The sequence below is a fragment of the Dama dama genome, chromosome 6, assembly GCF_033118175.1.
Source record: "Dama dama isolate Ldn47 chromosome 6, ASM3311817v1, whole genome shotgun sequence".
Lineage (NCBI taxonomy): Eukaryota > Metazoa > Chordata > Mammalia > Artiodactyla > Cervidae > Dama > Dama dama.
This window is the reverse complement of record NC_083686.1, coordinates 3,127,118-3,189,356: the sequence shown is the minus strand read 5'-3', so window position 1 is coordinate 3,189,356 and position 62,239 is coordinate 3,127,118. Positions and strand designations below refer to the sequence as shown.

Genomic DNA, 62,239 nt, shown 5'->3' with positions numbered 1-62,239 from the left:
CACATCGTGTGTGTGCCTATGTGGGTGCTTAATCACTCAGGCGGGTCCGACTCTTTGCGGTCTGGTGGACTGTAGCCCTCCAGGCTCCTCCGTCCATGGGATTCTCCAGGCAAGAGTACTGGATGGGCTCCAGGGATCAAACCCAGGCCTTCTGCACTGAAGGCAGATTCTTCACCATCTGAACCGCCAGGGAAGCCCACACATCATGTTGAAAGTGGATAATTCAGTGGCGTAGGGAACACCTGCAATGTTGTGCAACCACTGCTCCGTGTAGTTGCTAAACATCTCCGTGTCCCCAAAGAAGCCTCCTGGACCACCGGGCAGTCATGGCCCCTCCCATCTCTCTCCCCAGGACCCTCATTAACAGAAGGAGACAGAGTCAGGAGAGCCCCAGTTTGCTTCTGCACCCAGGAGGCGGAGCCGGGAAGGCCTGGGTCAGGGGAGGCGGGCAGGGTGCTCCACCATTCTGTGGTCCTGGGGTCCTGGAGCCCCAAAGTCCTCTTCCTGCTCAGAGGTGCCTGCAGGCCGCCCCCCCCACCCAGGCCTCTCCCGCCAGGGGGCAGCAGAGAACTTTCCAGAAGCAACAGCTCCCAGGCGGGAGGGAGCAGGTCCCAGCAGCGGGGCCAACAGACTTCCCTGGAACCCTGACCCTGGGCTGCCTTCTCTGAGGGCTGGGTGGGTTCGCACAGTGGGCGGAGGCCGCGCTGCAATTGAAAACATGAAGACGTGTCGGCCTGTGCTGGGGGCGGTGGGAAGCCCCGTCACAGTGACCCCGGGGTCACGGCGCTCGGAGGTCATGGGCTTGCTGGGCAGCTGCCCGGCCGGGCCTGCAGCCGCGCTGCGTGGGGTGGGGCCCGGATCACTCCTGGCCCACCACCTGCCTCAGAACCCGCGGCGTCCCTGGCTGTCCAGGAGCCGATAGGTTTCCACCGCTCCCACCCGGGGTCCCAGCTCCACACCCTAGGCCCCCTGGGGGCTCGGGCAGCCCAGGACCCCCTGCTCTGCGGCGGCAGACCTGGAAGTCCAGGTGAGGCCCGGTCGTCCAACCTGTGGGTTCAAATCCCAGCTCCTCATGTAGAGGCTATGGGGCTTCGGGCGAGCAGCTTTACTTCTCAGAGTACCAGTCTGGTCGCAGCTAAGACAGGGCTGATGATCGCTGCGTCTGGGGTTGAAGTGAGGATTTGAGCAGCCGAGGGCTCGGCTCAGAGCTGGGGCTAACAGTGGCCTGTTTCCTATTAGCGGTGATGATTGCCAAGGGCCGGGCCTCAGCAACCGCAGGCTACGGAACCCGGAACCAGAGCGTGAGTCACTCTGATCAAGTCGCCCGGCCCCTCAGACCCTCAGTCTCTTCTTCGTCTGTAGCCAAAAACAAACCCCACACCAGGGTCCTGAGCGTGAAGAGACACTGTACCAGCACTGAGCAGGCAGGCGCCGCAGGGCACCCAGCCCCCACGCCCGGCCCCCATCTGTGGCCGAGGCATGGAGCAGGCAGGTAGAGGCCAGCACTTGGCTGCCGTGGGCCCCAGGCCGACTGGGCTCCAGTCCTGCTCTGCTCCGGCAGTGGCCAGGGCCCCGGGAAGCAAGGCCCCACCTCTTCTTTCAGCAGAGTGGTGGGTGTGAGACAGGCGTGCGTCCGGCACTGGGACACACAGCCCAGGGGCCCCGCCACCCCAGTGTCTCCATTGGATCCATCCAGTCACCTTCCTACTTGGGTTCACTGTGCACCTAACTGTGTGCACACCTACTGTGTGCAAGCTCAGTAACCCCTGCGGGCCAGGCATAGGATGAGCCACATGCGGACCGGAGAACAAGTGTCCCCTCCTGGAGGAGCCCCCTGGGGCTGCGGATAAAATCACGCTCCTTGCGGGGGTCCCTGAAGGCTCTCCCACACACTTTCCCAAACAGAGAAGGAAAGCAACCTGCCCAGGATCACATAGCACCCTTCCTGACCTCAAGGGCCCTGGAACTCCCCAACAAGTATGCTGTCTGCACCCTTAGCACCCTTCCTGATCGCAAGGCCCTGGAACTCCCCGCCAGCATGCTGTCTCCACCCTTGGAGAACCAAGTCCAGGTTTAGCCCCTAGTTTTGACAAGAAACTGAGGCTCCGACAGGAAGAGTGGCCGTCTCAAGGATGCACAGCATGAGTCATCTCCATCATGAAGGTGGAGCCACAGCAGCTCATCACCTCGGAACAAAGGGAGGGCTGAAGCCACAAGGAGGTGGCTGTGTCTCGGCACGAGGCTGGGTCCTTGGGCCGAGTCCTCCAGAGAAGGGAGAGCTCATCTCAGGGAGGAGGGACCTCTCCATCAGCAGAGGGGTTCAAGCAGGCCCCGGAGGTCCCCCTGCGAATGGGGAGGTGTGACTAGACAGCCCTGAGAGTCTGCAAGGGATGTAAGATGCCGCTCAGAGTGGGGTCTGCGTTGGCCGTGACCCCCCACATTTTCGGGGATCTCAGCCATCAGCTTGTGCTTCTGTGGGTGCCTGGGGCCTGGCTCGGTCGGGGCTGGGGGGCGGCTGTCAGCCACAGGCTCCGTGGTGGTGGGACCCGTCTGCCACAGCCGGACAGGGGTCTGTGTGAGGTCAAGTCTGGACCCTGCCTCCCTCCAGCCTGCTGTGACCTGGAGCACCCAGCAGAAGGTAGCTTTTGTGTGTCAGTGTGCCCTGCCTTCCGTGAGCCTCAGTTTTCTCATCTGTAATAGGGGTGTGTTCCTCGTCAGACTGTTAACAAGACTGTGTGCTAAGTCGCTTCAGTCAGGTCTGACTCTTTGTGATCCCATGGATTGTAGCCTGACAGGCCCCTCTGTCCATGGAATTTTTCAGGCAAGAATACTGGAGTGGATTGCCATGCCCTCCTCCAGGGGATCTTCCTGACTCAGGGATTGAACCCATGTCTCTTATGTCTCCTGCATTGGTGGGTGGGTTCTTTACCACTCGTGCCTAACAACAGCATAGCTAGTATTTCCCCCCATCATTGACAGTGAGGGTTGATGTAAAACAGTGAGTAAAGACAAGGATGTGCTTTCACCCAGAGGGAAGGCAGAATTCTAAAACGGCCAATATAACCCCCTCCTCTTGAGTGAAACTGTGAATGTGATGGGATTTCCCTCCCTTAGTTAGGTTGGAGGTGGTGGTGGTTTAGTCACTAAGTCACTTCCGACTCTTGCAACCCCATGGACTGCAGCCTGCCAGACGCCTCTGTCCATGGGATTCTCCAGGCAAGAATACTGGAGTGGGTTGCCATTTCCTTCTCCTTAGTTAGGTTATGTACGTGCAAAGGTGAAGGTTTTGCAGATGCAATTAAGGTCTCTAGTCAGTTGACTGAGTTTCTCAAACAAGGTGGGCCTGACCTAATCGGGTGAGTCCTTTATAAGCGGGCCCAGCCTTCCCTGCAGAGAGCTGGGATGCTGAAGACAGGATCTACCAGCTTGAAGAATGCCATGGGGCAAACGTCCTGTGGAGGGGGCCACGAGGCGAGGGGCTGAGCGGTCCCCAGCTGGCAGCCCTCCAGGGTATGGGACCGCCCTCCTGCAGCCATAAGGAGCTGCATTTTGCCAACGACCACATGGCCTGGAAGGCGCTCCTGATTCTCAGATGAGATCATGGCCCAGCTTGACCACATTCTGCCGAGACCTCGAGCAGAGGACCGACCACAGAAGGTGTGGGATAGGAAGCAGGCGTCTTTTGAGCCACTCTGCTTGTGGTCGCTTGTGACAGAGCACAGATAACGAACACTGTGCCTGCAGCCCCGCCTGGAAGGACCCACATCCAGCGAGACGCCAGCGCCCCTCTCCCAGAGACCTCCACTCTCACCCGCCCGCTGCCCACACTCTGCAGGCTCTACAAGTCCACACGCGAGGCCTTGAGGCTCAGCTCCTAACACCTGGAGCTGAGGACAGAGGGAGACAGGGAAGCCTGGGGATCGGGACCCCAGGCCCTCAGCCGCCCTTCCGCACAGCTGAGGACCCCCCGGGGAAGCCTGGGCTTCAGGGCCTCTCTCGCAGAGCAGAGGGCAACCTTCTGGGTGGGCCTGGGTCCATGGGGACGCCGCAGGGCATTACTCCGCCCCCCCATCCCCACCCCGGGGCAGTCACGTCTGGCCGCAAGCATGACCCTTGCTTGCCCCGGGGCTGTGCTCAACAATTTCATAATCACTGCGGCTTCGGGCCGGCTTCGCCCTGAATCCCGGGAAGGGGGAATTCAGGGTACGGGTGTCTCCAGGAGACAGGGGCGTCCACGCTGGAACACAGAGACGGGGTGGGTTCTGCGTCTCTGACGGCTCCCGGGAGCCCCACGTGCAGGGTGAGGAGACCTCTCCAGGGACTGGTTGATCTGGGGAGGCTGTGAGGCTGGGGGAGGACAGGGCTGGGATTCCAGAGAAGGCCGAGGAGGGAGGAACAGCCCTTACAAGACTGAATGCTGACGTCTGGGGCTCCGGCAGGCCCACCCCTCGGGGAGGGCGGCCAGGGGATGGGCCCAGGAGCAGGGCCCCCTGCCCTCCACCCCGTGGGGCGGGCCTGCCTGCCTCCTGCACCCCACATCCCACATCTCGCCTGAGCCAGCTGCTGCCACTCAGACCGGCAGCCTCCTTGAGGCTGGCGGGTCAGCAGGGCGGGACCTCACGGAGCGCGGTCATGGTCATGGACGGCAGGCTTTGCTGTCCAGCACGAGCAGACACACCCGTTCCCGACACGGCCTGGATCCCAGAGCCAAGGGGGAAGACAGGCGAGTCTGGATGTCCGCTCTCCTGGGTGCGCCCTGAGGGTCCCGCCTAGGACGGGGCGACCGACACGGAAGGGCCCCTCCATGCCGGGATGGGCCTTGGCTGGAAGGAGGCCGGGGCCGCCCTGAGCTCAGCTGCCCCCCTGCGACTCTCCACCAGCCTCCACGTCTCCCCGGGTCCCCAGCCAACACCACGGGCACAGTAGACGAAGACCCCTAGAACCACCTCAGTGGGTGCAGTGGACGCATTCCGGGTCCTGTCACCCAACCCATGATGAGCCCTCTCACAAATGAGGAGCAGACCCCCAACCTGGGAAGGGGTCTCCACCATATCTAGTGGAGTCTGAGACGTGGTTCCCGAAAGTCAAGGGTGAGGCCAGGCGGCCCCCACCACCCCTTCTCGTCAACATCACAGTGAAGGTCCCAGAAAATGCAGCAAGCCAAGGAAAAAGATACAGGTTCAGGGGTTGTTAAAGAAGGAACAAATAGACATTATTCACCGATGACGGTGGTTTACACAAAAACCCCAAGAGAGGCTCAGACAGCTTTGGAATTAACAAGAAGCCAAGTCCACAGGGAAAAGTGACCAGAAATCAACTCTGTTCCTGTAGAACCAGCACCCATGAGTTATGAAACGCTCTGAAAAGTCGTGCGATTCAGACTCCTTGCCCCACCAGATCCCATGGTTTGTTATTAATACGAAGTTATTTCATGGATGCATGCATGTGTATATGTGTGTGTATGTGCACATGTGTATGTGTGCACATGTGTATGTGTGTGTGTGGGTATTTGCTCAGTCGTGTCCAACTCTGCGACCCCATGGACTGTAGCCCACCAGCCTCCTCTGTCCATGGGATTTCCCAGGCAAGAGCACTGGAGAGGGTTGTCATTTCCTTCTTCAGGGGATCTTCCTGACCCAGGGATCAAACCCACATCTCCTGCACTGGAGGCAGATTCTTTACTACTGAGCCACCTGGGAAGACCCATTTCATGGATACAGGACAGAAATAAATAAATAACTGTGAAAAAATCCAAAGCCTAGTGTTGAACTATCCCACGTGCGGACTCAATAGAAAGCATGCAGACCTGCAGGGAGAAGTCGGATGTTGTAGCTTCTGCAGAGGGACGCTGAGCTGCCCACTGGTGAAACAGCATCCTGACCTCACAGCCTCCTCATACCCACTCCCGTCAGATTAAAGACCACAGGATGGAAAGAAGAACTGCTGTGAACTTCTAAAGAAAAAAAAAAAAGGAAATTTTCCTGAGCCGGCATGGGGAAGAATGTCTCCAGAAAGACACAAATAGCACAAGAGGAAAAGATGAACACTTGTTTACCATTAAAATTGTAAACCACTGTGCCGGAAAAGACAGTGAGAGCCGCTCAGTCGTGTCTGACTCTTTGTGACCCCATGGTCTATACAGACCATGGAATTTTCCAGGCCAGAACACTGGAGTGGGTAGCCTATCCCTTCTCCAGCAGATCTTCCTGACCCAGGAATTAAACCAGGGTCTCCTGCATTGCAGGCGGATTCTTTACCAACTAAGCTATCAGGGAAGCTCAGGGCAAAAAAGCCACAAGTTTGGAGACGATGTTTGAAAAGTGTGTATCCAAAGCAGTGTGTGTGTGTGTGTGTGTGTGTTTAGGAGTATAGGAAGGCTCAAGAATTCATCAGATCTGATTAAGAAGCCTAACATGCTTGTACACTTGGTCGGACCATGGAATTCTCCAGGCCAGAACACTGGAGTGTGTGTGTGTGTGTGTGTGTGTGTGTGTGTGTGTGTGTGTGTGTGTTTAGGAGTGTAGGAAGGCTCAAGAATTCATCAGATCTAATTAAGAAGCCTAACATGCTTGTACACTTGGTCGCTTCAGTCATGGCCGACTCTGCAACGCCATGGACTGTAGCCCACCAGGCTCCTCTGTCCGTGGGATTCTCCCAGCAGGAATACTGAGTCGGTTGCCATCTCCTCCTCCAGGGAATCTTCTTGACCCAAGGATCAAACCCAGGTCTCCTGCAGTTGCCTGCATTGGCAAGCGGATTCTTGACCTCTAGCGCCACCTGGGAAGCTCAAGAAGCCTCACAGTGATTAGTAAACAGTAAAACCAAGAGCGCCTGGCTGTGTTTCAGCGGCACTTGACATTGAAAGGGCTTTGTTTTGAATCCCAGAAGGGCTTGGCTTGGACAGTTCAGAGTAAAAGCCAGGCGGATGAAACATTTTATGATTAGGAGCGTGGATTAGCAGATGGGAAAGGGTGCCACGTTACAGACCCATCCGAGCGCTGCAGTCCGGAACACCAACATCCAAGGCTCGTGCGGACGTGGACGGGGAGCTCCGGCTCGCCGCTGGTGGGAATGCGGAACGGTGCAGCCACGGGGGAAAGCAGCTTTTCTTATGAATCTCAACATCCGCAGCCAGGCTTCCTTGGTATTTACCCAAAGGAATTGAAAACTTATACCCCCACAAAAACCCGCAGATGCATGTTAATAGCAGCTTTATTCATAACTGGTGAAACTTGGAAACAACCAAGATGGCCTTCAGTAGGTGATGATGGATAGATAAATAGCTACCATTCAGAGCTCAAAAGAGATGAGCTATCAAGCCACTGAAAAACATGGGGGGGGGGGGTGACTTAATCACATGTCTCTAAGTGACAGAAGCCACTCTCAAAAAGCCCCAGACTGTATGAGCCTAGCTATCTGACATTCTGGAAAAGGCAACTGCGGGGTTGGAGGAGACTCCTGAGAGTCCCTTGGACTGCAAAGTGATCCAACCCCTCAGTCCTAAAGGAAATCAGTCCTGAATATTCATTGAAAGGACTGATGCCGAAGCTGAAGCTCCAATACTTCGGCCATCTGATGCAAGGAGTTGACTCATTGGAAAAGACCCTGATGCTGGGAAAGATTGAAGGCGGGAGGAGAAGGGGAAGATAGAGGATGAGATGGTTGGATGGCATCACCGACTTGATGGACATGGGTTTGGGTGGACTCTGGGAGTTGGTGATGGACAGGGAGGCCTGGCGTGCTGCGGTTCATGGGGTCGCAAAGAGTCGGACACAACTGAGCAACTGAACTGAACTGAAAAAGAGCAGGCATTGCCAAGGGCGGTGGGTGACGGGATGAAGAGGTGGAACACACGTTTTCAGGGAAGGAGACTCCTCAGGATGACTCCAATGACGAGTATGTGTCATATCAGATTTGTCCAAATCTCCGGAACTGGCAACACCAAGAGTGACCCCCAAAGTAAACCGAGGCCTTTGATGAGGGTGAGGTCCCCGTGTAATTCACCGATCATAACAAAGGTGCCCCTCTGGTGGGGGATGTTCATGGCAGGGTGGGGTCTGTGCGGGTGCCGGAGGGGAGCGGTACGTGGGAACTCTCAGCGCCTTCCCCTCAATTTTTCCATGAATGTAAAACTGCTCTAAAAAAAATGGACTGAGGGTCCCCTGAAGGCCAGCAGTGTGGGGCAGTGAATCAAGCGGGGTGACTGAACTCTGGGGGGGGGGGCCCGGGGCTGCCTTGTTTTGTTTTTTGCCAGGCTTCGTAGCTTTTGGGGTCTTAGTTCCCTGACCAGAGATTGAACCTGGGTCATGACTAAGAAAGCTCCCCGTCCTAACCACGGGACCGCCAAGGGAACCCCTGGCCCTCTGGTCATTAAACCCCCCAAACTCCCCTTTGGGAAACCAGAAGGGGGCGGAGAGAGGAACGAGGCTCAGCGTGGCTCTCCGGGTGCAGGGGCTGGGGCTGTGACGACGGCTGGCCAGGGTGTCCCCGACCCCAGTCTGGGGACAAGGAAACGTCGAGAGGGCTCTGGGAGGCCCGAGGCTTGCAGGACCCCCTGGGGGACGTGAGTGGGGGCCTCCATGTAGGGAGACCCGGGCAGGACCATGGCCACCAGCAGAGTGGCAGCTAGGTCTGGGGGCGGGGGTGAGGTCTTCCCTGATAGCAGAGCCGTCTGAGGGGCCGGGCAGAAAAGCCGCTCAGGGTGGCTGAGTTCAGATCCTAAGGCTGCCACGTCTAAAGCCGAGAGTAACACGGTCATGGTCCATGGGGTCGCAAAGAGTTGGACACGACTGAGTGACTGAACTGAGCTGAACTGAGCGTGGTCATGAGAATCAAGCGAGCATGGTCCCGGCCCCAAGCTTCTCTTAAAGCAGTTGGACGTGGGGACCTGGCATCAGAACCAGTTAAAGCTGGGACTTCCCTAGAGGCGCAGTGGTTAGGACTCCCTACTTCCACTGCAGGGGCCCCAGGTTCCACCCCTGGTCAGGGAACTAAGATCCAGCATGCCTTGCAGCACAGTCCAAAAAAAAAAAAAAAATTAAAGCTCCCCAGATGACTCTGAGAGTAGGCAGAGTGAGAACCCCAATCGTTCTGGCCGTCCTGGGCCATGCCCCCAACTTAGGGGCTCAGAAGCGTGAGGTCTGCCCTCCCCTCCTCACCCTCACCCCAGCACAGCTTTTCCAGGGCTCCTGGGTGCCTGGGGAAGGCTGTAAGCATTGGTCCAAAGCAAGTCCTTCTCCTCTGCAGGCTTCCCCTGCTGGTGGGGGACCTTTTCGGGAAAACAGGGGACAAGTTAGGTACACACAGGCGTCTGGATGGCAGTCAGTCCTTTTTTAAAACCTTTCACTCGTATATAAGAACCTCATCGCTTCCTATGGAAGCCGTAACAGAGGCCCACAGGCGGGGTGGCTTTAGGACTACAGAATGCTACCCTCTGGTTTCTGGAGGCTGGCAGTCTGGCCTCGCCTCCGGAGGCCCTCAGGCAGGAAGGCTCCTTGCCTGTTCCAACAGTGGGGGCCGCCAGCGTGCTTGGTTTGTGGCCACGCCATCCCAGCCTTCAAGGGCAGCATCACGTCCTCAGATCTCCCTGCTCCATCTCCACACCCCCGCCTCTCTGCCTCCCCCACTCAAGGACACTTGTGAATGCACTCAAGGTCACCCAGATAAGCAGGAGGCTCTTGATTTAACCACATTTCAGGACCCTTGATTTAACCACATTGCCATAAAAGGTCACAGGATCCAAGGTTTGGGAGTGGATGTTTTGGAGGCTACCATTCTACCTCTCCCTGGAAAAGGAAATGGCCACCCTCTCCAGTATTCCTGCCTGGAGAATCCCATATGGATGGGGGAGCCTGGCTGGGGTTGCAAAGAGTCGGACATGACTGAGCAATTAACACACACATCCTGCCTCTTACATCCATCAACGGCAACTCAAACGCTACAGGTGGATTTATAGGGCTGGGTAGAGGAGGTGTGGATCTCACCAAGGGCCACAGGGAAGCGGGCGGGGAGGGGGCGGTCCATCCACACCAGCAGCCTGGGACAGGCAGGCAGTCTGAGTCCCATCCCGCCGCCCTCTCTGGGCAGGAAGGAAGGGTGTGGCCTAGAGCCTGGGAACTTGGGTCCTGGGTGGGGGCCACTGGCCCTGCAGGAGGCAGGAGGCAGGAGACAGGAGGGCAGGCGGGTTTCCTCTGGGAAACCTCAGGCCCTCCAGCTGCTGTGAGCATCCTTGACAGCTGCTGCCCTCTGGGTCTGGGGTCTGGACTCTGAGAGCTGGTTTCTTTCCCTTCCAGAGGTCTGTGTGTGTGTGTGTATGTGTGTGTGTGTCAGAGAGAGCAGGTGGAGGAATGAAGGTGGACAGGAATTGATGGGGGGACAGATTGTAGCGAAGACATATTCCCACCCATGTCTGCCTGGCCCCTTACCTTCCTGGAGGGCGCTGACCTTGCCTCCGACCTAGGAAGTAGCATCCTCAAGAAATGCCTGCCTGAGGGGCCAGACAGACCCCAGAAGGGAGCTGTTCAGGGGTGTCAGACACTTTTGACACCCCCACCAGGCACATGAGGGACTGAGGACTGTGATGGCGCTTGTCCAAGGTCGGAGGGGCGTGTCTGAGGCCCGCGGGGCATGTCCAAGGTCAGAAGGGTCCCCACTCTGATGCTCAGAGCTAGGCATCTGTGAGCAAGTCACCCCCCTTTGGACTCTTGTTTTTCTCCTCAGTACCATGGGGATAGTGATGTTGATTTCAGGGATTACTGCGAGGATCATGTGAGGGTGTGTTTGTTAAGCACGAGCCCTCAGTAAATGGCACGGTTCTTATCTCTTTCTGGGAAAAGTCTTGAGAAAAGAACAGAAGGATTACTTATGTGCACTGGGTCATAATCCACCCATCACATCCCCTTTGCATGTGCCTGCTGCCTCCTCTGCCCAGCGGGCTCCTATTCACCCTTCAGGACCCACTGTGAATGGCCCCTTCTCTAAAGCCTTTTCTGGATGCAAGGCCTCCCCGCTGGGACTCCACCTTGCTGTCTATACCTCACTGTGCAGCACTTTTCGTGGGAGACGGTCGCCACCTGTTTGGCTGCCGGGGTCCTGCTCGCTGTGAGGTCCAGGGTGGGTCCATCCACCGTCTATGCCAGCCCAGCTCTGGGCCAGCCCCCAGGAAGCTCAGGCAGAAGGCCCAGGGGGCAAGGCCTCCTGATGCAAGGCGGGTCCGCGAGGAGTCAGCCCACTTCCGTGAGGTTGGTTGGGAAGCAGGCGGGAGTCACCCCAGGGGTTGGGGCCCCGGTGGGGGCCCTCGGGGCGCCCTGCCAGCCTCCCTGGGCCCCAGCAGCAGGTGTGTCTTGCACAGCTAAGAACAGGCTTTGAAGCCACGCAGAGGGAGACTTGGCGGATTCCTGCACAGAACAGAAAGTTCTTTTCTCAGAAATCCCTGAAGCGACTCTTTCCCGGGCCATACTTTTCACCGTGAGTTATTGTCATATATTTTTTCCACTGAAGGATGGGCCAGGCGAGCGGCTGCTGGATATCCTGCTGCAGCGCTTTGCCGGGCTGCTTCTGTGAAGTACGCGTCAGACAAACACCCGCGTGGAAATTCCCGCCCTGACCCACCGCACGCGTGCCGGGTGGACGGCGGGAGCCGAGGCTTTTTCAGGACAAAGTACCTGCAGAGACCGTGTGGACATGGCCCCTCCTGGAAGCTGAGGCCCAGGGTTGAGAAGGACGGAGCCCAGAACCCAGGTGGCGACCGTCTCCCGTGAAGAGTGCTGCACAAGGAGTGCAGAGAGCAAGCTGGAGTCCCAGCGGGGAGGCCTTGCATCCAGAAAAGGCTTTAGAGAAGGGGCCATTCACAGTGGGTCCTGAAGGGTGATTAGGAGCCCGCTGGGCAGAGGAGGCAGCACGCATATGCAAAGGAGCCTGCAGCTCCCGGGGCCCCAGCCTGCACCCAGGGTGGTTTGTCCCGGTAACCCTGGGCTGGTCAGGGCCTGGAGTGGACTCACCCTTACGGGAGGTGGGCTGGAGCCTGGCCCGTGTCCAGCAGGGGCTGGGATGTCACTCAAGTCTCCCCCGCACCTGAGTCACCCTCAGTGCTTTGCTTGTCTCATTAACGGTATATTCATTCAACTGTCGCCTGAGGACACTGGGCCCACAGCTAGGGGGAAGAAAATGTCGCTGTGATTTGGGATGAAAAATTAATGGCCGGTGTTATTTGCCTACTGAGCAGGCTGAGAATCTAGCTCTGATCTCCAGGAGGCTGGAAGGCCCTGAGGGCGGTGGTAGGGTGTTGAATAGCAGCCCCCAAACTCAGGTTCACCCTCAGGTCGTGACCTCACTCGGAACTAGAGTTTTGTGGATCACCTGTCGTGGATACCCCTAAGCTCCAACACCCTCTGGCTCAAAGCCCGGCCTCCCCCACTTGCATGGGGGCTCTTGTGGTCCAGGGACACCCAGCCCAGTGTCCCTGCACAGAATCACGCCCTCCTCCAGCCGGCGGGGCCCGGGATGGGTGCTGGGGTAACCTGGAAGAACAGGGCGACCGCCTGCGGGGGACAGAGGCGGATGGCCCTGTCTCTGCCCTCAGGCCAGGGGACAAAGGAGGGAGGGGACAGAGAAGGGGCTGGAGATCTCACCGGGGGCTGGGCAGGCTTCCGCTGAGGGGGGCTGTCTGGTGCCTGGCTCCGTGTGACGGCGATGTCTCCAGCTCCTGACCACACTCTCAGCGCTGCCCATGTGTCCCTGAGGCTCAAGGGCGCCGCGTGTGGACGGACGTGGGGGCGGCAGGTGGAGGGGCTTCCGGGGCAATTCCAGGCAGAGCCTGGCCAGGGAGAGGCCCCGGACCAGGTCCAGGAGCTGGCGGGTGTGGCCAAGGCTGAGGCCAGGCCCTGCAGCAGCCTCCAGGGGAGGGTTTGGGGGTGAGCAGCTGTGGACCAGACCCCAGGCATCCCCTAGAGCCCTGATGACCTGCTGGCCTTCCATCCTGGACACCCCTCCCAGCGATGGCTTCCACGGGTGCTCACCCAGCAGCTGGCACTGAGCTGCGGGTGGTAGTGAGCGGCAAATAATTCTGGAGATGAGACTCCACGATGGCAGAGGTGCACCAAGCCAAGTGCTCCGGCTGGAGGAGAACAAAGCCAGCAGAGCCTTTCTGGGAGGCACGGTGGCCCCCAGTGCCAGATCTTAAAGGCAGTTACAGCCATGGCCCTGCAGCTGCTCAGGTGGGACTCCTTCCCAAAGAAGCCAGCACGATGCCTGCCAACATGCACGCCCAGGAGCTTTCATCTGGCCTTAACAGGGGCAGCGCCCCACGCGAGGAGGTGGGATTGACTGACAGGCTGGGTGACACGTGGTCTCCAGAAGCAGGCTTTTGAAAACGTTTAACGAAGCGGAAAGGGGTCGCTCCAGGATGTGACTCAGTAAACACGACCACGTCACCGTGGGAGCGCCCACTGTACACACCCTGCTACTCGCTGGCCCCCGCTCCCCCAGCACCAGCTTTGTCTTCCCGGCTCTGCCCTGTGTCTGCGGGGAGAAGACCCCTTCCAGGCCGCCGGCCAGCTTCCAGCTGAGCTCAGGAGAGCAGAGACGTTAGGGACGGGTGATGGGTACGGGAGGCACGCCTGGCCAGGTGATCCCAGACCTCAGGAACCGCCCGCCCCCTGCCCCTGGGGTGGTGGCAGCTTCATGCCCGGCAGCAGCTCTTCTGTAGCTCCATCACCACCCTGGTACCTGTCACCAGTCTGAAGTGCCCGGAGTGCTTTCTGTCTTGCAGGACGTTTTTTAACTTTCTATTGTGAAATGATTTTTGATTTGCAGGAAGTTGCAAAGAGAGTACATGCAGAGACCTCCCGTGTACCCTGCACCCGGTTGCACCTTAGGTAACCGCTTCGCAGAAGGAATGCGTGTGTGCGCGCGCGCGTGAATCTGTGTGCCTTCTGCACAGGTGTAGATCCCGACAAGCGCCCTGCGGTGAGGACACAGAGCTTGTCTCCCTCCCGCCCCACGACCACTTCCCTACGGCTCACCCACCTCCCCCCTCTAACCCCAGGCACCCACGCCCCTGTTCTCCATCCCTGTGACTCTGTCCTTCCAGGAAGGTGACATGACGGAATCACACGGTGTGTGAAGCTGTGACAGAGACCTTGTCCCCTCCACGTGTTGCCCTGGGGGCCGCCCAGGTTGCTGTGTACCAATAGCTCTTTCCCTGGTGTTGGGAGAGGCGTCCCCAGTGCAGATGAGATGGGCGGACACACACGGTTGGCTTCACCACCCACATCGGACACCGGGTCACCCCCGCTCTGAGCCACAACCCAGAAAATCTCTCTGGAGGATGACCTGCAGGTCTCACGTGAACGTGAGTCTTCCTGTCTCTGGAATGAACGCCCAGGAATGTGAAAGCTAGGTCATACATAGATGTTTACTTTAGTGGATTTTTTTTTTAAGAAGCTACCAGATTATTTTCCAGAGTGGCCGCACCATTGTACACGTCTTGGCAAGATTTTGACCAAGGTGCATGCCTTGGAGAAAAGCAGTCACAATGGTTATCTGTGGTTGCCATTGTCCAGCATGAGGTTTATTCCTTCTGTGTATATTCCCATATCTTCTAAGTTTTATGAGATACAGGTGCATTATCTCGTATAAATTTTTATCATCAAAAGATGCATTCATGAAAATACTTTATAAAATTAGAAAATGTTCGTGAAATCGTGTTTTTTTTTTTTTTTAATAAATGAACATACCACAAGGTCTCTCAGTAAAATCTAAACTATAAAACAGACACATACACAGGCCCCAAGACTCAAGACCAGAGGATGGCACCCCACATGTCAACAAGGACCCACCCTGACGGCTGGGGTTGGGGTCACTACTCTTTTCTTGGACCTGCCATGACTACCACAAATGGAGTGACTTCAAACAGTAGAAGGGCTTCCCAGGTAAAGGAGCCACCGGCCAATGCAAGAGACACAGGTTCCAGCCCTGGGTCAGGAAGATCCCCTGGAGGAGGGCATGGCAACCCACTCCAGTATCCTTGCCTAGAAAATCCCATGGACAGAGGAGCCTGGGGCGCTACAGTCCATGGGGTCGCAGAGTCGGACACGACTAAGCTGTGAGCACAAAATGATAGAGATTGATTTTCTTACCGTCTCAGAGGCCAAAACTCCAAATAAAGGTTCTGCAGGGCCGGGTCCCTCCCAAAGCTCTCGGGAAGGAGACCTCCTGCCTCCTCCATCTCCTGGGGGCTCCAGGTGTTCCTGGGCTTATGGCCGCATCACCCAGTCTCTGTCTCCATCATCACACGGACCGTGTCTCCTCCTCTGTTTGTGTCTTACAAGGATTCCCGTCCCTGGACTTAGGACCCTCCTGGGGAACCCAGGGGGGTCCCATCCCAAGACCTTTAACTTAATTACATTTGTAAGGACCCTATTTCCAAATAAGGAAGTTCACATTCACGGAGTCTGGTTTGCCTTTTTTTTTAAGTTTTATTTTATACTGAAGCATAATTGAATATTCGTTGGAAGGACCGATGCTGAAGCTGAAGCTCCGATTTGGCCACCTGATATGAAGAGCTGACTCACTGAAAAAGACCCTGATGCTGGGAAAGATTGAGGTCAGGAGGAGAAGGGGGCGGCAGAGGACGAGATGGCTGGATGGCATCACCGACTCGATGGACACGAGTTTCAGTAAACTCCGGGAGCTGGCGATGGACAGGGAGGCCTGGCGTGCTGCAGTCCACGGGGTCGCAGAGTCGGACACGACTGAGCGACTGAAAAACAACAGTTGAATGACCATGTTGTGTTAGCTTCAGGTGTACATCCAAGTGACTCCATTATACGTACACATGTGTCTGTTCTTTTTCAAGACCTTTTCCTGTTTAGGTTATTACAGACCACACAGCATCATTCCCTGTGCTACGCAGCAGGCCCTTGTTGGTTATCTAGTTTAAATATAGCAGTGTGTATACATGTCCATCCCCGACTTCTAATGTATCCCTCCCGGTCTGGGGCTTAAGAACTTGGATTCAAAAAAAAAAAAAAGAACTTGGATCCATCGTTTTCAGGGCCCCACCATCCAACTTACTGTGAGGGGGTGACTCTAAAAACTGTGTGTCTATTCTTTGCTACTTTCTAGATGACCCACAATAATATTTTATTATTAGAAGCAGCCAGGAGGATTAATAATACTATGGGAAATGAGTTGCACAATAATAGTGGTTATTTTCCCCAACTTGAGAGAGAGCTGGAAACAGGGAGATAGCTGAGGAACACGGGCGGCAGAGGGCCAGACTCCTGGGGGCAGAGACGTGCCCGTTTGCCGGTGGCATCATCACACAGGCATTTCTGGGGCGTGCAGGGCCAGGGTGGGGGTCCCACGGCCCGAGAGGACGGAGCCATGGTGGAGGTGAGGCGGGATGTCAGGGGGCAGTGGACGGGAGGCCCTGACTTGTTTACTGAGCGCGGTGCGGGCGGCACCTGGGGGTCGGCCTCAGCGGTCAGCCGTGACCACTGGGTGAGGTCAGCGCGGCGGCCCATGTTGGAGGTGAGGAGACGGCGTCTCAGTGGGTGGGTGGCTGCTCGGGGCTGAGGGCCAGTGAGCGGCGGGGCTGTGACTTGGCCGGGACACCAGGCTCCAGGATGCTTTCTAACACAGACTCTGGCCAAGTGTAGACCGGACCCTTGTCCCCTGGCCTTGCCTGGTGTGTGCAGTGGTGCTTGATAGATGCTCCTGGACCCGCCTGCTGGAGGGCTGCACTCATGTCTACGCCGTCCCTGTGTAGCCGGTGGCCAGCTGGAGAGGCGAAGCCCTGGGGCTGGGCCGTGGAGCTCCGAACCCCCCCACCCCACTCTCTCTCTCACTCAGCAATGCCTCCCTGGGCCTCGGCGTCCTCACCTGAGACCCGGACCAGCTCAGCTCCTCCCGTCTGTGGTGGCAAAGGGAAGAGCAAGGTGTTGTCCCAGGGAGCCTGGCCTTCCCAGAACCACGCTCAGCACTGCGCTGTCAGCATCTTGGCCCCTGCCAGGGCCCAGCTGGAGGTGCTGGCCTCCCCTGTCCACCTCCCCCTCCTCCCCCTCCTCCCCTCTCCCTCCTCCTCCCTCCCCCTCCTCCCCTCTCCCTCCTCCTCCCTCCCCCTCCTCCCTCCCCTTCCTCCCCTCCCCTCCTACTCCCTCCCCTACCTACTCTGTCCCCTCCTCCCCCTTCACATCCTAACCCCTCCCCCTCCTCCCTCACCCTCCTGCTCCCCCTTATCCCCCTCCTCCCCCCCGCCTCCTCTCCCCCTCCTTCTCTCCCTCCTCCCTCCCCCTCCTCACCCTTCACATCCTAACCCCTCCCCCTCCTCCCTCCCCCTCCTTCTCCCCCCTCTCCCCCTCCACGCCCCCGCCTCCTCTCCCCCTCCTTCTCTCCCTCCTCCCTCCCCCTCCTCACCCTTCACATCCTAACCCCTCCCCCTCCTCCCTCCCCCTCCTTCTCCCCCCTCTCCCCCTCCACCCCCCCGCCTCCTCTCCCTCTCCTTCTCTCCCTCCTCCCTCCCCCTCCTCACCCTTCACATCCTAACCCCTCCCCCTCCTCCCTCCCCCTCCTTCTCCCCCCTCTCCCCCTCCACCCCCCCACCGCCTCCTCTCCCCCTCCTTCTCTCCCTCCTCCCTCCCCCTCCTCACCCTTCACATCCTAACCCCTCCCCCTCCTCCCTCCCCCTCCTTCTCCCCCTTCTCCCCCTCCTCCCCCCCCGCCTCCTCTCCCCCTCCTTCTCTCCCTCCTCCCTCCCCCTCCTCCTCCCTCCCTCCCCCTCCTCCCCTCCAGAAGGAGTCCCAGGACAGGAAGTCAGGGGAGAACTCTCTCCAGGCCCTGGGAACAGGCTCCCTCAGGGACCAGGACTGTCTGCTGGGCAGGACAGTGGCTGGAGTGTAGATGCCGACACACGCCCAGGGAGAGCGTGCACACACTGCACCCACCACACTCACACTGCACACACACGCACCCACACATACACACCACACCCCTGAGCACACATGGACATGCACCGCACACCAAAAGCCATACACACCACATTAGCACACACACACACCACATACACACACATTGCACACACATGTACACGTGGGCACATGCATATGTGCACACGTGCGTGCACACACATCTCTTAAAAACCACTATTCAAAGTTATACCCTCCATACATGTCAATGGAGAGAGAGGCAATCAACAAAGGAAAAATTCACCCAGGGCCCCTGCACCATGGTTCACATGGAGAGTTTCCTTCCAGATTTTGATAGAAAGATGCACAGGCATAGACCCAGGCTAATTTTTACCAACATGGCCTCCTAGGAGGCCACCAAATGTCACACCAATCTTCAGGGTCATAAATAGCGCTGTGGGAGACATCACAGCCAAGCCTCGATTGTTTATTGATAAATTCCCACGAGCCCATCGTGAGCAGCATTTTACGTATGCGAGAATCAGTCCCTGTCCGCCCGTCTGTCCAGGAGTCCCCGGCCCCCCACAGGCACCCAGCACAGGGGGAGAACACCGAGGGTGCCCCCAGGTGAAGTGGGCATTCCACTTGGTTGGAAAGCGGCGCGGGCAGAGGCCTGGAGGTGGGCACCGAAGCTGAAATCTCCCCAGGTGCTGCAGAGGGGATGGAAGTGGGCCGGCGGGCTGACTTCCACTATAGGAGGCCCCTCATTGCTGGTAAAGGAGGTGTAGACTTTTTCTTTTTAACTGTAGTAAAACAGATATAGCATAAAACTTACCTTTTAGATCATTTCCAGGTGTACAGTCAGGGGCATTAAATACATTCACAACACACAGCGGTCGGCACCATCCCCCTGCAGACAGAAGCGTCACTGTGGGGACCTGGCCAGGCTGGGAGGTAGGGAACTGGGAGCTGGGGGCCCAGGAAGTGGGGAGGAGGACCCTGAACTGCTCCCCGGGGGCGGCCCAGAGCCCAGCCCGCGCTCCAGAGCGCCAGGCCTGCAGCCGGGAGGGGAGCGGGGTGTGGGCAGGGGGCATGCCTTGGGGCTGAGGTCACTCGGGCCGGCTGGGCTGGTGGAGCAGGAGCCCATGCGCTGCGTCTGGACAGACTCAGGGAGGGCTGGGGGTGACCAGAGCTGGCCGAGGGCGGGGTGGGCCCTGAGGCCTCTCGGGGGCAGGGAACCGCGGGCCTCGGGGCTGAAGCTCCCGACCCATCCGCAGGGAAATTACAGGGAACAGCGTGGCGGAGTTGGCAAGGAACACATCCACTCTGGGGCTTGGGTTAAAGAGGCATCGTGCTGGCAGCTGAAAGTGCCACAGAAGTGCCGGGTCCAGCGCTGGACACCCTGGGCCAGCCCAGGCGGGCACCATGCTCTCTCAGCTACTTTGCCCCTCCCCTCCACCACGCAGTCCTTGCCACCCTCAAGGACACGTCAGCCCACCCTCCCGCCCCCTGGCATCCCAGCTTGGAATCTCTAGCCCGAGCCCTCCTCTCCATCTCTGCCTTTCCCCGCATGTCCCCTGCCCACACTCTGGCCACAGAGAGCCAACTTCAGGCTCCCCGGAATGACTGACTCCAGAGACGGGGAAAGGTCCTGGTGGTCTCCAGGGGGTCAGAGCTGTCTCAGAGGGCATGTGAGTAGGACTCAGGGGGTGGGCAAAGGGCGCTGAGACCCCGGCCTCCCATACGCAGATGAGCGAAGCCGGGTCCCTATTGCTCACCAAACACAAAAATTAACTCAGAATGGATCGTAGACCCAAACAGAAGAGCTAAATCTACAGAACTCCTAGAAGAAAATACAGAAATAAATGTTCGTGACCTTGGGTTAGACAAAGGCTTCTTAGATAGGTCACCAAAAACACAAGAAACCAAAGAAAAAACAGACGAATTGGACTCCATCCAAGCCAAACCTCTGGGGAATTCCCTGGCAGTCCAGTGGTTAGGACTCTGTGCTCTCACTGACAACGGCCTGGATTAGATCCTTGGTTGGGGAACTAAGATCCCCAGGCCATATAGCTTAAAAAATAAAAATAAAAAACTCGAAATTTTCATGCTTCAAGTGTTAGTCGCTCAGTCATGTCCAGCCCTTTGCAATTCCCATAGACTGTAGCCCAACAGGCTCCTCTGTCCATGGAATTCTCTAGGCAAGAATACTGGAGTGGGTTGCCGTGCCCTTCTCCAGGGCATCTTCCCGACCCAGGGGTCAAACCCAGGTCTCCCACATTGCAGATTCTTTACCATCTGAACCACCAGGGAAGCCTGCAAAAGATACCAGTAAAAAGCCCATGGAATGGGAAGAAATATTTATAAACCATATATTTGATAAAGGGCTTTTATCCAGAATGTATAAAGAACTCTTACAACTCAGGATTAAAAATGGTATGTAACCCAATTTAAAGATGGACAAAGGATCTGAATAGACATTTCTCCAAAGGAAATATTCAAAAGGCCAATAAGCACATGAAAAGATGCTCAACATCAAGGGAAATGCAAATCCAAACCACAGTGGAATACCACCTCATATCGAGTAGGACAACTATACAAATTTTTTAAAAGACAGAAAATAACAAGGATGGGCAAGGATGTGGAGACATCAGAGCTTCACCGCTGGTGGGAATGTAAAATGGTGCAGTCTCTTGGGAAAACAGGCTGGCGGTTCCTCAAATGGTTAAGCATAGAGTTACCATCCTGCCCCAGGGGCTCAGATGGTAAAGAATCTGCCTGCAATGTGGGAGACCTGGGTTTGACCCCTGGGTCGGGAAGATCCCCTGCAGAAGGAAATGGCAACCCACTCCAATATTCTTGCCTGGAGGATTTCATGGACAGAGGAGCCTGTCGGGCTACAGTCCATGGGGTCACAAAGAGTCAGACACAACCTGAGCAACTAACACTTTCTTTACCATATGCCCCGCAATTCCACTCCCAGGTACGTATCCAAGAGAATTGTAAAGTTATCTCCACATAAGCATATATGAATGTCCACAGTATTTTCCCTAAGAACCAAAAAACTGAGCACAATCGAAACATCCACTAACGGATAACAATGGATTATAAATGGACGTACAACAGGTGGCATAGCCATAGAATGGAACAGTACCTAGCCATGGAAAGAAATGAAATGCTGTTACATAATGACCACCTGATGGACCCTGAAAACCTCACACTGAGTGAAAGAAGCCAGTCCCAACAGGACCATGTGTCATGTGATTCCATTTGTGAAACACCCAGACTAGGCAAACCCACAGAGACAGAAACTAGACCAGCGGTCGTCAGGGGCCACGGTGAGGGAAGCTGGGGAGTGACGGCTGATGGGCACAGGGTTTCTTTTCAGGGTGGGAGATGTTGTAAAATTAATTATAGTGACAGTTGTTTTTGTCATTTAGTCTCTCAGTCGTGTCTGACTTTTCTGCGACCTCATGGACTACAGTACGCTTCCCTGTCCATCACCATCTCCCGGACTTTGCTCAAACCCATGTCCATTGAGTCGGGGATGCCATCCAACCATCTCATCCTCTGTCGCCCCCTTCTCCTCCCGCCTTCAACCTTTCCCAGCATCAGGGTCTTTTCCAATGAGTCAGCACTTCGCATCAGGTGGCCAAAGTACTGGAGTTTCAGCTTCAGCATCAGTCCTTCCAATGGACACCCAGGACTGATCTCCTTTAGGATGGACTGGTTGGATCTCCCTGCAGTCCAAGGGACTCTTAAGAGTCTTCTCCAACACCACAGTTCAAAAGCATCAGTTCTTCAGTGCTCAGCTTTCTTTTTTGACCCAACTCTCACATACACACACGACTACTGGAAAAACCATAGCTTTGACTAGACGGATCTTTGTTGGCAAAGTGATGTCTCTGCTTTTTAATATGCTGTCTAGTGATAGTTGTACATAGTGAATATGCTAAAAGAAAAAAACACTGAATCGTACTCCATAGAAGGGTGAATTGTATGGCATATGAATCACATCCCAACAAAGTTGTTATATATTTTTTCAAACCAAGGTCAGGGGAAATTCCCTGGCAGTCCAGTGGTTAAGTCTCTGAGCTTCCCCTGCAGGGGGGCATGGATTCAATCTCTGATGGGGAACTAAGATCCCACAGCTAAAAAAAATAAATAAAACCCAGGGGGATGGTTAGAAACTGAGATTTCAGAGGTGAGCAGTTTCTGGTGATATGAGATCCAGGATGTGGCGTGGGGTCCAAGGAAGGGTGGAAGAGGAAGCCCCTGCGGTGAGGGGTCCTGGGAAGAGGCCACAGAATACACGTCCACTCAGTTACTGGGTGGGATGCGGACTGACATTCAGGTTTTGGGAGGGAGGGGTGAGGTAAGGACGTGGCAGAACCTACAACTTGAGCTAGGAGCTGCCTGCACCCTGGAGCTGGCTCAGGCCAACACTGTGGTCCCTCCCACGCCCAGGACCCCTGCAGGGATTCCCCCAGCCAACCAACACTCCCTGACATGTGTGGTCCACGAGTGCCAGTGGACTTGCAGGCTGGCTGGCAGGATGGGGTCCACACAGGAGAGCCTCCCCAGATGTCCAGTGTGGCCAGGCTCTGGGCTCCAGCTCACAGGCGGTGCCCCTGTGAGCACCCTCCCTGTGGGAGCGACTGCCCAGGGGCAGAGAACCCACACGGGCTCTGGACTCGGACAAGCCCCAGTTCAAATCCTAGCCTTGGGTAAGGCTCCGTGATCTATCGGTCTCAGATCCTCGCCCACGCAAACGGAACCTCGTCGTGGGGACGTAAAATAGACAGCTCCCCGCACGTGGCAGGCAGTCCGCTAAGTGGAGTAACCCCCACCAAGGCGCTGAGTTCTCGTGGATCCATGTTTATTGTCAGGGTTGGCTGGGCACAGCCCCTGAACAACAATCTGAGCTGCAGGTATCACAGGAAACTCAATCAAGCTGACTTCAGCATTACGGAGGCTCAGTCATCTGACAGCCGAGAAACAACAGCTTCAGGCATGGCACGATCCAGGCTCAAGACCAGCTTGCTTTCTCTCCTCCGCTCGCTTCCACTCCTCAAGCGGCTCCATTCCAAGGCAGACTCTTCCCTCAAGACCATCAGATGGCGGCCGGTCACTCTTTTCATGGTTCCCACACCCAGGAAAAGAGCCTGTGTAGAAAGAAATGTTTCTTCCTGACAGTGCTAGTGAATGAGTGATCCGTCATGCAGATTGGCTCTCATTGGCTAAAGGACTCGCCCCTGAGCCAATCACCATGGAAGGGGGGCAGGGTATGCTGATGAGCTTAGCCAATCAGGGCTCACCCCTGAAGGCACTGGGTTCAGCCCCATCTGAGTTTCACGAAGGTCAGGAAACCAGGCTCCGCGTGATGAATAAATGATAAGCAGTTCCAGAAAGGCACCGGGGTCTGCCTCCAGAGCTTGTACGTCACAAGGTGGGCTGAGAGGCAGAGGGGAGCCCAGCCTGGCTGGAGAGACGTGGGTGTGAGGGTCTCCCGCGCCCAGGAACAAAGCGGGGTGGGCTGCCCTGGAGGTGTGCCGGAGGGGTTCCCCTTCCTGCCGGGGGTGCAGGTCATCAGGAGGTTCCCGGAGGGGCCTCTAGCCTCTCAAGGGGCTCCCGCAGGCCCGGACCACCTCATCTTGGCCACTGTGTGACCTCAGTCTCCAGCTGGCCACCGCACAAACCAGGGCCCAGCCGTGAAACCCGCCGGCCAGCACCCTGCTCTTCCGTGCCCTGGCCGTGTGACCCTGGAGGAGTCACTTCCCCTTCTCTGAACCTGTAACACGGGAATGGTAGGAGTTTCTCCGCAGGGACCCTGTGAGGGGTACACCTGGGCGGGGAACACCCTGGGGAAGGGCGTGAATGAGGACCGTTGAGGGGGCGGGGGCCTGGGCAGCACCTGGACCCCGTTTAGCAGCTTGAAAGCTTGGAGGGGAGCCCCCGGAGGGCCAGAGGCGGCCTCCTCGCCCTCAACACTGCAGCCCTTCCTCTCTGGCTCGTCTTCAGCACAGCAGGCTGCCAGGAACGTGTGGACACCGCTCAGGGGTCCCGGAGGGCAGCGTGGCCGGGGGGCCAGGGGAAAGTGGCTCAAGATGCCCTCCCAGCACTCCCACCCAGCCGGCCGGCCTGACACCCTGCGGGGCCAGAGCCAGTCTCTGGGCATCCGCTTGACCCCAGCTCTGGGGAGGATGGAGGACGGCCTCGGGCTCTTCAGAGGGTGGCCAGGGGCCGAGCAGCCTCCAGGACACCTGCGCCGTCAGCTGGGATGGGAGGGGGGTGAGCCGGCAGTCCAGGGAGGGCTGCCTTTCTGGACAGGATGGACAGCATGTACCTTCCCAGCGTGGGGAGGCAGTCTGGTCCAGGGCAAGCTTCACGTCCAACTCCTATCAGCTCTGGGGTGGGGCGGGCAGGGTGATTTCCAAGAAAGTCTTGGGCTGCAGACAGTCAAAGCTGAAAGCTGTTGTCTTAAAAGAAGGGAAAAGGACCAAGCCCTGCTGGCCGGGTGGCCCTGATTTCGTCATTCCATTCAGCTGGGGCCCCTTTCCGACGTCTGTCTGCTCCTTCCTACCAGCTTTCCTTACCCAATCCTCAGTGTCCACTGGTTCTGAACCAGCTTTTGTAGGAGAGGCACGTTGGCTGGGTTCCCATCCCGACTTTATAGCTCCCTCACTTGCTCTGTGACCTTGGACAAATTATTGAACCTCTCGGTTCCCTCCCTCTTCATCTGTGAAATGTGCATGTCAGCGGGAGCACGGATCAGATACAGATGGTTTGGGCTCATACGTCGTACAGGCTCAGTCCATGTGACCTCCTGTTATCAATTAGCCTGGAGTCTCTGCAACCCACCTCCCCTTCCTGGGCCTCAGTTTTCCCTTCCATAAAATGGACGTAGAACAGAAGTGTGGGGCTGAGGTAAGAGCATGATCTTTGGGGTCAGACCCACCTGTGTTCTAACCCTGGGTCCATCACCTAATGCCTTTGGGGCCTTGAAAAACCACAGCCTCTCCCACCTTGGTTTTCTGCTCCCATTTGGTGGGTATAAGTAGTGCCCACCTCATTGTGCCCTCCCTGGAACCTAAAAAGCTCGCAAGAAAGGGCAGACCTGGCCCAGCAGGCAGGGCTCAGGAGTGACTGTCTCCCAGGCTGGGACCCGGCCCCAGGGTGCAGGGGGTGCCTCCCCTCCTCCAGGCCGTTGTCCCCCCAGCCCTCCAGCTGCTCCCCGACTCGCTCCCTCTGCTCCTCTGAGTTAACCACCCACCTACTCAGTCCTCACCGCCTATGTTCACTGTCTATGCTCACCACACACCTAGCGGCTGGAAACCATGCACACTTATCATCTCGTGGTGTCTGTGGGTCAAGACCCCAGCACGTTTCAGCCGGTCCTCACTCAGCTGCCCCTACCCCCGGCTGCAGGCTCAGCAGGGGAAACATCTTCAGGCCCTTCAGATTGCTGGTAGAATTCATCTCCTTGTGGGTAGGGCTGAGATCCCCACTATCTTGCAGGCTGTTGGCCATGGACCACTTAGCTCCTAAAGGTCACCCCAGATCCTTGCCTTGCAGCCCCCTCCATGGGTCCCTCACACTTCCGATCTCTCTACACTTGTGTGTCTGACTTCAGGAAGGGGCCAGGGCCTTTTAAGAGCTCACCTGATTAGGCCAGGCCCACCCACACTCAAGGAGAGTGTGAGGGATGTGTACACCTGGGCAGGAGTGTTGGGGACCATCTTACAGCTCTACCTGCTGCCTCTGATGGTCCTTAGGAACCCCAGGAGGGTTTCCTTCTTTTCATTCTCCAGATAGAGAGAAAACTGAGGCCCAGGGTCACATGGGAACTAATAAGAGAAGAAAGAGCATGAGGTCCAGCCTCTGATGTTTGCAGTCTTCTTCTGGAGATGAGGAATCAGCATTTCCTCCCCAGCCTCCTCGGGTCCAGCAAAGCCGGCAGGTGGGAGTTGCAGGAGGAGCACCTAACCAAATCAGAGAAGGAGCGTTCTAACAACAGAAGAGAGTGCCGTGGTGGGCAGTGAGCACCCCAGCACCAGGGGTGTGCAAGCAGAGCGTGCAAGCCTCTGAAGGGTCAGTCACGGGGCAGCTTCTTTCAGCTCGGCCTCTGAGGTGTACCTTCCTGCCATCTGGGACGGTCATCTGGCTGCAAAATGCCGAGCCCAGCAGGAGGTGATCAGAGCTGGACTGCTGGCAGCCCCCAGCTCTGCTGCCTTCGTGGCTGAGTCAGGGATGGATGTAAGAACCACCGTAAGACACACTAGATTTTTCTGGGACTGGGAGGGATAGGGACCCTCAGAGGATGTGGGTCTGGCTCTGACAGCTGTCCTGCAACCCCCAGGGCCTGAGAATGAAACCAGCGCTGCGGGGAGCACAGCCCACCGGGAGCTCCCGGATCAAGCCACACCTGACGCTAGCCCACCGGGACCCATGGGGAAGATGCACGCATATGCCCTCTTCAGCTGAAGCCAGGCTTTCTTTCATTTTTTTGCATACAACTTGGGGCCAAAGCATCAGCTTGCCCCTGGGCCCCTGACACACCCTACTCTGGCCCGCCTGGGCCCTCAGGTAACCCCACGCCACGCTGCTACTTCCCCTCCTCCCGGGGTCCTTGCCACCCTAGAGAGAAGGCCTGTCTTCCTGAGCCCCACTGACCCCCCTTTGCACCCCTGCTCCCTGTCTTCTTGCTCTGCCTGGCAAGCCCCTCCTGCCTTCAGAGCCCGCTCAGGGAAGGCCCTCTTTCCTCCTGGTCCCCTGGACTTCCCTCCGGCCCGGCATCTCCTGGGTGTGCAGTCATGGTGTGGTCGCCCCGAGACAGAGCGTGGACTGACCGTGGGCATGTGCTCTGGAGCCAGACTGCCCGAGTCCACAGGTGGCTTTGTCTCGGGCAGGCTGTGTGCCTTCGGGCATGTTACTCCACCTCTCTGAGCCTTAGCTGCCTCACTTGCAGGGATCTTTTTTTTTTGAAAGTCCTTCAGTCCTGTCCAACTCTTTGCAACCCAATGGACTTTGCAACCCAATACAATCTGTGGAATTCCCCAGACCAGAATACTGGAGAGGGTAGCCTATCCCTTTTCCAGGGGATCTTCCCGACCCAGGGATTGAACCAGGGTCTCCTGCATTGCAGGCGGATTCTTTACCAACTTCCCTGGTGGCTCAGATGGTAAAGCATCTGCCTACAATGTGGGAGACCGGGGTTCAATCCCTGGGTTGGGAAGATCTCCTGGAGAAGGAAATGGCAACCCACACCAGTATTCTTGCCTGGAAAATCCCATGGACGGAGGAGCCTAGTGGGCTGAAGTCCATGGGGTCGCAAAGAGTCGGACAGAACTGAGCGACTTCACTTTCACTTTTCTTTACCAACTGAGCTATCAGGGATCGCAGGAAGCAGGGATTGTGACATCCTCTATCTCCCTGCTTCCCTGAGCAGTCCTGAGGGCTGGCTGGTGCCTGTCTGTGCCCTCCCCCTTGAGGTCAGGGGCCAGGGTGGGCGCAGGGCTGGGGAGGGAAGTCTCCCCCTCTGAGGGACTTCTTCCTCTCAGTGTGGGGAGGGCCCAGGGGGCGGGGGCTGAAGGCAGAGTGGGTCCCACCCACCCCGACCCCCCTCCCCACCCCAACCCTGTGCAGGGCCCACCCTCTGAGTCACGCTGATGAGTCTGACTTACTGCAGGCCGAGGTGTGGCTGGGATGGACTTCAGGTCCCCAAAGTGACATGAGTCATGACCTCATCCAGAGTGAAGCCGTGAACAAAGCTGAGGTCAAAGGGCAGAGGCTGCCCAGAGCCCGGGGACCCAGGCCCGGCCGGCTGTCCAGCTCTGCACAGAGATGCAGGCGTGGGAGGGGGGTGCCCCAGGGAGCCCGCACACCCTGGCCCAGCTCAGGTCCCCCGCCGAAGGGACCCGACTCCATTCCCATCAGCGGAAGTAACGTTGGCTGATGCCTAGCCTGGCCAGCACTGCGGAGGTGAGACACTGTCCCCGTCATCTGTAAGGGGCTGGCATCTAGAGGGGAGCCAGACCCAGAGAGTGACCGTATTATGATGGAGACCTGGAGCAAGGTCACTTTCTGTAGCAGGAAGCCCGACCTGCAGGTGCAAGACCTCGAGCCCCACAGAAAGCATCCCCTTGGCCCAAGAATCTAGGAGTGTTTCCTGCAGGGTGCTTCTCCCCCAGCTCACAAAGGAGGCAGAGTGCGCAGGGAGCAGGACCGTCCTCTGCCCACCGCTGCTCTGCTGGTGGTCAGGAACGTGCTGGCCAAGCCTTGGGGCCCTTGGGCACCAGCCTACAGGGAGATTACCTTGGTCCCCTGGGCTATGTTTTGTTAGAGGGCACTGAAGCGCAGTGTTGGGGCCCTCGCTGACACGGTTCTGATGGCCTTCAGTCCTCGCGGGCCTCCCACCTCTTCTGGAACCTTCTCACCCTGCTGGGTTGTGGGCCACTAGTTAGATGGGCCGACCCAGCCCGTGCACTGGACAAAGGTTCCTGCAGCTCTTTCCCTGCGGTTTAATGTGTCGTGGAGGCAAGGACGGGCACAGGGAAGACATGCTCATGAATCCGTGAAGCCGGTTCTCATCAATTTCAGTATCACACGCTCTTGCTCCTAAATGAGCTTCCAGGATGTTCTGCCAAGCCTGGGCACCACTGCAGAGCTCCCCTGCCCGCCCGGGGCCAGTCCGAATCCCACCTGCTAACGAATGGCGCTTCTTGAAGCATGCCTAGGCTGCTTGCCCCTCGTTCCCACTGAGAACTGTTTTCTGGGGAACCACATGGGACCCACTATGCGGGTGCCAGGACATATCACAGCGTCCTTTCTGAGGGTCCCCTGGGGACGCTCTCTCTTCTCTGTAGTGACAAGTCAGGCTGCTCCGGAGTGACGGTTTGTTTCTGCAACATGGGCATCACATCTCCATCCTTGCCTCGCCGCCAGGAAGCCAGGAGCCAAACTTACGGCCATGCACCAAAACAGGGGTACCCAGCCCCCGGGATCTGATGCCCGATGTTCTGAGGTGGAGCTAATGTAATAGAAATAAAGTGCACAAAACATGTAATGCACTTGACTCATCCCAAAACCATCCCCTCCAACCCAGGTCGGTGGAAAGGTTGTCTTCAAGGAAATTGGTCCCTGGTGCCAAAAAGTTTGGGGACCACTGCACCAAAAAACAGCGTCTCAGGGCAACAGTTTGTGTCCCAGCCCTACCTCTTGCTACCTGGTTTTTTCCTATCACTCTTTTTGACTTGATTTAGTTTCTCTTCTTTCCTTTTTATCTTGATCTTGTTTGTAAAGGGGCTTAAGTACTGAGGGCAGCAGTGGGGGCTGGGGGATTAAATATAAATGAATAATAAATCGGAGGAACCTCCAACTTCCTTGAAGCTCCACCCAGGAGCATCCTAGGGCTTTGAGGATGCCCACCCTCAGCAGCCATGAAATTAAAAGACACTTGCTCTTTGGAAGAAAAGCTATGACCGACCTAGACAGCATATTAAAAAGCAGAGACATTACTGTGCCAACAAATGTTTGTCTAGTCAGAGCTATGGTTTTCCCAGTGGTCATGTATGGATGTGAGAATTGGACCATAAAGAAAGCTGAGCACCAAAGAATTAATGCTTTTGAACTGTGGTGTTGGAGAAGACTCTTAAGAGTCCCTTGGACTGCAAGGAGATCCAGCCAGTCCATCCTAAAGGAGATCAGTCCTGAGTGTTCATTGGAAGGACTGATGTCGAAGCTGAAGTTTCAATACTTTGGCCTCTAAGAGCTGACTCATTGGAAAAGACCCTGATGCTGGGAAAGATTAAAGGCAGGAGGAGAAGGGGACAACAGAGGATGAGATGGTTGGATGGCATCACCGACTCAATGGAGATGAGCTTGATTAAACCTGGGAGTTGGTGATGGACAGGGAAGCCTGGCGTGCTGCAGTCCATGGGGTCACAAAGAGTCAGACATGACTGAGAGACTGCTGAACGGAAGTGACCCTCAGGAAGGGCGGGTCTGTGGGGGAGACTGAGATGCGGGGGCGGGGGGCGGGGAGGATTCCTGCCGCCCAAGGGGAAGCCCTGAAGGTGTCCTGGTCTGCACCTGGAGGCAGGACAGACTCTGACCAGCAGGGGGCACTGCTCCCTCCGGCTCCTGGGCACTGCCCAGACATCTGGAACCCGGTTCCCTTTACCAACAGAGCAGTCAGGGCCTCCAGCCAGCCATGCTCATGGCAGCTTCTGCGACCGGGGGCCTGCCCTTTCCAGGCAAAAACTAACGCGACCCCAGGGGCCTGCACCCCAGTTTCAGATGGGAGAAGGAAAGCGAGGAATGGGTCCTTTGACTTAAGGCTTCAGTTTCCCCATCCGTGGTTCAGTCGCTCAGTTGTGTCCGACTCTTTGCCACCCCATGGCCTGTAGCCCACCAGGTTCCTCTGTCCCTGGGATTCTCCAGGCAAGAATACTGGAGTGGGTTGCCATTTCCTCCTCCAGGGGGTCTCCCCGATGCAGGGATCAAACCCGCATCTCCTGAGTCTCCTGCATTGGCAGGCGGGTTCTTTACCATATGCTTTAACAACCGTGTTAATAACAGCATGGCTTCCCCCAGTAAGGCCGTGCAGCTTGCTCTTTGCATGTAAAGCCGTCATTCTGAGCAGGGCTCTCCAGACCTCAGCAGGCGGCTGCAGGGCCTTGCAGAGAGGGTGCGGACCCCCAGCTCCAGGGTCTGCACCCGAAGGCTTTCTCCGCCTGACAGGTTACCCCTCTGACCTGGCTTTGCTTCCGAGCCTTCACCCAGGTGAGAACTAGCTCCCCACTTGATGCCCGCAGCCCCCAGGCCCACTACGGCATCCACTACACCCTCGTAAAGCTCACCTCCAAAGAGGGTTGTGTCCACTCTCTCCTTGGCCCACACCCCCCCCCCCCACAGCCCCCGTCACACTGCAGGCAGCCGGGTCACCAGGCTCTGGGCCCTTGGGGCAGGGCCCCGGGCCTGGAACGGCTTTCCCGAGAACGTGTGCAGAATAATCAGGAGGATGCCACCTGTGGGCTGACTGCGCGCCACCCCTCAAGGCGTAGGACGCCCCCTATACGTCACAGCCCTATACCTTCCCGTTTCCCAGAGAGGAAACCGAGGCACAGGGCTATCAGGTGACCACACCAGGGTCCCAGGGCACCAAGAGCTCGGCCGGAACCAGACAGACCTTGTGCGGAGCCTGGGGGAGCAACTCCTCCAAGCTCTAAGGACCTGGGACATTGGGGTGTGGGTGCTTCCTGGAGGTTTGTCCCCAGTGTCTCCCCAAGAGGGGCGATGTCCACCTCAACCACCCGCATGGAGGGGGCCAGGCCTGTGTGTCCTGAGGGCACCCAGGCCCAGGAGGCCCGGTGGGGGGGGGGGCGCTGGGACCCAGGGGAGGGAGAGGAGACAGGCTGGGGAGGAGGGGACTAACGGTCTGGCCTTGCCCATTTTATGAAGGGGGGGCTAGGGGGGACCAGGGGGAGTAGCTGAGGTCACTGGAACTGGGACATGAACTGGGCCGGGTCAGATTCCCCGGGGTGGTGCCCGCGGCCTGCACGCGGGGTGGCTCCTCCCCTGCAAGGCCCCTGACACCCCGGGGTGGGGGCCCGTTGCATAGCCATCACCCGGTTTCCCAGACCAGGCAGGCCCAGCTTCTGGCCGCGGGTGGGTCCAGGCCCGGAAGGCCGGGCGCGGGGGTGGAGGGGGGCGGCAGTTGGGCCTGGGCGGGGCTGGCGGAGGGGCCGGGCCGCCCCATTTCTGTGAGGGCGGGCGGCCGGCGTCTTAAAACGCGGCGGGGCCGGCTGCCCCGCAGACCGTCGGCCGGGCCGGCACGGGGCGCCTCTCCAGTCCCCCTCGCCGCCGCGTTCCCCGCGCCCCGGGCATGTCCCTGCGGTCCCGGCGCCCGCCCGCCTAAGCCCGAGCCGCCGGCGCAGGTGGCCGCGTTCCCTCCGCCGGCGTTCGGAGCCGCGGCCTCGGTGCGCGTCCCCTCCCGGGGCCGATCCCCCGCACTGCCGCCCGCCGCCGGCCGGTCCGCCATGCAGGCGCGGGCTCTGCTCCTGGCCGCGCTGGCCGCCCTGGCGCTGGCCCGGGAGCCCCCGGCCGCGTCGTGCCCCGCGCGCTGCGATGTGTCGCGGTGCCCGAGCCCCCGCTGCCCCGGCGGCTACGTGCCGGATCTCTGCAACTGCTGCCTGGTCTGCGCCGCCACCGAGGGCGAGCCGTGCGGCCGCCCCGTCGACTCGCCGTGCGGGGAGAGCCTGGAGTGCGTGCGCGGGCTGTGTCGCTGCCGCTGGGCGCACGCCGTGTGTGGCACCGACGGGCACACCTATGCCAACGTGTGCGCGCTGCAGGCGGCCAGCCGCCGCGCGCTGCAGCTCTCCGGGACGCCCGTGCGCCAGCTGCAGAAGGGCGCCTGCCCATCGGGTAAGCGCTCGGCCTGCCCGGGAGGGAGCACCAGCTTCGCTGGTGGGGGTGGGATGGGGGATGAAGAAGCGTCTCCTGGGAAACGGGGCTCAGAGCCACGGCGGAGCGCTCCCCAGGGAACAAGTGACTTTTTCTTTTAGAGATCATCTCAGCAGGCTTCTGGTCTTCAGGTCGGGGAACCCAGACGGGGAGAGGTAAAGTGCTGTCCCCAAGGTCACAGAAGTAGCCCACCGTGGTGAGACCAGGGGCTCTCTGACCACCCCAAGGGGCCTGGTCCGCCCAGCATTTCTCCAGCCTCATTAAAATGTACCCACCTTGTGTCTCGTTTCCCCTGGCCCCCATATCCCTGCCCTGCCTGGGTGTTGGATGCAAAGCACTCTTTCCTGGCCCTCGATGTCTCAATATTCAAACGCAGTTGAACCACGTGTAGTGTTTTCTCTTTTTTTTGTACTGCATTTAAAATGCGTCTCTGGAAGGTCATTTAGTAATGGTGAGCCAGAGTGTGGGGTCTCTGGACTGTGTGTGGGGGCTCCGTAGGGACAGGCTGTGGGGTAAGAAATCTCTCAGTCCCATCAAAGCTTAGAGCACCCGAGCGTGCGTGCTAAGTGGCTCAGCCGTGTCTTTGTGACTCCATGGACTGTAGCCCGCCAGGCTCCTCTGTCCATGGGATTCTCCAGGCAAGAATTCTGGAGTGGGTTGCCATGCCCTTCTCCAGGGGGTCTTCCCCACCCAGGGATGGAAGCCACATCTCTCATCTCTGGCCTTGGCAGACCAGTTCTTTACTGCTGAGCCACTGGAGAAGCCCAACCTTAGAGTAGCCCCCCCAACCAGGGGTTGGCTCCAGATGGCTTCTTGCCACACAGGCTGACCCTGTGAAAGAAAATGCTAGAAAACCCTGCTGTGCCCGTGCTCGTCTGGGGCATCTCTTGGGAAGGCAGGCTCCAGCGTTGGTTCCTCGGTGCTCTGAGGGCACACCCTGCACTGAGTTCACAGCAACCGAGAGGAATCAGGCTCTGTGTGTGTCCTCAGCCTGCAGCAGCCGGGGCGACGAGAACCCCCAGGACGGGCTCCGACATGGGGCACAGGGCCGCCTGGGGGGCCAGGGAGCCTGGAGGGGCTGAAGCGCTAGCTCTCCTGGGAAGAGAAGGCAGTGTGAACCGCCACATGGAGGCCTTACCGTGTGTGGTGAACTGGGTCGGGAAGAACACGCAGCCCAGAGCAGCTGGTGTGCAGGGCGATGTGTGTGTGCCTGCATGTGTGCATGTGTGTGCATGTGTGCGTGCACTTGTGTGCGTGTGCCTGCATGTGTGCATGTGTGTGCACGTGGGTGTATGTGTGTGTGCACGTGGGTGTGTGTGCGTGCATGTGTATGTGCATGGATATGCGTGTGTGCATGTGTGCGCGCTTGTGTGTGTGCACGTGTGCATGTGTGTACGCGTGCGTGTGCGTGTGCCTGCATGTGTGTGCACTTGTGTGTGTGCGCACGTGGATGTGTGTGTGTGCATGTGTATGTGCATGGATATGCGTGTGTGCATGTGTGTGTGCGCTTGTGTGTGTGCACGTGTGCATGTGTGTATGCGTGTGTGTGCGTGTGCCTGCCTGTGTGCATGTGTGTGCACTTGTGTGTATGTGTGTGCAGGTGGATGTGTGTACGTGCATGTGTATGTGCATGGATATGCGTGTGTGCATGTGTGTGTGCGCTTGTGTGTGTGCACGTGTGCATGTGTGTACGCGTGCATGTGCGTGTGTCTGCATGTGTGCGTGTGGTTGTGCGTGCATGTGTGTATGTGTGCATGCATATGCGTGTGTGCATGTGTGACACCCAAGGCTGGACAGCTTGGTAGGGACAGGACCACGCATGTCCCATGAAGGTTGTACCTTAGACTTCACCCTTAGACCAGGCTTCCCAAATCGGGTCTGGGATTCTGAAAACAAGTGTCCTGGGGCCCAAAAGTTCTGGAAAGTAAACTCCAGCCCTGCAGTGGGGAGTCACACTCAACTTGAGTCTATCAGAGCTCCTGAGAAAACCTGCAACAAGGTAAAAACAAAAACAAAAAAACCCCAAAATGGTAAAAACCCAGGGTTTCCCAAGAGAACTTCAGCAAAGAGCTCCTTCCTGGGAGAATGCATGGGACCTCCCCCCGGCATGCGGGGTTCCAGGGAGCCTGGTTTGGGAAGCATTATGTGGGATTAGCCATGATTATATGGGACAGCCTTTGAAAGGTTTTAAGAGAAGTGAGGGTAATGTGGTCAGGCTTGTGCTTGGATTGTGCCCAGGAGACTGGGGGCGTGGGGCCGCTCAATGTCTTGGCGGGGGGGATGTTATCATTTACTGTGCGCCCACCACACCCTCTGCCTTGGGGCTCAGAGCCAGCGGGCCCATCTCAGGCTATGCTGGCGGGTCAGACAGGCAGAGGGCTCAGTCTGGGCCTGGCGTGGGCACCCCCCAAAGCCAACTCTCCCAAGTAGTGGATGCTCTTAGAGTCAGGCTCCAGGGCGCCAGGGGCTGGAGTGGGCTGGAGGTGGTCTAGGCATTTTGAAGGCTTTATTTTCTTTAATAACTATTAAGTGTTGTATTCTTTTTTTAAATGGTCATTTACTTGGCTGCACCGGGTCTTAGTTGAGGCCCAGGGGATCTTTAGTTGTGGTTGGTGAGCTCTTAATTGTCCCAAGTGGGACCTAGTTCCCGGACCAGGGATTGAACCCCGGGCCCCCTACATTGGGAGCACAGTCTTAGCCACTGGACCACCAGGGACGTCGTGAAACCTTTCTTCTTGGCTGATGGAGTCCCAGCTTGCAAAGCCCCTTCTCTGTGTTTCCTGCTGGCCGTGGGGTGATAATAAGGCCCCTGCAATGAGGCAGAGCTTGGCTGTGTCCTGGAGAAACTCAGATGCTGGGGGAGACACGAGAGGCTGAGCAGAGAACAGTAACCTGGTGACCACAGGCAGACGCAGAGGGCTCAGGGGCTGAGTGAAGGTCACCAGCTGGGGCCGTCCCTGCCCCTCCTACTAACGCGGTGCCGCCTGCGAGGTCCTTGTCCTCAGTTTCCTCATCTGTAAAGTGGGATGACTGCTCAGTTTTGGGGAATTGGTGCAGAGAGTAATGAGCTCCAGCAAGCAGACACGTGCCTCTAATGAGCGGTGGACCGACAGTCCGTGTATTTTGTGTATGATAAGCATGCTTCTGACGCCTCCCACCGCCCTTTCCATCACCTGGCGAGGCCTGGGAGGCTCCCCAGAGGCGGAGCTCGGTGCTGAGCCGCGGTGGGAGGTGACCCGGGCTCTCTGGACGTATGGATGGGGAGGATGCAGGGAGACGGGGAGCCGGGCAGAGGCAGAGGGACCGGCCGCACCAGGCGGGCGCGCAGACCACAAGCCCTGCCTTCAGAGCCCCCAGGGGCAGGGGGCACCCAGAGGGGCTGAGGCCACCGGAGGGCGGGGAGGGGCGGCCTCGGTGGGCGGGGCGGCCTCGGTGGGTGGCCAGGCGGGGCCTCGGCTGGTGGGCCCAGCCTCCCCTGGGCGCCTTGCACAGCGGGTCCCTGCGCCGCCCGCCCTTGCTCCCGGCGCCCACCGGAGCACAGGGACCTCAGACACCCGGCTTCCCGCGAGGCAGCAGGGGCAGAGTCCAGCCCCTGTGGGACTGGAGCCGGTCCCAGGCTCTGACCGGCGCCATCTCACTTGGCGAATCCGTTCCTTACTCATGCACCCCAGATGTGCTCACAGAGGCTGGGAAGGGCCAAGTGATGGGGCTGAGGTCACTCGGCTGGGAAATGACCGAGGCGGGCCTGGCCCGGGTCTGACTGGCACTCTTCTGCAGGCAGGGCGGCGGGCCCCTGAGGTCTGGGGTCAGGGTCAGGCCTGGGTCTCCAGCACCAACAGGCTCAACCTCTATAGAGCATCCTGGCAGCGTTACCCGCCCCCCCAGCCTCCCTGGGGCCTGGTCAGAAATCACCGGGTGACCTCCACGTGTAGCGGCAGGTAAAGGGCTACTGTCTCCAGCGTTTCCCCCCTGAACGTGAGTCCTGCAGCTCCACCCTCACTTGCCTTTGGATGCACCCAGGGTCCTGTCTCCAGCCCCCTCCTTCCCTGAGCCGGAGTCCTGTGTCTCAGCTGGCCCTTACCCTCAACCGACAGGACCACCCCTGGGGAGTTTAGGTCAGAAGCCTTCGTCACCCTTTGACCCCTTACTTCCCCCCATTCCTCACTCCCTGTCTGCAGGAGGGTCCTCAGCTCGACCTTGAGATGTTCCCGCAGGGTCCCTCAGGCCACGCTGGCCTCCGCGGACCTTTGCCGCCTCCCTCATCCTCCCTTTGGTCACTTCTTCACACGGCGGCCAGGATGAATCTGTGCTGCCCGTCACGGGTGGGACTTCTACAGCAGTTCCCCAACGCCTACCCTGACCCCCAAAGCCCTGTGCCGCCTGGGCCTGCCCACCCTCCAACACCGTCTCCTCCCCTGCTCCAGCCACACTGGTCTCCTTTCCACCTCAGGGTCTTTGCACGTGCGGTGTCGGCTGCACCAAATTCCCATTCCCTCACCTTCGTGGGACCGAGTCCTCAACTTGCCTTAGCCTGGATGAGCAGCCCCCCCTGATTGCCTGGGTAATCCCCTTCATTAGCCTCACGGCACACCTTGGGGACTCCTCTGAACCACCTCCCATTTCTTCTGTGACTCAATGCCTTATTTTCATCTTGTGGACGTCTGGTCTGTTTGTTCTCTGTGGGCCTGGTCCAGCAGCTGGGCTCATTTGGTGCCGTTGGAATGAAAGGCCAGCCCATGTGGTGGGTGTTCCCTCCTTGCATACCCCCAGTGATGGTGGGCTCACTACCTACCCGGGGAGCTTGTGCGCCTTCGCATGTCTGTGCTAGGCAGACGCTACATGTTGGGGATGAGTGTCCATCAGGGGGAGAGTAAATCCCAGAGCGCTGCATCTGCGTGGAGCAGAGGTGTCCCTTTTCACAGCCTCCGCCCACAGCTGCAGACCAGGAGGCCTGCGAGGCTGCAATTGAGTCAGCATTTCAAGCCCCGAGGCGGTTCATTCGTCCTCAGTCGCTTCGTTGTCCAACTCTGTCCGTGGGATTTTCCCAGCAAGAAGCCTGGAGGGCGATTCACAACGTGGCATTTAATCATCGGCTTTTATTGTTCAGCCCCAGAGCAGGTGCCAGTGGAGACTCTGGGCTCTGTTTATTTAAGAGCTTTGTTGACTTTCGGTGTTTAATCCTCTTAGCGGCTTCCCGGGCCTTGCACTCGGGACTCACAGGGCCTCCACCTCTCCCCTCCCCCCGCCCGGACCAGGGGCTGACTGCAGCCTCTGGCGGCTCCTGAGGACCCGTGAGGAGCCAGGGGTCCGGCCAGGAGGAGCGTAGGGCCTGGACTGCTGTGCCGCCATCCTTTCCCAGCCAGGGCTTGGCCTGGATGGCACCCTCACCCCGCCATGCTCCCTAAAGCTGTTCTGGAGGTGCGCTGGGATCCCATAGCACCCCATCCGGTCCTGTCTTCCCCAAGGCTGTCCCCTTCCCATGAACCTCCACACGGGACTCCCACTTGCCTTTGGGGACCAAGCAGGACTTCCCCTGCAGCCTGCCGGCTCAGTACCTCCTGGGCTCTGCTTGCTGTCCACCGCCACCACCATCACCAGCCGAGTCCCTGTGAAATCCCTGATCATCTGTGCCATGAGGGACAAAGGACAAATAGGTGGAACTCAGGGGGAGAGAGAACCCATCTTTGGGACAGGGAGGGGGAGCGATGAGGGAGGGCTTCCTGGAGGAGGCGGCATCTAAATGGCCATGGAGATGGCAGATGCAAACAGCCCGTGCAGAGGAGGATAGCAGGAAACGCTGAGCACAGGCTGGAGGAGCCATGAGGGTGGCCCATCTTCAGGAGACAAGAGACCCCTGAAGCTCATGGGCAATAGGTGTGCAGAGCAGGGTACAGGGGCCCAGACTGTGGTAGTCTGGTGCCTTAGTGGGTCTGAGCTTGGCTGACAGCCGAGGGGGACAGGCTCCAGAGGCTCTGGGAGCTCATGACTGAGGGGGGCAGGGGCAGGGCAGGTGGGTGGCCAGGCCTTTCCTGAAAGAGCAGGTTTGGAGGGCTCTGATTAGGTTCTAGCATGGGTTCTGGCATGGAGAGTGGCCAGTGGGGGACGGGCTTCCATGGCAAGAGCCTGGCTGGCGAGCAGCTCTGTCCCTGCATTGGTGCCGTGTTGCTCTATTTGCATCACTGAGAGGGGACGGTCGGTGTTTGGGGCAGGGCTGCAGGCTTATTGCCCCTCCAGACTGTGGGGCCCCCTCCATGACCTGCAGGGCCCATGGAGCCCCACCCCAACCCCATCCAATTCCGGGTCTGAGCTGGGCTTCAAGTCCGCATCCCAAGGGGACCCGACAGGGACCACCCAGCCACTTGGGGGATGAACTGCCCCGAGTCCATCACACCGCGACCGTTGTGCTGGGGAAGCCGGAGCTCAGGTGTGACTGGCTCAAACCGCTGACGGCGTCCACCTGGCCTGACACATGCCCCCTCGGCTGCCAAAAGCAGAGAGTCACGTGGCCTCCTTGCAAGCCCGGGGTTCTTGCGAACCGGATGTGGAGTGGTGGGCCGCTGGCTGAGTCCCGCCGGAGGGACTGAAAGCCACCTCCTCCCGAGCTGCTTTGATGGAGGGAAGCCAGCAGGCTTTACGAGGGCCAAGGGTGAGACCTTGTGCTGCAGGCTAAATGCCCATCGTGTCTGGATGTGTTTGTCATGGGCTTTATAAGAAAAGACCCCGGCAAGGTACAGTGGCCTGCCCGAGGTCATCAGGTGGGAAGGGACAGCTCTGCCCTGAGCCTGGTCCCTCTGACTGTCCTTGTACACCGGGCAAGCCTCCAGCACCTTGAGGAAGTAGCCTCCCAGCTTAGTTTTGATGAAGGTGTTGAATAGTTGGAAGAAGAGTGAAAGCACAGACTCCTTGCCCTAGAGTAGCACAGACATGGCCAGGACATGTGGGTGTGTGCCTCTCAAATAGAATGCCAGGTCTGCTGCAGAGGGTAGCAGGGGGCCCCCCGGAATTGTGCAGTGCACAACCTGCCCAACTGTATGCTTTAGTCCTCTAGCAGAACCAGGACTGAGACCCAGTTCTGCCCCAGCTCCACCACTTCCCGTGATGAGGCCCTGCAAGTCTAGGCTCTCCACACCTTCAGCTTCCCCATCTGTGAAGGGGGGACAACAGACCCTCCTCCCTGGATCATTGACAGTTGATGAGATAACTTACCCCAGTGAAAGGGCTAACAGGCATTAGTGGGAACAAACCTAAACGTTGCCAAGTGGACGTTTCTGACATGAATGGAGTTTATGAGAGGGAAGCAGAGCCTTTTGAGGGTGGGAAGGAGCCAGAAGGCAGCGTTGGCAGAAAGGCTGCCACGTGCCAGGCCTTACCCACGGGGATTCCCCTGGCCTCGTTTAACCCCCACGTCACAGCTGAGGACCCTGAGCCCAGAGGAGTCAACTGCTAAGCCAGTAGGGCAGGGAGGGCTTCCTGTAAGAGGAAGACCAGGGGGTTGACCCCACCTTAGCTTGCAGGTGGCCCGGAGTCCTCCCTGGCCTGTGGGGCCCCTTCAATAAAGTGCAGACAGGCTGGTGGCAGAGCCCTCTGCTCCGTGGCATTGGCCGCAACCGCAGTGGGATTCACAGCCAGAGGAGCTGGGCTGACCCCAAGCTGAGGACGGGCCATGCCAGGCTCTCCTGGGAGCCAGACAGCCCGTCACCCTGGACAAGGACCAACGAGGAGAAAGAGACGTGTCAGGGGTCGAGGGGCCTGGCTGCCAGCCTTGCTGGGTGCCCTGACCTCTCTGAGCCTTTTTCCTCGTCTGTACAATCATGACGATCCCTGCCCTGCAGAGCGGCTGTGAAAAGTCCCCAAAGCCCAAATGCCCGGAGCCTGGGCTGGCGTGGCCTGTGGAGCGGAGGTCTGGCTGCAGCCCTCAGCCCTGTGTTCCAGGGACGGGAGGCTGGGGGTCGCAGACAGCAGGGGTCCCCCCTCCCCACCACCCCACCCCGGGAGCCGCAGCAGGATCTGAAGTCACCGTCTTTGGCTGCAGGGAGACAGTTCACTCCGGGACAGGCATGTTTTCAAGAAAAAGAAAAACACAGGCAGGGAGCCATCCTGGGAACTAATTAGATCCGGAAGGCAGCCCCTGGGGCTACAAAGCGGCCCCTTGTGGGTGGTGGGTGGGGCCTGGGGGTGTGGGCGAGAGGCCGCGGAGAGGCCCCTGGGACCGTGCACCCACTCACAGGGCCCCTGTTCCCCGTGGCTCTCTGCTCCCCGCCGTGGGTCAGGGGCACCCAGGCCACAGGGACATTCTCGAAGGACAGGTCTGGGAGGGGTCACATAGGGCCTTGGGCCCCAGATGACAGAGCTTGGTCCCTGAGCCCACTGAGTCAGGCAGGGCGGGCTCCCCAGGGTTAGTGTGTTGGCCTGGGCCTGGGGGGCCGCAGGAGAAGCGGGGGGCACTACAGAGCATGCGTGCTTGGGGAACCACAGCTGAGGGCCCCAGGAGGCCGGTGTGGCACTAGCGAGGCTGCAGGCGTGGGACCCGGACATCCCGGTCCCCAAGCCCTGGTGAGAGCTTGCCATCTGGCCTGCAGACTGTAGTCAGCATTGTGGACAGATGGGCCCAGCGTGGGACCTTGTGGGCACCTGCTGATGACCCCTCCATCCTCAGCTCTTAGCTGACCGCTGGGTGGGGGTAGTGGGGGAGTCTTCTGATTGCAGGAGGCAATAGAAGAATGGGCAGTGACCTCCGAGTTATAGGAAAAAAACTGAGTCTCAGCCCTGGCTCTGCCTGTTGTGTGCTGGACGGGTAAGGTGTACAGCCGGGCAGGTTGCGCACTGCACAATTCCAAGGGCAGCCGTCATGCTGTGATCTCTGTTAATAATGGTCCCAGAGTTGTGCAGTACACAACCTGTGCGGCAATACAAGTGGCCCTGGGTGGGGTGTCTGGGCCAGTCCCTCTGCCGTCCTGGGCCGGGGCTTCCCCATCCATTTCCCTGGCCGTCGTGAGTATCCAGAGTCAGCACACACAGTAGGTCCTCTTTCAGGGTCCGCCACTGTCAGCCCTCCCGGAAGCCCTGCCTCCCAGAGATGCAGGAGGAGGGCCCCGGGCACACTCGGCTCTTCTCGCGTCCCCGGGAGGTGCCGCTGGCCCCTGGCCTTGGGAGCTTTGCTCTGATGTCAAGTTCTTCCTGACTAGGACTCCCAAGGCCTGCGGACTACAGCTTATTTTTGAAAATGCACACACACACAAATGCTAACAGCTGAATCTGGTCAAGACTGACTGTTGACTTCAGAGCTTTGGCTCCAGGAGAGGGTGAGGCCTGGGTGGGGGTTGTCAAAACCCCCCCAAATAAACAGAGTCTGCCTCCCAGCCGTGGGGCCCGAGGTTTTCAAGTGGAACGCGGCGGTGGGAACCGCGTCTCTCGTTTCCCACTGATTCATGGGATGATTCATCCGTGTGTGGGGAGGCGGCCCAGGAAGCCCGCCCTGCCCCGCCTCCCACCCCATCCCCACCACCCACCTCGCCCGACTGATTAAAGGGACGGGACCTGGTGTGGGGGGTGGGGGGCTGTGAACCATCCGGCTGACCCAGGAGCTCTTGGGGTGCGCAGAGTCAGGGAGGGCAGAGCCTCAGGAGGCACCAGGCCTGCGTCCACCCTCAACTGTCTTCACCTCCAGCCCGTTTCCTGGCATGCGGCTCCCACGGCGAGACCTGCTTAGCAGGCTGAACGACCTTTGTGGAGATGTTTGCAGACCTACTGTGTGCTGCTGGATCAGAGGGGGTCTGGCAGGGCATCCCTGCCCTCCATCCTTCCCACCCTCCCCCTCTCAGGGGCCGCCGTGGGGGTCGCCTCTGCTGGTGACAGCTGGGCTGTGGGGCACCCCGACAGGTCTGCTGTGTCCCAAAGGGGCTGGTGCGCGGGTGGGAGGTGAGCCTTGCCCGGCTTCTCCCTGGGGTTCCTGCAGCCACCGGGGCCCTGCCACCTGCCCGCGGGGGCGCTGGAGACACAGCTCTCACACTCACCAGCCCAGCTCACAGCACCCCCCCACACACGCCCCGCCCCGACCAGGCCTCCCTGTCTCCCGTCTCTGTCTCACTTGCTTGGGGGAGAACCTTCAGAAAATCCGCAAACCCCAACAAAGTCACCCGTCACTCTACCTCTGCCCCAAACGGCCGTCGTGAAATCTTTCGGTGTGTTTTCCTGCCAGCCTGTGGCCCGTGAATATTTTACAGGGGGTTTTTGTTTTTAAATTGTCCCATGAAATTGAGTGTCGCCGATTTTAACTCATCTCTGGAGAGGCTGCGTTGGAAAGAACAGCACCTGCAGGGCGGTCCGGATCTGCGGGCAGCCGGGCCGGTGGCTCAGCAGCTTGGTCAGCTTGGGGCGCACTCAGCTGGCCAGCGGGACCTGGGCTGGATCAGCTGGCAGGGAGCAGACGTGCCTAAAGCTCTGTGGAGTCCCTGAGATCGGGGATGGAGTCAGAGTCCCAGAGGTCGGGGATGAAGTCCCTGAGGTCGGGGATGGGGTCCCTGAGGTCGGGGATGGGGTCTCTGAGGTCGGGGGATGGGGTCCCTGGGATCAGGGATAGAGTCAGGGTCGTGGGATGGGGTCCCTGAGGTCGGGGACGGGGTTCCTGAGATGGGGGGCGGGGTCCCTGAGGTCAGGGGACGGGGTCCCTGAGGTCGGGGACGGGATCCCTGAGATGGGGATGGGGTCCCTGAGGTCGGGGATGGGGTCCCTGAGGTCAAGCGATGGGGTCCCTGGGATCAGGGATGGAGTCAGAGTCCCTGAGGTTGAGAATGAAGTCTCTGAGGTCGGGGATGGGGTCCCTGAGGTCGGGGACGGGGTCCCTGAGGTCGGGGGATGGGGTCCTTGCAATCAGGGATGGAGTCAGAGTCCCTGAGGTTGAGGATGAAGTCTCCAAGGTCGGGGACGGGGTCCCTGAGGTCAGGAATGGGGTTCCTGATGTCGTGGGATGAGGTCCCTGAGATGGTAGACAGGGTCCCTGAGGTCGTGGGATGAGGTCCCTGAGGTCGGGGACAGGGTCCCTGAGATGGGGGACGGGGTCCCTGAGGTCATGGGATGAGGTCCCTGAGGTCGGGGGATGGGGTCCCTGAGAAGGGGGACGGGGTCCGTGAGGTCATGGGATGAGGTCCCTGAGGTCGTGGGATGGGGTCCCTGAGGTCGGGGACGGGGCCCCTGAGGTCGGGTCACGTGGGTCCCGTGGTAGCACGGCCTTTTCTGACCTGACGCTCTCACCCCTCCTCTGCCTTGCTCACACTGGGCCCGGTATGCAGTCGGCCGGATCCAGCGGCAGCTGCCCTCCTGCTGTGTCTTTGCACCTCTGTTCCCCTCCACCCAGAGCACCCTTCCAGGCACTGGACTCCACAGCGCACCCTGGGCCTGCCTCTGTCCCATCGCTGGTCACACGGTGCTGGGACTGGCCGGCCACTGGCCTGTTCCCAGCACGGGGTGTGCGCCCAGAAGGTGCTCGGCATCCCTATGAGAGCGAGCGCGGCGGACCGGGCCTTATGCCGGGAGCCCCAAGGAGGATCTGGGAGAAACCGCCAGGGGGCTGCCTGGAGGAGGCAGGCTTTGAGCTGCACCTGGGACAGGTCGGAGCGTCGTGGTAGGGGGGACTTGGGAGAGGTCCGGGTGGGAGGAGGCACAGAGAGGTGGGCGATGGAGCCGGGGGTGAGTGGCCCCACCGGGAGGGGTGATACCTGGCCTTGCCCATGTGGGCTTGCCTGTCCCAGCGCAGAGCGGTGGTGGGCACGAGCCTAGGCTAAAGATATCCAGGCCTAGTGCCAAGCCCTCCCTTGCCTGGGTTCTCCAGGAACCTTGGTGACATGGGGATTGCCTGGTAGGGGAGAACTTTGTGAGACCACGGAACCTGAAATGGCCACTCCACCTTGAAGTCAGACATGAATACAGGTTCCCAGCACCCTTGGACAGTGCAGCAGAGCTAGGCTCAGCCCCCACGGGCTAGCAGGCCAGTAGCTTCTCCTCCAGAATTTCGGGGACTGTTAGCCATCCACCTGGAAATAAACGTGCTGGGCATCTGTGTGTGTTGGGAGCCGCAGAGCCCTGGCCTGGGGTGGGCCCCAAGTCTGTGACCATGACCTCTGAACCTGAGACCACACCCCTCCACTGGGCTCTACCTCTGCAGGGGGCCCCTGGCGGCCCGCAGTTTGATCGTCAAGGAGCCAAGAGTGGGGCACATCCCAGCTAGGCTCCGGCCACCCTGGACAGGCGGCCTTTGATTCAGGCTGACCGCGGGAGGCTGGGCCCTCCACGGTCAGTGACCACGGGCTGATTGAGAGGCAGACATCACAGGACCGGTGGGGTGGGCCCTCCTCGCCTCCCCTGACCACGGAGCCCAAGGCAAGCTCTGTTCTGGGCCCCGAGTCCCAGTCAGGCTTCAATGCACAGTCAGGGCCTTGGTGGGGGTGGTCCGGGGGGAGGGAGGGCCCCAAGGACAGGGAGACCTGTGGCCCCATCCAGAACCTGGCTCCGCTCCAATGGAGTTTCTGTTTTTCCACCTTCGGGATGGAACCGATGACCCCTGCCCTGGCCGCCCCCTGGACAGCCGGGGAGATGAGTCTGGCTGTGGGTGGGGACCTCACTTGTCCACAGAGGCTTCCGAGGCCCCGACTGTGGGCCTGCGCTCCTTCCCGTCCCTTTGGACAGTCGGGAAAACCAGATTTTCTCCAGATCCTGGTGCCCAGTCACTTCCCAGAGACCCTCAGCTGCGGAGCTGGGCCTTATGGGCTGAGCCCTCTTCGTTCAGCACCTTCAGGGAGCCTTAAGGTTTGCAAGTCACGACCTGTTCCCGCAGCTCTCTGGGGCGGGCAGGGGTGGAGAGGCCCAGAGACTGTAAGCGATTTGCCTAAAGCCACACAGCTGGAGCCCAGCCTGGCGCTCCTTTCAGGCCCTGGGAGCTGCTTACAGGCAGTGCTGGGCAGTGTGGGCTCCAGATAACCCTACTGTCCGGTGGGGGCCCTGAGAGACCCCAGCACGTACGCCCGCAGGGAGACCAAAGGGGCTATGGGCCTTGTGCCACCCACACGCCTCAGGCCTGTGGTCCCGGCAGGCGGCTGCTGACGGCAGCAGAAATCTGAACCGGTGAAGGCTCTGGGGAAGGTCGCGAGCTGCCTGGCAAGGCGGCCTGGGGCTGGGCCAAGCTCGACACACACAGAGGGGCCCTGGCAACTCAGACGGCGGCAGCCCGATGTGGCCCAGGAGGGGGCCGCCCCACGGCCGGGGAGCGCCCACCCAGGGGGCTTCAGCCGTGACCTTGTCCAGCCACTGCACGGGCCCAGGGCCTGCAGGGACAGGCCAGAGCTGCAAGCTGGGGTGAGGTGGGGGACAGTTTCCTCACACCAATACACTGCTATCTTGGAGAGAAAGGGCAAGGGCCCTTGGCAGCTGGCCCAGAGAGATCCAGCCCGAGCTCTGTGAGAGTGCTGTGTGGCCCAAGATAAGTGTCCTGACCTCTCTGAGCCTCTTGGCCAGCCTGGCGATGTGAGGTGGGGAAGCCCGGCGTCCACCACCCTGATCCTGGTGGTCTGGGCCGCACTAATGTACCTGGTTCTTCCTGCCAGTGTAGGTCTCCACCAGCTGACCAGCCCGCGGTACAAGTTCAACTTCATCGCCGACGTGGTGGAGAAGATTGCGCCGGCCGTGGTCCACATAGAGCTCTTCCTGAGGTGCGTGGAGCCCCTCGTGGCCCGCCCCCACCATCTCCTGGGCCCAGACGAGACGTGACCCTAGCCCCGGGGTGGGGGGGCAATCCAGCGGACCTCGATCAGACCTCCTGGCCGTGGCTGCCCTGGGGAGGACGCCCCTCCCCAATCCTGACCTCGTGGCCTAGAGAGGCAGAAAGCAGCTCGCACGTGACCCAGCTGCAGTGGCTGCTGCAGGCTCACAGGGGCTGTCTGAGCTGATGCCGCCCTGCAAACCCCCGGCTCCCATGGAATCCTGGGGTCTCCTCCCAAATCAACTTCGACACCGCAGCTCTGTCTTAACCTCACGGCCGCTGTGTGTGGAGGGGGCCGGGAGGGGCCCAGAAGGGACACACAGGGTCAGACCCACCCCCACTTCCAACCTGTTGGGGTCAGAGGGAGCCAGCCCCTTGCGTGCCACGCTGCCCAAGGGGACCGTCACCAAGGCCTCGGCCACAACCCCAGGGCCTGGCTTGACTTGACTTCACAGCACTTTCCCCGAGTGGTGGGGGCGGCCAGCGTCATCAAGCCCCTCCAAGGCACAGGGGACAAGGGAGTCCACCCCCCACCCCACCCTGGGCAGGGGGCCGGGAGAGGGCAGAATCACTCCCACCCTGACTCCTGGCCCCAGCACAGGACTTGGCCCCTGCCCGCTGGCCGTGGAGCTTGGCCAGTGGGAGCCCCTCTCTCCCGGCATCCCACCCCTGACCTCTGGAGGGCTGGGGCGGTTCTCAGCACCGACGGTGCTCCAGGGGCCGAGCAGACGCCTAACGCGAGCTCAGCATGGTCCTCGGAACCCGCTCTGTGCCCGTCACCACAAGGGCTGCCCTTCCTGCCCTTCCGAGCTGACCCACAGCCCCCGGCCTGGTGCCACCTCCCGGAGGAGACAGCCAGGCCCAGCCGCCCGCCCCTCAGCACTGACCGACGGCACATGCACCGCGCTCCGAGGCCCTCACACATGTTGGGAAGGCAGGCTCCCATGTCCCCATTTTCTGGATGTGGAAACAGAGACCTGGGCAGCTGCCCCAGGCTCAGGGCTGCCCCCCGGGTCTCTGGCATCTCAGAGTCGAGCCCATCCTCCTGCAACACGCTGACCCCTCACTGCCCTTTTCACGGGCCTCAGATCCTGAAATGTGTCTTTAGGGAAACGACAGCCCAACATGTGAATGGCCCGTCCTTGGCCTTGCAGGTGGCTTGTGGGGGGGGCAGCGTGCTTCCAGACACCAGTCCCTGAACCAGCTAGTTTGCTGACTACAGTGGGAGGCAGCAATGCTGGGTCCAGCCTTCCTTGGAGGCTGACGTCCCGGGGTGGGGGCGGGGAGATGCCAAGGTGGGCGTCATCCCAGACACGGGCAGCGTGGTCCTCCTGCACGGGCACCTCCGGCTGTGACCCCGGAGTGCGCGGGGGGAGGCCCTGGGCTGCCTGGGGGTCTTCCTCAGATCCGGGGCGAGTCCTGCACCCAGCAGGCCCCGCAGGGCTCGGGTGCAGTTACCGCTCAGGGAACGGCACGGAACCGGGTGGAGGGTGTGGGCAGGAGCTGGTCTCAGGCCTGAGTGACCGATGCTCCGGTCACCGCGCAGAGGGGCCGAGTGGCCAGGCTGCCCGGGGCAAAGCCTGGCTCTGCCCTTCCCCAGCCTGACCCGGGCGGCTGCTTCATGTCCCTGGGCCTGGGTCTCCATCTGTGAACTGATGTGGGCAGGAGGCTGACCCCTCTGAGTCTCAGTCTCCTCATCTAGGAAATGGGCTGACACCGCCTCCCCTGAGCTGGGTGGCTGCCGGCCTTGTTTCCCCACCTGTGAACTGGGGGGGCCTCTCTCTATCTTGTAGGGTGGCTGGGAGCACGATGTGACTTGGCCTCTGGCTCTGTGGGGGCTCTTGGTGACCTTGGTTGTCCCTGACCTGCTGGGGAGGTGGCATTTCTGCACTTCCCAGAGATCCGCTCCGCTGTTCCTCCCCGCCCTGCCCCATCCCTGCCCCCTAACACACACACACACACACACACACACACACACACACACACACAGTTAGACCCTTTATGGCTGGGGTCTGTCCAGCAGCCTCGGGCATGGATGACTTGCCCCGTCCAGGCCCCAAAGACAGAGGCGACCCTCCCCGGGGAAGGCTCTGAGCCTTCCGGGACTTCAGGGCAGACAGCCAAGGCTCCGGAGGGAGGTGGGAGCACGGGCCCCTCAATGTTTACGACCTTCTCTCTGTGCAGCTGGAGATCTGGGACACTGACGTTCCCCAGGGACCTGCTGAGTCCCGCGGAGCCGTGTGCACACCCTCCTGTCTTCCGTATGGCTTATTGACCAACTGCCTGCAGACGGGCAACCTGCTCGCTGGAGCAGGTGATATTGGCCCATTTCCCAGATGTGGAGACTGAGGCTCAGAGGGGTCAGCCTCCTGACTGTCCACAGCCAGGCAGATGTAAGTGGGGACTGGACCTGAGGTTACAATCCTGGTCTGTCTGGCTCCAGGGCAGGAAGTGCCTGCTGCATCATCATGGTACTGACAGTCACAGGCCTCATGTCTCGTCCTCGCAAGTAGCAAGTCACAGGTCATCGTCCCCCTATCTGTGGCTGTGAAATGAGTCCAGACTTAACTACTGGCCAAGGCCACAGCCAGGAGGTGGCAGAGCCAGGATTCAATCCTAAGGCCTGGTGGATGCTTGTCTCCCTTGGCCCCTGGCTGTGGCCGCCCCCACCCGCAGTCCTGACCCAGCCCACCCACATGCCTCTCCCACAGACATCCTCTGTTTGGCCGCAACGTGCCCCTGTCCAGCGGCTCAGGCTTCATCATGTCAGAGGCGGGCTTGATCGTCACCAACGCTCACGTGGTATCCAGCACCAACACTGTCTCGGGCCGGCAGCAGCTCAAGGTGCAGCTGCAGAACGGTGACACCTACGAGGCCACCATCAAGGACATCGACAAGAAGTCGGACATCGCCACAATCAAGATTCACCCCAAGGTCAGTGGGTGGTGAGGGGGGTGGGGAGACCTTCCTGGACCCTGGAGCTCAGAGACCTCTCAGCCCCACTTCCCATCAGACACTCAGAGGAATCAAGGCCCCTGGGGACTGGCAACATGTCCTAGTCTTGGGTCTAGTCAGACTAGAACCCCGATATCTGGACACTGCCCTCCAGGACCTAAGTGGCCCGTGCAGGGCAGAGCAGGCTGCCTTCCAGGAAATGTGCCGCTCCCACGTGGAGAGTGGAGGATCTCCAGGGCTGGGGACACTTCCATTGTCCCTCCCGGGCCTATTGCTGGAGAGGCAGTGTCCCCCTGGGGGTCACAGAAGAGGCAACACCCTCCTGCATGTTTCTTGGTGTTCAGCATCGTGGTTCCGGCTCCTTGGGGCACTGTGGGCTCACCTGGGGTGACCTGTGCCCTGAGCACGCCATGCAGTCCATGGCAGGGGGGAACGGGCCCACGTGGGCCAGGCAGTCCAGCTTGGTTGAGCTTGCACCCAGCTTCTGCTCTTTCTGAATAAAAGTTGCCAGGATTTGAGATGACCAGTGCTTTGCAACGAGGCCTCCCCCTGCCCAGTCACAGGAGAGGGAATTCAGAGGCTCCACGAAATTATCCTAACGGAGACCCTTGCCCACTTTCAGAGCCCGTTCACAGTCGTTCCTGAGCCCAGGACACCATCTTTATGTTGGAGACGGGGAAACTGGGGATGATGGGAGGGCTGTACTCAAGGTCAGAGGATGGCAGACGTTTTCCGTGAAGCGCCGGACAGCGAACGATGTAGGCTTCACAGGCCCTGTGGTCTCTGTCGCAACCTCTCCACTCTGAACCGTCCTGGGAAGGCAGCCACAGGCCAGACAGATGGCTGGGCTGCGGTCCAGGGAAAGATGTGTTTACAGAAGAGGCTGCTGGATCTGGCTGGATTTGGCCAAGGGCCGCAATGTGCACCCCCTGCCCGAGGACCCCCGTGGGGAGAAGCAGAGCCTTTAGAGCCCCAGGTGGGCGGTCGCTGGGTCTCTCCCTTTCCAGGCGCTGGAATCTCCCCCTGGGGAGTGGAGGGGTGCATCCTAGCAGCCACCAAAGATGCTGGCAGGGTCAGTAGGACCAGGTGCCCTATATTCCTGGTGCCTGCAGGGGTTCTGCTGACCGCAGGTCTGACTCCCGGCCCCCAGCCCTGCGTTAAACTGGGCTCTGGGCAAAGTGCTGACCCGCACTGTCCCCTCTGGGTCCTCGTCCCAGATGCCGCTCCCTGGGTCCTCACCTGGGACACCGTGTGCCTCTTGCCGAGGCTTCACTGCCCAGCAGCATAGAATGTGGCGCGCTGAGGCTCCACGCCTCCCACGTGGGCACAGCTCTCAACGCCTGCTTAACCCTCACTTGTGTGAACAGCATTTTTCCTGTTTATCAAGAGCTGCTGGGAAAACCAGAAAACTTCTCACTTGACTTGGAGGCAGACAGTACGCAGGGGACGCTCCTGACACGGGAGGAGAGGCTGGATGGATGGAGCCCACGGTCCTGAGGGTCTGCGGCTCAGGGTCCTGCCCTTGACCTCCTCCGGAGTCAGCAGAGGCCCCTGGGATCTGGGCGCGGCTGTGCCCCCGGGCCGTGCCCAGCCGGACCTCTCTGTCCTCCCTGCCATGGACCCTGTGGCCTGCCTTGGGGAGACCTGTGGTTGCTGTGAATGCCAGCCCTGGGTCTGGTGGCCCCCAAGGGTCAGCCAGCCTTGCATTGGCCTGACGCTCTGGGGACCACCCTGCCGGGGGCCTGGCCATAATTTGGCTCTGGTCCCACCAAAGGCCCACCACTGAGCTTCTTTTCCCACGTCCTCCCTGCCTCCTCCCCAGAAAAAGCTCCCGGTGCTGCTGCTGGGCCACTCGGCAGACCTGCGGCCTGGTGAGTTCGTGGTGGCCATTGGCAGCCCCTTCGCCCTGCAGAACACGGTGACCACCGGCATCGTCAGCACAGCCCAGCGGGACGGCCGGGAGCTGGGCCTCCGGGACTCAGACATGGACTACATCCAGACGGATGCCATCATCAACGTGAGTCCGCACAGCGGCCTCAAGATCGGTCCCCAGAGCCCCGCCCCCAGAGCCCCTCAGGCTCTCACATGTCCACTGGCTGGAAAGTTCTTTCCTTACATTAAGTGCAGCTCTGACTCCCAGGACACCAGGCCAGTCCTCGCAGTCTTAGAGGCTGCAACCCTGATCTGGGATAGCCCTTCAGAGTCGTAGAGACGCAGCCAAGACCTCAGAAATATCTTTGCCTAAATCACACACCCTGTCAACATCATTATTACTGCTACTATCGTTATTCCATTGGATGCCACCTCTTGCATTCACAAAGCCCTTTGCCCAGACACCCAGCACCTGCTGCCTCTCTGCTTTACCATGGTTCAGACCCTCTTCTGGGAAGTGCTGGTCTTTGAAAGACTTCTCGATGCCAGTGGGATGAGAAGCAGTGCCCTGTCCTGCATCCGCTGGGGAGGGTGGAAACACGGATGAGAGGCTGGAGGGAACCCGTGAGGTCTGGGCGGACAGCACCGGCCAGCTGAGACCCGGATGATCCGAGTCGGCCGTGCACTGGGCCGCCGCGGGCCTCAGCCTTCTCATCTGTGGAATGGGTGCTGAGGCCTTTCAAGCCTACGGTGCTCAGTCGCTTCATCGTGTCCGACTCTTTGTGACCCCATGGACTCTAGCTTGCCAGGCTCCTCTATCCATGGAATTTTCGGGGCAAGAATAGTGGAGTGGGCTGCCCTTTCCTTCTCCATTCAACGCCGTTGCGGGAGGAAATTTAATTACATGTTTCTGGGCCAGTTGGATGGTAGTTTCTGAAGAAAAACTTCAGAAACCCTCCAGGAAGGGAGATTCGGGGCCCAGCTCACGTGGTATTTCCTCCCCTGCAGTATGGGAACTCCGGGGGACCGCTGGTGAACCTGGTGAGTGTCCCCTAGAGTGGGAGCCTCAAGTTTTCTGGGGCCCTGTTCACACTGGGGTGGGCGGCACAGCCTCGAGGGGTGCTTGGGACCCAGAACACAGGCCTTGTGCCTTCACACCCAAGGGTCTGGGGGCCCCGGAGGGGGATGCGACCCCAAGCACGTGCTGCCCCCAGGGGAGCTGGTGCTGTCGGGAGGAGTGAGGGAGGTCTGAGAGCAGCAGGACCCATGCCTGTGGTGGGCCTGGGGCAGGGGACACGGGTCGGGGGCCAGTCCCCTCGTCATCGTGTTGACGGGGGAGGAGCTGGGCTTACCACGCACCCCGGCCCCCAGGCTCCCTGGGGCTGGCCCCTATATCGACCGTGTAAGGATGGACACGGGGGGCGGGGGGGTCCCGCAGGAACGCTGGGGCAGGGGTGTCTGCCGGGCACCCCGGGAGGAGCTGCGGCCGGGAGTGGGGTCTCAGGTGGCAGATCAGGCCAAGCTGCACCCGCCTCCTGGGGTGTGCAGGACAGGGAGGGAGCCCAGCGCGAAAGGGACGAACAGTGGAGGAGGCTGGGGGCTGCCCTGGCCCCAGGTCCCCCCACCTGCCTCCCGAAAGAGGGGATAGAGGGCCCCCCAGCCCTCACCACGTCCCTCTTGGCTCCAGCCCCTCAGAAGGCTGGCTGGGGGGCGTCCTCGGTCAGTAGGCGCAGCTTCTTGGGGGCAGGCTGTAGCTCCCCAGGTCAACACTCTGCAGTGATGGAGCTAGGGGGTCAGGTGTGGAGGCGAACGGCGGGAGAGGTGGGGGCCCCTGACTCAGACCTGGACCCCGGAGCACCTTTAGGGGGCTTCTCAGGGACGGCGCTGACGGCCAGGGCCGCCCGTCTGGGAGCCGAGTCGCACGGACACGCTGCTCTGCCACTGAGCCCAGTGGCTGCTTGGGTTCTCGGAGTGACCGCCCGCTCTGATCTCCCACCCAGGACGGCGAGGTCATCGGCATCAACACGCTCAAGGTCGCGGCCGGCATCTCCTTTGCCATCCCCTCGGACCGCATCACGCGCTTCCTCTCAGAGTTCCAGGACAAGACTGGCAAAGGTACGGAGCCCCCACGTGGGGTCAGGGACGCTGTCCCAGGGCTGAGCTCACAGCCTCCAGCAGGGCCAGGCGATCCCGCAGTGCTCTGTGACGGCACCCACTCCCCATTCCGCCTTGATGTCCCGAGACCCCCACACCTCAGCCTCTCTCCCATGCTCTCCTCACCTCATGACGATGAGCACCCCCACGCCTCTAGACTGTCCCCTCTGGCTGGGGATCATCTATCTCACTTCCCACCTCCTAAGGTGGTGGCCCCCAAATTTCACTTGTCTGAGCTGCTCCATAGTTGTCAGAACCCAGATAGAACTTCCTTCTATCCCATTAACCCATCTGCCCTCCCAACCACCAACCCATCCACCCATCCACCAACACATCCACCTACTCACCAACCCTCCCATCCATCCATCCTTCCTCCCACCCATGCACCAACTCATCCATCCATCCACTCATCCCTTCCTCTGCCTATCCTTCCTTTCTACCTTCTTTTTCTTGCTTTCCTTCCTTCCATCCTTCCTTCTGTTCATCCATCCATCCATCCACCCCTCCTGCATCTTTTTATCTGTCTAGTTTTTGAGATGATGGTTTTCTTTCTTCATCTTTTGATATGGTAAATTTCTTTGGTTGGTTTTAAAATATTAAACTATCCTTGCATTCCTGGAATAAACCTCACTTAGTGGTGATGTATTATCCTTTTTGATATATTGTTGGGTTTGATTTGCTGAAAGCATTTCAAGACTTTTCACATCTATCTTCATGAGGAATGTGGGTCTAGTTCTCTTTCCAGTTCGGGTGTTGGGATAATGAGTTGCAGACTGGCTTAGGAAAAACACTCCCTCTTCTACTCTCCATTTTCTACTGCAATGCTGTTTTACTTCTGACACATCTGGTCAGCAAAAAGTGGGGTTTCCCCCTGCCAAGCAGGGTGTCTTACAATTTAACTCAATTCTGACACTGTCTACCCAGAGATAGCATCAGACCCCACAAGTTAAGGGCTCAGTCCTATGACTGCCCCAGCCCTGCCTTCAGAGGCCCGTTGTACACTGTGACGATAAAATCAGAATTGCCCATGACCCCTTTCTGGGGTTGGATCGTTTACTAGAGCAGGAAAGCTGTTTGCTCGAGAGACAACCAGTTTATTGTAAAGCATACGTCCCAGGAACAGCCTGATGAAAGAGACACGTCGGGCAAGGTGTGGGGGAGGGGCGGGGAGCCTACGGTCTCTGGGTGCCCCTCCACACGATCGCCAGCCCAGAAGCTCTTCAAACCCATCTTTTTGGGGTTTTGTGGCGGCTTCATGACATAGGCATGGTTGACTAAGCTACTGTGTGTGTGTTAGTCTCCCAGTTGGGCTGGACTCTATGCAACCCCATGGACTGTCGCTTGCCTACTGCAGACCATAGCTCCTCCGTCCATGGGGTTCTCCAGGCAAGAATACCAGAGTGGATTGCCACGCCCTCCTCCAGGGGATCTCCCCAACCCAGGGACTGAAGTTGGGTCTCCTGCATTGCAGGCGGACTCTACCATCTGAGCCACAGGGAAGCCTCTGAATAAGTTACTAGCCATTGGCAATTGATTCAACCTCTAGTTCGTCTCCTCTCCCCGGAGCAAGGCAGAGAAGGCTGAGGAGGAACGTTCCAATCCTCCAATTACGTGGTCGGTTCCCCTTGCAACCAACCTGACACCCTTACAAACTTTCCAAAGTTTACCTCATTAACATAAAGTCAAGTGTGATTGAAAGGGACTTGTGAATAACGAAAAGCCATGTGAGAGTTAGACCATAAAGAAGGCTGAGCACCAAAGAATTGATGCTTTCAAACTGTGGTGCTGGATAAGACTCTTGAGAGTCCCTTGGACAGCAAAGAGATCAAACTAGGCAATCCTAAATGAAATCAACAATAGAATATTCATTGGAAGGACTGATGCTGAAGCTGAAGCTCCAGTATTTTGGCCACATGATGCAAAGAGCTGTCACATTGGAAAAGACTCTGATGTTAGGAAAGATTGAGGACAGGAGGAGAAGGGGATGACAGAGGATGAGATGGTTGGATGGCATCATCGACTCAATGAACATGAGTTTGAGCAAACTCCAGGAGATGGTGAAGGATAGGGAAGCCTGGCGTGCTGCAGTCCATGGGGTTGCAAAGAGTCGGACATGACTTAGCGACTGAACAACAATAACAATTTCACCTTTAGAGGTCTGGAACTATTTCAGGAGCTGCGAGAAAAAGATGTCCCTTAGAGGTCTAATCACTTTAGGGAAATACAAAAGTTTTAGAAGTTTAGTGTTAGGAACCCTGGATGAAGACCAAATTACGTATACATTTCCTATTATTAGTCACAGTATCACAGAAATAGTCACTCATTTTCAGTTTTCTGGAACCATTTGTTTAGAACTGATATGATGTCTTCCTTAGGTGTCAGTTAGAGATTCTCCTGTAAGACCGTCTGGGCTTGAAGTTACTTTGTGGCAAGATTTTTAACTACTTCAATTTCTCTAATAGACACGGGGCTATAAAAACTGTGAGTCTCTCAGTCTTGTCTGACTCTTTGCAATCCCGTGGACTGTAGCCCACCAGGCTCCTCTGTCCGTGGGGATTCTCCTGGCAAGAATACTGAGTGGGTTGCCAGTCCCTCCTCCAGGGGATCTTCCCGACCCGAGGATTGAAACCAGGTCTCCTGCCTCACAGATTCCTTACTATCTGAGTCAGTAGGGAAGCCCATACAGGGTTATGGAGGGTATCTGTTTCTTCTTGAGTGAACTTTGCTAGTTTGAAATTTTCAAGAGGTATATTCAGTTTACCTCTGTTGTCAAGTTTATTGACATCTAGTTGTTCATATTAGTCTCTTACCTTCTTAATACCTATAGAATCTGTAGTGATGTCACCTCTCCCATTCCTCATATTGATCATTGTGTCTTTTTACCCCTAATTAGTCTGGCTAAAAACTTATCAATTTTATTGATTACAAAAAGTCAACTTTCGGTTTTCATTTATTTTTTCCACTTTTTCCATTTTCTATTTCTTTGATTTCTATTCTTTATTATTTCTTTTCTTCTGCCTACATTAGATTTCATTTGATCCTCTTTTTCTAGTTTTAAGGAGAAGGCTGAAGTCATTGATTTGATATCGCCCTTCTTTTCTGATATTGGTACTTTAGTGCTATTAATTCCCCTCTAAGTACTGCTTTACCTCCATCCCACGAAGTTTGGTACATTGTATTTTGTTTTGTTTTTCAATTTAAAATGCTTTCTAATTTCTCTTTTGATCTATTCCTTAGAGTTGGGTTATTTAGAAGTATGTGTATTTACTTTCTAAGTTATTGTGACTCTTGCAGATACCTTATAGTTTAATTCCATTGTGGCCAGGGAGCATGTTTTTATGACATGACATTTTAAAAATGTGCTGAGACTTGTTAAAGTTTGCTGTTGTTCAGTCGCTCAGTGGTGTCCGACTCTTTGTGACCCCATGGACTGCAGCACGCCCGGCTTCCCTGTCCTTCCCCATGTTTAGGTTTGGACTGTGTGAAGGCTGTTTTGGGGTCTGAGACATCTGCTGCATCACAGACTGGAGAAGCTGGGGGCCTAGAGCTACCAACTCAGCCTCTATGTTTGTATTGCCCCAGCCAGGGGGCCTGTGCTGCGTCGTTAGAGCTCACTGGGTGTTATCAATTAATATCTGGTTTATGGAGAAGGCAGGAGAAGGTGACCAGTTCAGATCAGAGCAAGGCAACTTGGGGAGCCTGCAGGATGGAGGCTGGGTCGGGGAGCTCCCCTGTCCACTGGGGTCGGGTGGGGGGCCCAGCAAGGGAGCAGATGTCAGAGCCGATGTGGGTGAATGGTGCCTGGTGATGTGGGTGGGCCCAAAGCCACCAGATCAGAACCAGGACCTCTCCCAGGCCCTCAGGAGCAGCCAGGTGGGGAGAGGTACCTCTGGGCACCTGATCAAACAGGGGTTAGGCTGGCCCCAGGAGGGTGGCTCCTGCTGCCTTCTGCTCCTTAGCCAGGCCCCTCGGGGAGCATTGAGGCTTTCATGGTGGTGCTAACCGAGTCCCGACACGCTCTGTTTCTAGACTGGAAGAAGCGCTTCATCGGCATCCGGATGCGGACCATCACGCCAAGGTGAGTGTCCAAAGAACACTGGCGCCCACCACCCCTCCATTCTTGCCCCTTACCCCCACTCTCCTCCCGGACCCTGGCCCCGACATGCCTGGCCACCGGCAGGTGCTCCCATGGACCAGACACACCCAGGCTTCTGAGCCTTTGCTCAGGTCAGTCCCTCGGCCTGGAACGCCTTTCCCCCTCAGCCTGATCCAAAGGACTCCGTTCAGGTGCTCCTCCTCCAGGAAGCCTCCCAGATTAGTTTTCCTGGGGCCACCATAACAAATCACCCCCAAGTTAGTGGCTTAAAACAACAGAAATTCATTCTGTCAATAGATCTGGAAGCCCGCAGTCCAAACTCAAGGGGTCAGCAGGGCTGCGCTCCCTGGACGCTTCAGGGAAGGGTCCTTCCTTGTATCTCCCAGCTTCTGGTGGTACTGGGTATTTCTTGGGTTGTATTTGCATCACTGCAAGCTCTGCCTTTCTCGTCGCATGGTGGGCACAAAGCCCCCAGATTAGAGCCAGGACATCTCCCAGACTCTCAAGAGCAGCCACGTGGGGAGACGTGACTCGGGGCACCTGATTACACAGGAGCTGGGCTGGCCGAAGGAGGGTGGCCCCTGCTCCCTTCTTCCTCTTGTTTCTCTGATAAAAAACACCGGCCATCGGATTTCGGGACCACCCTAAGTCAGGCTGATCTCATCTCGAGATTCTTAACCAGCCGCATCAGCCAAGTCCCTGTGTCCAAACAAGGTCATGTTCTGAAGCCTGAGCAGACTTGAACTCTGGGAAGGGGACACCATTCTCCCTCCCCGGAGGCTACTTCAAGGGGAGGAGAGTCTCCTCTTCACTTGCACAGTTGTGCTTCCCTCCCCAGCTTGCACTGGGTCCCCCAGGGTCAGAGCTGCCCACCCCCAACCTTGGCCATGAGCTGTTTGTGAGCAAGGACTGTGTCCTGCTCACCCCCAGGGCCAGGACTATAACAGAGCAGGTGTCTGCAAATTCTGAGTGCGTGAATTAGGGGAGGGGCAGGGGAAGAGGAGGGACAGGAAGGAAGGAAAGGAGGCCGAAGGGAAGAAACTGCAAAGTCCAAGGGTTTAGAGAAGGAAGAGGTCACTGCGTTGGGGGGCTCTGGGGAGAACTAAGCTCGCCTGAGTGACCCTCCCACCCACATAGTCCCTAGGATGACATTCCTTCCTGTGTCAGCAGCCGTTCCTCTAGGGAATAAATCTGAAAGCAATTTGGAATCAAGACCAATGTGCCAATTTACTGTCTAAAGGTGCTATTTTTCTCTTCGGTCCAGCTATCCATCACGCCATCCTTCCAGGCTTCTGTATCTCCACGTTCACCCGTTGTCTGTTCATCCTCCTTCCGTCTGCCCATCTATCTGTCACTCTTTCCTTCCCTCCATCCCGCCATCTGATCACCCATCCCTCTGCCTTTCCCTCCCTCCTTTCCCCTCCTGCCGCTCATCCTCCCATCTGTCCATCACCCTCCCCACTCCACACTTCCTACCATCCACCCTCACTGAGATTTCTCTTGAGGAGCCCGAGTTGAGTGGGGGTCACAGACAAGAACCAGTGACAACCCAGAGTGGTCCGTGCCAGGACCGGGCAGCATGGGGGCACAGAGGAGGCGCCTCGTCCTGGGTGGAGGAGGGGATGAGGAGGCAGCTTTGTACTGAGGAGTCAGCTTAGAGGCCCAGAAGTGCCTTAACGGTGGGACTGTCTTTTCAGTTTGGTGGAGGAGCTAAAGGCCAGTAACCCAGACTTCCCGGCGGTCAGCAGTGGGATTTATGTGCAAGAGGTTGTTCCGAATTCACCTTCTCAGAGGTAGGCTCCACCGGAGGAAGCAAAGAGGCTGGGCAGGTGGGCTTGGGGCCTGGGCTGGACTTGATTGACCTTGCATGACCTTGAGCTTCCTGGCAATGTGGTGTAACGTGAAAGTGGCAGGCGGGATCCTGGCCAGTCCTTTAAGCTGGGCTCAGGCTGGAGGGTGAAGGCCGTCCCCTCCTTGGCCCAGAGTGTCCTTCCCTTTGGGTCTGGAGAGACAGAGTAGTGGAGGTCCCCGCCCCAAGCTGAGAACTCCATGCCAGCCTCACTCTCAGCAGCCTCGCGGGTCAGCCTGGGTCTTTCCTGGCCAGTTTCCACATCTGCGAAATGGTCATGATTCTGCCTACTTTTCCTCTCCCACGAGACATTGTCAAGATCAAATGGGGGACAAAGGCTTGCTTCCTCGGAAACCACTGAATACGCGAGAAAGGTCGAATGTTGCAGCACGGTGGGCTAAGCAGGCCGTGCGGGGGGCGGTGGCACCCGTGAGCCTGTGCCCTGGGCCGGCTCTGAACACGCGCCCGCCGCTTCTCCTCCAGGGTCCATCTGTGCCGTGGCGGGGCTCCTTGGGATCCTGCTTCTACACTGCAGCTTCGGGACCAAGACGTAGCCCATGTGGGGTCTGGGGCTCCTCTGGGGGCGCGTGGAGCCAGGCAGGGGGGTCCCCCAGCCCCTTCAACCCAACAGGACACATTTTCTCTGTTTTGTGTGCTGGGCTGGAAGACACGGATCCCTGGGGTCTTCCTGCCCTGAGCACGGCACGCATGCTCAGCGCACAGCCAGCCTGCAGTAAAAACTGTCAAGATACAGATCTGTGACTCCAAAGAATAATCACCCCCAACTCAAGCTCTCTGTTCGGGGGTGCTGGGGCAGCAGGAAGGCGTCAGGGAGAGTGGCCACATGCAGGGCGCCCTGGACAGGGGAGCTCGTTGGGGCCGGTGGCCGAGGCTGACCCAGGCTGGGCCGTGAGCTGGGTGTTCCAGGTGCGTCCCCTCAGGGGCTTCTCACTGGAGCCCGCGAGGTGTGGGCTCTCAGCCCATTGCTTAGATGGGAAGACTGAGCTTTGACGCAGTCATTCCTCTGAGGTCACGCAGCTTGAGCATGTGGATCTGGGTCCTGTCACCCGCGAACCTGACCTCGGTGCCACCCTGCCTGCCCTCTGGATGGAGGGGAAGGTCATGGCAAGTCAGGTGCAGAAGGGCGCTGGCCTCGCTCCCTCCAGCCCTGACAGGAAGGTCTTAGCAACAGCAGCAGCGGTGGAATCAATACCCTGGACATCACTGTAATTTGCAAAGAGTGTCCCCACCCGGGGCTGCAGTGGCGGGAACCGAGGCTCACGGGGCCATGTCCCTGGCCCAGGTGGGGAGGCCACAGCCAGAACGTGACCCCAGCCCCTCTGCTGTACAGAAAAGCCGACCGGCAAAGCGCTAGCTGCTGGTCAGACAGTGGTCTCCGCCTGGGGTGAGAGCCTGGGGGTCAGCACCCTGTTCTCACCTGCTGAGTGACCTTCCTTAAACCCGCGGCTGTTAGAGGCACGCAGGCCCTAGCCTCTCGGGGATGAGCCGTGACCGCCTCTCTCTCCCATTGGCAGGGGGGGCATCCAAGATGGCGACATCATCGTCAAGGTCAACGGGCGGCCCCTGGCCGACTCGAGCGAGCTGCAGGAGGCTGTGCTGACCGAGTCTCCCCTGCTGCTGGAGGTGCGGCGGGGCAATGACGACCTGCTCTTCAGCATCGCGCCCGAGGTGGTCCTGTGAAGCGGGGCCGTCTCCCCCCCACCCCGCCATCGCTGAGGACTGGGGCCCACGGGCCAGCTCCCTCCAGAGCCGCTGCCCCCCCACGGGATCAGGACGAAGGACCCAGGTCGGTCCTCAGCACAGCCAGCGGACTCTTCCCGGCGTCCAGCACTGGAGCCACAGGCTGGCTGGGCATGGCCAGGGGCCCGCATCTCAGCCTGCATCACAGTGCCCTGGGGGGCAGTCCAATGCCCACCATCTCTACCAAATGCTCCGGAGGGCCCTTCCACGTTCCCGGATCTAGAAGACTCTCATATTCCCCGCAAAGCCCCTCCTCTCTCCCGCCTTCCTGTCTTTGCACCCAAGCGTAGGATACCTCTCTGTAAATGCCCGCCATTCCTTCCCCACCCTCACCTCCCCAGCTCTCACTGACCAGGTCTCGGGCCCCCAGCCTCCTCCTCTCCCCGGGGCGCCCCTCTGCACCCCCAGCAGAGCGCCCATCACCTTAAATGACCAGGGCTGTCTGCCTGGCTCACCCGCTCCCACTGAGGAGTCGGGGGTGGCGGGTCTGGCCGGCAGCTGGCACCGTGAAGCGTCCCCTGACGACCTAGCTGAGCCCTAGGGCCGCCCAGGTGGGAGGGGAGCAAGCAGAGAAGGAGCAGAGAGTGTCTGCCCCCCGCCCCCCGCCACCGGGAGGCTGGCCTGTCCTCCCGGAGAGGACCCTGGGGTGGGGCGGGGTGGGGAGGTGCGGAGGAAGCTGGGACCGCGGGCAAGGGGAGGCGAGGACTGAGCCGCCGGCCTCCCGAGCCGCTCCGCAGGCAGTGGGGACTCGTGGCGTCCCCAGGAGCTCAGGCGGTCCCCTCTCGGTGGGGAGCCTGTTTCCAGGTGACCCCGTGAGCTTCCCAGTGCAGTCCGGTCCCCGAGTTGCTTGTACTGTATGTTTCTCTACTGTATGGAAATTAAAGTTTACAAGCACATGTTTCTGGGCCAGCAAGGGCGCGTCTGGGGCCCCCTGCCCACTCCTGCACAGTTCCTCCTGACCCAGAGCTGACCCATGCCTCAGTAGGTGGAGATGGGGGGTGGTGTCAACCACTGGAGCAGCTTCCGGGCATTGCCATGCCCCAGCCACCCTGCCCTCAGCCCCAGGATCCCCACTTTGACTCCTGGCCCCTGGTCGCCAGCAAGGTGCCTCCCTTCCCCATTGCAGGAGCCTCTCCCCCGACACAAGAGGGTCCTGAGACCACCCGCCTCCTGGCAGTCGGGCAGAGCCCTTGGAGAGGTGCCCGGCTGGCAACGGCGAGCCCACCAAGTGTGCAGTGCGTGCCCGGTCAGGCCGTGGGGTGAAGTCCACCAGTGTCCGCGCTGCGTCATCCTCACTGCTGACCACCTGGCAAGGGTGCTCGAGGCAGAACCGGGGAGGGCGGGACAGAGCCAGCTGCCCAGGACCCCAGCGGGGGTTGCAGGCAGAGATCGAGAGCTGTGAAGTCGCCCAGAGCCCGCCTCCAGGGTCGCAT

At 58.9% G+C, this 62,239-nt stretch overlaps 1 protein-coding gene across 2 annotated transcripts; it reads left to right on the top strand.

The window, feature by feature from the left end:
- Positions 1-31,945: 31,945 nt before the first annotated feature.
- HTRA3 (HtrA serine peptidase 3) lies at positions 31,946-61,702 on the top strand. 2 transcript variants are annotated; one of them, XM_061145425.1, is made up of 9 exons: positions 31,946-32,330; positions 45,970-46,069; positions 48,831-49,053; positions 50,897-51,091; positions 51,955-51,987; positions 52,947-53,061; positions 57,130-57,178; positions 58,894-58,989; positions 60,581-61,702. In XM_061145425.1, the coding sequence occupies exons 1-9, from the start codon at positions 31,946-31,948 to the stop codon at positions 60,744-60,746; spliced, it is 1,362 nt and encodes a 453-aa protein (XP_061001408.1). In that variant the 3' UTR covers positions 60,747-61,702. The 2 variants fall into 2 exon arrangements, with proteins under 2 accessions (XP_061001408.1, XP_061001407.1); XM_061145424.1 differs by lacking the exon at positions 60,581-61,702 and adding an exon at positions 59,529-60,559.
- The last annotated feature ends 537 nt before the right edge of the window (positions 61,703-62,239 follow it).

Excerpts from the sequence above, each read along its gene's own strand:
- HTRA3 (XM_061145424.1), top strand. The coding sequence starts at position 31,946 with ATGCAGGCGCGGGCTCTGCTCCTGGCCGCGCTGGCCGCCCTGGCGCTG. Across the intron at positions 51,092-51,954 it reads AGACGGATGCCATCATCAAC|TATGGGAACTCCGGGGGACC; the intron begins GTGAGTCCGCAC and ends CCTCCCCTGCAG. Across the intron at positions 58,990-59,528 it reads CCGAATTCACCTTCTCAGAG|GGTCCATCTGTGCCGTGGCG; the intron begins GTAGGCTCCACC and ends CTTCTCCTCCAG.